Below are 72,089 nucleotides of genomic sequence, written 5' to 3' on the forward strand. Positions count from 1 at the left end.
ACGTTGGTATTTGAGCCTGACATGTTTCACTCGCCAAGTAGATCCCAAAGTTTTGGGTTGCCTGAATTTTTTTTGGCTAAGTAGCTGGAGGTGTCACTAGAGCTTGTTGTGGCATTTCTGTTATTCTCAGTATGTGGTCGGATCTGGGACTTTCTTCCTTGTTGGCTCCTGTGGTGTGAGTGGAGCTGAAGAAGTAGTCAATTTCTGTCTTTGAGGGTTTCTAATAGTGAAGTGTCTTGATTGGTTCCTCTAGTTCTTTCTGTAAGATGAGCATTTGATCAGGAGATGTTTGGGTAGCTTTGCGTGCTGGAAGTTTGTCCCTATCTGGAGCAAGTACCCACTACCACATAAAGTGGTACTTTGGGTGCTTGGTTGCTTGGACGTTAGTGCGTGTTCCAATGGTGGCTTATAGTTGGGTTTATCCAAACCCTAGTTTGAAGTAAGGGTGTTGTAAATATGGAGTTCACCCTAGAATTTGAGTGGTTAGTTTAGATATATGTTTAGAAGCTAGTGGGTGCTCCCCTTTTAAGGGAGTGTTGTGGAAGAGGATGATCTCAATTAAGGTTTGCTCTATGTGGTTTTAGTGTTGACTAGGAGGTTGTATGATCTTTAGGAACTCGGAGAGGAGCAGTGTATGCCTATGTTATTATATTGACTAACCTGGGTTGCAAAGGGTGTTTCTTAAATGTTCTTTGTGAAGCAGTTATCCTTGAGCTGGAATGAGAGAGGGTTGAGTTTGCAGAAGGCATGTTTTTAGCCCTCCGCATGGGCTTCTTACAGTTGTTGTCTTGTTGATTAGATTAACCGACGTTTCTCCTACTTTTATGGAGGTTATGTTTTTGATGTGATGTTAGTTACAAGAAGATGTGTTGTGTTTGCCAATAGTATGGCAAGCCTGGGAGTGTGGGTGAGATGATAAGTTCTCTAGTATATCAGTTTAGCATGTTTCTAGACGTGATGACCAACGCAATCCAACCAATGGTCTGGTTCTCTCTGGATGGAGGATTTCTAATGCTTAGGGTTGGAGAGTGCAATTCTAAGCTTGAGTCCTGAAGGAGCTATTGGGTGTTCCAAACAATTGAGTTAGGTGTGTGGCTATAGTCTCTTAGTTGTCCCATCTACACTCGATGATGCACTAGTGTAAAAGTGACCAGTTGAAGGTTTACACCTTAAGGTTGTGGCCGTCCTTTGAGTAGATCTACCGTTACTCTTGTTTTAGAGTTACCGGTGTTGGTGGAAAAAGTGAGGTGTCAATGATTCCCCCTAATCCTGAATTCTAAATGTTTTAAGCTTATCCTTCCTCTGAAGGAGTTGAGGTTGAGGCAAAGAAGGTTGTTTGTCCTTATCAAGGTTTTTTATTTGAGTTTGTTGTGTTAGCCAAGCAATGTTTTCGATGCCATTGCATCCACCGAATAGTGTATTCCTAGGTAGCTAATGTCTTGAGTTTGGAGTTTGTCAAAGAGAGTGTCTCTTGACTTGCTAGTATAGTACCATTGGAGATGAGGTGAGTTCTCGGGTTCGCTTCCTCTTTTAAGAATGAAGTAGAATGGCATGACCATCTCCTACAAGAGGTCAAAATATGGGTTCTAAAATGTGGCTCTTTCGAGCTTAGTCCTGACGGTAGTAAGTTGTGTGTTTAAAAGGCATCGTTGTGACATAGTAGATTGATGTGAAGAGTAGTATCCTATTGCAAGATCACCACATGACAAAAGAGAGGACAAGAGGTTGTTGCTAGCTGAGGTAGCGTGTGGTGTCCGTCAACAACTTAAGGTCAAGCTTAAGTGTTATAAGGTTCTGTTGCAATTGTTCGAGGATCCAAAGTGAAGTTAGAGGCGATATGTGGTAGTCTGCGTGGTTGACTGCCTCGTTCGCCTTGAGGGAAAGAGGCCATTTGGGTTGTGGTGGACACGCTAACCAAATTCGTACATTGCATTCTAATTAAGACGACCAATTTGGCACATGATTTGACTCCCTTGTATATCAAGGAAGTAGGGATATTGCGTGGTGAGCCAAAGCCGATTGTTTTAGAACGGGACTCTAAATTTGTGTCCCAGTTTTGGTAGAATTAGAAAAGTGCCTTGGGCACAAAACTCCTTCTTAGCATGGTGTGAGGGAACATTCCAGACAATATTCTAGTTAATCACCAAGTCGATCATTTACATCACGACTTCAACAATTAACCAAAATATCATCTCGGTAGTCCCAGCACGTGTTTTGTGCCCAAGATCGGAACACATGCCTTCTAACATAAGCAATCATAACCAAGCTTAATAAAGAGCGAGTAATTAAATCATATTATAAGTTCTTAACCATTTACAGGTTTAACAACTTACAACAAAAGGGATCTATGAGGATACTAAAACTGATCAACTCCTAGCCAAAAGAGAAACTACACAGTGGAAACAAAAGCTAAAGACATGAAAAGATGGGTGAAACCATATGCCCTTAGGCTTCACCCCAAAAGCATGACCTTCGAGTAGTTGCCTACTCATTCCTGCCGCTAGCATCAGCGGGAGTGAAATAGCCAAACACCGCCTCTTCCTTACCTTCAAAACCTATAGAGCAGCTGAGTACAAAGGTACTCACAAGACTTAATCCATATAGGGTACATATAAATAACCTGACTCCAAGGATTATGCACTGAGCCATTAGCAAGGAAAAAGGCCACAAGAGGTTGATTAAAACATATGCTCCCGCAACCTAGACACAAAGGTGTGAGCATCTAAACATAACATACCCTTCCAAACTTGTAACTACCAACCTGCACATAAATGTAAATGGAACCATAGTAATACATCAATAGTCAGCCATCAACATTACCCAACATATCATCCATACCATCATCCCACATTCGTAACTCTACGACCGATGCAAATGGATAGAAGCATGCTCATGATCGAGAGCGCAGCAATTCTAATTGTTTTTACACCCCACAGGGGGTACTCCTTTACCAACATGATTCAAGGACCATACAGCTCACGTGTCCACACAGGCCCATGCAATAGGGTACTCGTGTCAACTTTGCCTTGTAAGCCCCAACCGTTTGATCATACGCAGATAGGTGCGGGGGCCGTCCAGAACTACTCCTAGAGCAAACTGGATACCCCTACAAGCCCGCCCGCTCTCACCATCGACTTGCACATCAAAAGGCCACAGCTACAAAGGTATTCGACTTATCATTCCTATATGTGACATGTCGTAAGTACGAAAAGTGATAAAGCCAATTGCACCAACGGGCGGTCCTTAACCGATGTAAAGCGGTCTATGGTGCCTGGGCTCCTCTCCTGAACTACCTCGAGAAACTCCTCCGGGCTAGAAGACACCCTTAACACCGCTCACATCTCGTCTCATCCTCACATCTCATCCCACCATCGACATCATGATCAATATTTGTGAACAATAAGTAAGTCCTAAGCTCGCGAACAATGGTTGCACCATTGCTCGACTTCTACCAAGCACCTATGCATTGCTAAGCATTTAGAATAACTTTCAAGTTATACATCAACAATGTTATCAAGGCTACAAGGTATGGGTCATCAAATAACCAAGGTAGTGTGAGGAACCGTCCAAATAGTATTCTAATTAATCATCAGGAGGATCATTATTCATAATCACAACCTCGACGATTAACCAGAATACCATTCCGGTAGTCCCGGCACGTGTTTTGTGCCCAGGATCGGAACACATGCCTTCCAACTCAAATATCACAACACAGTTTAATCGAGAGCAAGTAATTAAGCTGTATTACAATACTTAAACATGCAACTACTTCCACAATTTACAACAAAAGAGGAACAACAACAACTACGCAGCGGAAGATAAACCTATACAACAAAAGAGTATGGAGCCGTATGCCCTTAGGCTCCATACCAAAAGCGCCGAAGTTCGGAGTAGAAGGTGCTACCCCTGCCCGCCACCCTGATCGGCAGGCACAAAGTAGCCGAACACTGCCTCTTCCTCGCCAACCTGTGAACCTGAAACTTAAGGGCAGTACCCTTAGTACGAAGGTACTAGCAAGTCTTACACAGTATGAGTATATATATTCTCGACTCCAAGGATCATGCATTTAAAGCTGTAGCAAGGATTAAGACATGTTTAAGTTCATTAAACGGTAAGCAACCTAGACTCTAGGTGTAAGCAACTGACTTAACCAACCACCAACTCAAACCCTGCCAACCAACTGATCAGAACAGATATATAAACAATAAGTGTATAAGAGTAAACCATTACCACCAAACCACCGACCACATACCGACCAAACCACCTAAACCAATCGTGCCACAACCCACATCGAAACTCTACGACCAAAACATGGTCGCTCGGTGGAGATAAGCGATAGCAATGCTCATGACCGAGAGCGCGGCAGTTCGAACTGATTATACACCCTGCAGGGGGATACTCCTGGACCCACACGACACAGGGACCATACGGCTTGTGCCACCCGCTAAGATGCACACAAGGGGGTACCCGTGACAACTTTTCCCAACCAGGCCCAACCATGTGGATCAACCATAGCTCGGCGCAGTGGTATTAGAACTACTCCCCGAGCAAACTAATACCGCTAAAAGCCCGGACTCAAACCGGACTCACACCGTCTATGACGAGGCCCACATGACCACGTCTGCGAAGGTAATCAGCTCGCCTACCATTATATCAGCATGTGGTGAGTAAGGTAAGTGCTAAAGCCGACTACACCGACGGTCGGTGCTTAACCGGTACAAGCGGTCTACGGTGTCCGGGTTCCCTCCCCGAACTGCCTGAGGACTCCTCGTGAGCAGATGACACCCCTAACACCGCCCACACCTCGTCTCAACTCACCACTCACCAAACCAACTCATCATCAACACAACCACAAATGTGAACAGGTAATAAGCCCTAGGCTCGCGACAACGGTGGACGCCGTCGTCGACTTCTACCGGAAAGCCTAAGTACCACTAAGCATAGCGAACTATAATTAGACCTCGACGACACCACTAGGCTCCTAGGAATAACACATGACACGTGACCGAAATGGGATAATGCATCGGCATAGGTTCTACCCAACTCGGTACCCGACACATGCAATGTATACATAAGCGTAGATAACATATTAGATTTCGAATTGACATGGTGCAATATGATAGATGCTTGCCTTGCTGCCCTGACTGCTGCCCGACACTACCCGAGTCACGATCACCACTGCAGGAACCTCCGGGGACAGCCTCGTTCGCCTCATTCACCGGGTCGAAGTTTCCTAAAAGAATAACGCGTGCAATGTAATGAATATGAATGTTATGAAATGAAGGATGCTCCATAGAATGCGATAACAGTGCAAATCGTCAGGGCATGAGTTCTAAAGCATCGAAGATTTTTCTTAAATGGGATTACTGTTAAACGTTTGAACACTTCTAGGATTAATTAATCTTAACCCTATATAGAATTGTAACAACATCTAACATGTGGGTGATTATTTTTGCTGAACAAGGGGTATTAAAAAAATAAAAAAAAAATTGGACTCATCAATTTTGGAAATACCAAACTTTAACTATGAATTATCAAAGCCTAGACATATTTCATTAATTCAATAATTCACACACACATTTCATGGCCACTGGTATTTTTAATGGATAGATCATGTCATAATAAAGCCAAAAAAAATTGGTTTCATGAATTTTGGAGCTCTACATAATTTCTTATGCATTTTTCAAGATTTCAGCCGATTTATCAACTCAACAGATATTCATTTCGCAATTTCTGATTTCCTCTAATATTAAAATGGGCCCACGCCTTTTTCTACCGGCGCCCAACTAGCCACAGGCACAGACAGTGGGGCCGGGCCCATTTTGACTGGGGTCAAAATTGAACCCCGCCCAGCACACAGCGCAGCGCGGCCTGCCGGTGGCTCGGGTTGTGCCCGCCGGCCGCGAGCAGCGCAGTCCAGGCTGCCGGGAAGGGCAGCTGCGGCTCCAGCATGCACGCGTGGACCCAGCTGAGGCATACGTGGTCACCGGCGATGGCCGGAGGATGGCCAGCGGCGGCGGACGGCGGAAACTACACGGCGGCGGCACGGTTTTGACGCGCCGACGGTGAACGGCGACGCAACAGACTCAGACGAGGGCGGCTATAGCTTTTACGAGGACGCGCGGACCCAATGGCGTGGCCGAACACTGAGGAGCTCGGTGGTGGCTCGGCCGACGGCGTGCGCCGTAGGCGGCGGCGCACGGCTGCACGGCGGAAGGCGCGCCAGCGACGGGCTAAGCCCCAACGAACATGCGCACTAGACTCAGTGGGGGACGGCGATGCTTACGGTGAGTTCGGTTGCCGGGGAAAAGGCAGCGGTTCACCGGTTCAATGGAGAAGGGTGGAGACGGCTGCCGCCGTTGGGGAAGAAGACGCGGCCGGCTCAACCTGTGCGGAAAATGGCCGGGGGAGGAGGGGAAACAATGGAGGAGCTTGGGGCGCTCCTCCCTGCGGCTCCACTGGGCTCGGGCTCGACGGAAACCATCGGCGGTGCGGTGATTCTTGCCAGCGGCTGGTGCTGTGCAGCTTGCTCTACTCGTGTGCCTCCCGCGTGAGAGAGAGAGCAGAGGGAGAGAAAGGGAGAGAGCCAGGCGAGAGGGCAGGGGGGGAAAGGATAAGGTGCCTGGGCTGAGATCTTTTGGCCGGCAATTGCGGCTTGGCCACCGACGTCAAGAATAGCTGCTGCCACTTGCTTGCTGAGAGAGCAGGAGAAGGGGGAGCAGAGCTGTGTGTGTGCGAAGGGGATGACGGGTGGGGCCGTGAACAGTGCCGGCAGTGCAATATCCCACTCCTCTGATCTTAAGCCAAAAGGAAGCCTTCCCATTGCCCAAAATTGGTAAAACAAATTTTGTTTGAAACTAAAATTCATAAGGAACCCATTTGAACTTGTTTGACCCAGAATGCTTGAGCCAATTTTGAATAAAAATTGTTCAAAGATGCTATCTTTTCCAACTTGTGATAATTTTTATGCCTTCTAAATATTTCCCAAAAATTTGGGAAAATTCATTTATATTCTTCTCCTGGCATCTACTAATTTCTAAAATTGTCACCAGCCCTATGTTCCATAGAAGTTTTGGGAGATGCTTTACAACGCATCAGTTAAACCTGGTTTAACCAAATTCGGTTTAATCTACATTGCATGTCTATACTGCTCAAAACAAAAACAAATGATGCTAATGATGCTCATTAGTGCTTAATTAAGTGTTTAGAAACTCTGGACCATGACAGGTAGGACAATGCATCGCATAGGTTCTACCCATATAAGCTCGACATCGACTCATTGAACATGCAAACTTACATAAAGTCTAGTTTATCAATTTTAGACTCCACAATTCAAATCAAAGGGTGCAATATGCTTAAATGCTTGCCTTGCTGCTCTGAGTTTTACCTGATACTTCCCGCACAACACTCGCAAAACTACGGGAGGTTGGCATCGCCTTCAATCGCTTGGACCGTCGGGGCAACACCCTCTAAATGAATCAAAATGCATTGCATAAACAAATGAATGATGGAAAAAAACATGCAAATGATGCATGCTTGAAGTATAATAGAGCGTCGTGTTTCAAAAACATTTGCAAAGGGTTGCTAAGTGACTAGGGTTTTGAAGTTTGAAACCCCGTACAAGGTAACCTAAGTATACCTAGGATTAACAGGCTGGCGATCAAACCGATGTGTAGGTGGCGGTCTGTTCAGCGGCTCACAGTTGTAGCACAAGCTGCCAGGGCCACCAGTCACACTCGCTTGAGAACTGGTGGGTCTTGGAGGATGTCCTTATGGAGTAGAGAAGGATGGATGTCACACTATCCACATCGGCTGTGGAGCAGTTGAAGTCGACATGTGAGATGGTAGAGGTTGACTCTTCGTCTGTGCATGTTAAGAACTCCCACCCATGCAAGGCGATGGGACCATCTTATGCTTCTTCTCTTCTTGGTGGTTCTTCAGCTTGAACTCCACCTTGAGAGAGATGCTCACTAGTTTGTTGAAGTCAGCAAACTCATGTGCCAGCAGCTGGCCTGGCATCTTGGAGTTAAGGCCGTTCACAAAGCAGTATTGCCTCTGATCATCGGTGTTGACCTCATCCTAAGCATACCATGCAAGGTGGTTGAACACCTGCACATACTCTATCACCGATCTGCCTCCTTGCTTGACGTCCAAAAACTCCCACCTCTTGATCTCCATAAGGCCCTTAGGAATATAAAAGTCATAGAATGACTAGCAGAACTCCGCCCAAGTCACCCGATTATTTGCAGGGTGCATGGCTAGAAAGTTGGACCACCACATGCCCGCCACGCCTTGGAGCTAATGGGAGGTGAAGAGCGCCTTCTCATGGTCCTCGCACTGAAGGAGCGTGAGCTTCTGCTCAATGGTGCAAAGCCAATGATCAGCGTCTAGGGGGTCCTTAGCACGTGTGAAGGTAGGTAGCTGAGTCTGTAGAAAATTTGAGAAGTCATCCCAACGCCCAACCCCACCTCCTCCATGAGGGGCCGTGTTGCACATGAGAAATTCGAGGAGCGTTGTATGGGCTTGATGATTTTGTTCAATCTGCATAAGAACATCCACCATACTCGGCGGTGAGGTGGGTTATTCTCATTGGAATCCTTATGAAGGACTCCAAGATTTTGGCGGGTTCTCATCTTGTTGTGATGATAAGATGAAGAGGGAAAAGTCAAATTCTGACTTAGTACAATAGCATTAGCCGAATATCATTTACTTGGACCCATAACACCACGTATTTGGAAAAATGCATGTACATGAGCTATAAGAAATGAAACTATGCTCGATTCCTATCTACACGTTTCTCTCTCGAGCACACCTCTCTGCAACAAACATCAAGGTCACAGGCATTCATACATACAATAGTTTTCAATCATCACCCTTCACGCTACCTTTTATTTCTCGTGCAAATGGTGTGAGTTGCACAAGCACCATTTCATACGTTGTTGCCAACGTATTCACATCCCATACCATCGATTTATGGGACACCCCATGTAATCGCCACATGGGTAGACGACTATATCTACCATCATTATTGCTAATGTATTCACTTCCTGTACCATCATTGTACGGAACACACTAGGCTCCTACCTCGCATTGGTTGAGCCCACGATATTTACCGCCATCGGGGTGCATTTCTTACCTTTTTTTATCGATGCAACATGATTTGTGACATGGAATATCACAATACGAAACTAAACGACATGAGCATCGCACACAACAATACATTACACTTAGGGGCATAATATGGCAAGTTCATACATATTAATCATGAGGAGGCATAAAAGAAACTTTTGTGGGTTGCTTAGTGGATTTAACACTTTACTAAACCACGTTCTAAGTGTTTTTAGGCTACTTCATTAAACTAGGCTATGATAACAGCTGTGAGAGAACCGTCCAAATAATATTCTAGTTAATCACCAAGTAAATCATTTACATAATCATGATTTCAACAATTAACCAAAATATCATCTCGTTACTCTCAGCACATGTTTTGTGCCCATGATCGGAACACATGCTTTTCCAACATAAGCAATCATAACCAAACTTAATAAAGAGTGAGTAATTAAATCATAATACAAGTTCTTAACCAATTACAAGTTTAACAATTTACAACAAAAGGGAACTAGCATGATACTAAAACTGATCAACTCCTAGCCAAAAGAGAAACTACGCAGCGAAAACAAAAGCTAAAGACAACAAAAGATGGGTGAAGCCATATGCCCTTAGGCTTCACCCCAAAAGCACGACCTCCGAGTAGTTACCTACTCATTCCCGCCGCTATCATCGGCAGGCGTGAAGTAGCCAAACACCACCTCTTCCTCACCTGCAAAATCTGTAGAGCAGCTGAGTACGAAGGTAATCGCAAGACTTAATTCATATAGTGTACATATAAATAACCCGACTCTAAGGATTATGCATTGGGCCATTAACAAGGAAAAAAGGCTACAAGGTTGATTAAAACATATGCGCCCACAACCTAGACACATATGTGTGAGCATCTAAACGTAACCAACATACCCTTTGAAACCTGTAACTACCAACCTGCACAAAAATATAAATAGAACCATAGTAATACATCAATAGCCAGCCATCAACATTACCCAACATACCTTCCATATCACCATCACATTCATAACTCTACGACCGATACAAATGGACAGAACCATGCTCATGACCGAGAGCGTAGCAATTCGAATTATTTTCACACCCTGCAGGGGGTACTCCTTTACCTACATGACTCGAGGATCATACGGCTCACGTATCCACATAGACCCACGCGAGGGGGTACTCGTGTCAACCTTTCCCAATAAACCTCAACCATTTGATCATGCACCTATAGGTGCGGGGGTCATCCAGAACTACTCACAGAGCAAACTAGATAACCCTACAAGCCTGCCCACTCATACCATCGACTCGCACGCCAAAAGGTCACCACTACAGTGGTATTCGGCTTATCATTCTCATATGTGACATGTCATAAGTACGGAAAGTGCTAAAGCCAACTACATCGATGGACAGTGCTTAACCGATGCAAAGTGGTTTATGGTGCCCAGGATCCTCTCACGAACTACCCCGAGGAACTCCTCTGGGGTAGAAGAGACCCCTAACACCGCTCACATCTCATCTCATCCTCACATCTCATCTCACCATCGATATCATGATCAATATTCATGAACAATAAGTAAACCCTAAGCTCGCGAACAATGGTTGCACCATCGCTCAACTTCTACCGAGGACCTATGCATTGCTAAGCATTTTGAATAACTTTCAAGTTAGACATCAACAATTTTATCAAGGCTACAAGAATATGGGTCATCAAATAACCAATGTAGGACAATGCATCGTATAGGTTCTACCCATATAAGCCCGACATCGACTCATTGAACATGTAAACTTACATAAAGCATAGTTTATCAATTTTAGACTCCACAATTGAAACCAAAAGGTGCAATATGCTTAGATTCTTGCCTTGCTACTCTTGGGTTTGCCTGATACTTCCCGCACAACATTCGCAAAACTCTGAGAGGTTGGCGTCACCTTCACTTGCTTGAACTGTCGGCGCAACGCCATCTAAACGAATCAAAATGCATTGCATAAACAAATGAACGATGGACAAAATGTGCAAATGATTCATCCTTGAAGTATAATAGAGCGTCGTGTTTCAAAAACTTAGGGTTTCGAAGTTTGAATCCCTAGACAACGTAACCTAACTATACCTAGCCTTAATAGGCTGGCGGTCAGACAGACGTGTAGGTAACAGTCTGACCAGCGATCAGCAAAGAGTTTTGACCTCTGGCGGTCTGACCATAGGCATGGTGGCTGTCAGACCGCACACCAACGGTCAGACCGGCCCTAGTGGCGGTCAGACTCTTGTATAAGTTTTCAACTTGGATTCTCTGGTCCCAACTGGAGATCAGATTGGCCCTATTGGCGATCAGGTAGCTAGGCCTTGCCGGCAGCACCTTTGCGGGGTCGCCGGCGAGGACTCCGGTGAAACCTTCGACAATGAAGGGTACCAAAATACTCTATGAGACTAGTGGAGTGTTCCTAAAGTGATTCGGACATCATTCACCGAGCTAAATTCAAAATACCCCATGGATTGGTTCTAGGCTAGGTTGAACTTGGGCCTAAACGACACGAAGGTTGAATCGAGTTGAAAACAAATGGAGAAATGGTAGGGGATAGCTCACCTTAGCTTATGGAAGCTTTCTATTGGATTGGAATGCTTTGGGGAGGCTCTAATTCGTAGATCAGCTCCCGGAGTGGTGGTGAAGCTCACGGAGGAGGAAACACCCGAGGAACGCTTTTCCAGCAAGAAAAAAAGAGGAAAAACTTGGGAAAATCCTTCGGGAAACTTGTGGGAGTTCTCACCTCCGATCTCCAGCCTTCGAACGTGACAAACGGACCTCTCTTTCTCTCTCTAGGGTCAAGTAAAGAGAGGGAGAGGGAGAGAGAAGTTAGAGGGAGAGAGCAAAAAAACTGATCATTCTTCTTAACCGAAGCTTCTATGTGCTGGCGGTCAGACCGCAAGGTCGAGCGATCAGACTGCGGAAAATCCACGTGGCAACCCATGTGGCAGTGCACCTGGCGGTTAGACCGCGGGTCACTCCGGTGAGACCACAAGGGGGTTCTTCTGCTGAAATTTTTCTATGTCTCCCCTCGTCATCCTCCTTATATTCTCTTCTTTCTCCCAAGTGCTATGTGTGCTGACAGTCAGACCATGGGAAATCCACATTGCAACCCACGTGGCAGCGCACCTGGCGATCAGACTGCGGGTGACTCCGGTCAGACTGTGAGGGAGTTCTTTTGCTGAAGTTTTTCGAAGTCTCCCCTCATCATCATCCTTCTATTCTTTTCTTTCTCCAAAGTATTTAGGGATTCTCCAAAGTGCTCTGAACCATCCCTAAGATATTTGAAACATGTTTAACTAGTTTTTGATAAACAAACATGTGTAAGCACACATAATGATGATTATGCATGCATAATTACGTGATTAGCATTTTTGGGACGTGACACATGGCTTTTCAAGATGGATGGTCAGTCAAAGCGGACTATTTAAACCTTGGAAAATGTGCTCCATGCTTGTATTCTCTCTTGTAAAGGGAATTGGGAGAACCATCTAGCCCTAGCGGAGTTTTCTTGTAATAATATCTATCATACTAGTATTCAAAAGGCTCCTTTTGAAGCCTTGTATGGCTGAATGTGTATTTTCCCTTATGCGCTAGGATTCTGTCAAAGAAAGAACACTATTTTGTCCATATTTGGTTCTGCAGACATTGGAGAAAGTGCACCGTATACATTAAAACATGTTGGCTACTCAGAGCCTATAGAAGAGTCGTGTAGATATTCAGAGATAGGACCCATAGTTTGCAGTTGGCGACCATGTCCTTCCCGGAGTGTCACCGACCAAAGGCATTGTGCGGTTTGGTAACTGTGCGGATCTTAGCAAGATGTACATTGGCCATTTCTTGGTTACATCCTAATAGGCAGTTTGGCTTATCATCTCGAGTTGTCAAAATCGATGAGTGGAGGGCATAATGTCTTCCATGTATCTATGTTGAAGAAATATCTTAGACACCCTAAGCATAAGATTGATCTTAAACCAACCACAGCCGAGTTGGATTTGACTGTGAAGCATCACCCAATATGCATCTTGGACTCTTCAGAACGAGTCATGAGAAGGAGGACTATCCAGTATGTGAGGGTCCTCTAGATGAATCAGTTAGAACGGGAAGCAGCTTGGGAGCTTGGGGAGTAGATGCGTAAGAAATATCCTGATTTCCTTGAGGCTGGTGAGCCGTAAGTTGTGGGTTATTTGCTTTCCCTCTCCTTCCATAGTTATTGTGGAAGCGAAAGGTTCGGGGATAAATTCTTTAAGGGGGGAAGAGTGTATTACCATATGTAAAAAAGAGAGGATCGTAACCGAGTCGGTAGTGGCCAACTCGGCCACGACTTCGAACCAATGTCGTCCTTAAAGGGAGTCAACCAGGCCAATCTTATCCAGACCGCCGCCGCCTCGTGCTGCCCTACCGCCCGTGGTTTGTGTTGCCAGAGTTGATATAGCTATTGCTCATGGGGGCTGCTTCTTTTGGGAACACTGGTGCTGTGAAAATCTTATTGGAGCACCATGCGGATCCAAACAACATTTCAGGAGTGACGAGGCACCCCTTTGGTTACAGCTCTTCATTCTACTGAACATGGAGTGAATCTGATCCAGTGGAATGTGTGAAGCTACTTGTCAAGGTGGTGATATCTCTGATCATGGTTTGACGAGCTCCCTCAACCGTCATCGGTAGAAGGCAAGTAACATGGATGGCCACATTCTTGTCAGATGTTGGATGAGACCCGAAAAAGTGATGGATAGAGCCATTCATGTTCAAGATGAGCTTTATCTCTCCTTATGTGGCATATTCTGGTTGATTAGAGTAAATGCACTTTTTTGTTAGCATGTTTTAAATGATATTATCTACTAAACCGTTTATTTGAGTTGTGTTCTGATTGTATCTACTAAAAGTGTTGGAGCAGGTGGTCGGAGGGCTTTTCACCAGACACGGATGGGGTTCTAGACGTCGGCTCGAGCTTCCATCTACTTAGCCAACCTACTCGTAAGTGTTATTTCTTTTTAGTTCGATTTGCTCGCTTGTGCTTTCTTGATATTTGGGTTGTGTGTATCCTGGTTATGCAGAGGGCAGGAGTAGACTCTTATACGGTTGTATTGCTTTGATGAAACGTTAAGAGTTAATAAAGTTTTTTTAAAATAAATACAATTAAATAAAAAATAAGATCTCACATGATTATATTTTGATGAAAAACTAAAAATAAGACAAACGGATCCAACAAAATTTTGGCTAACTCCATCCAAATTCTAATTGTCCAACCTAAAAAGAAATTAGATTATCCTATACATACTACCAAACAAGAAATTGAACTAGCTCATCCAACAAAACATAAATGTCCTCCAGCCAAATGCAGCCTTAGTGGAGGTAATTGTACCCCTACCCATCAGAGATCAAACCCCATGTTTGTTCATTGTATATCTCACTTAGACAAAATTTTCTTTTAGATGTAGGTGACGCATCGGTAATCTTCAAACTATGTATCTCTAGCCTTCAGTAGACATTATATAAGCGTGTACATGTGGTGGTGTGTGTGCATAAGATCTACAGGTTATAATGGTATTTCTTTAAAAAAAACTTAATTGGTATGACATTGTAGTCGATCTCATACGCGGCATGGTCGACAGAACAGAGATCCCGAAGAATAGCAACGAACAAAACAGATGGAACCAACGCTCGATCACTTGCAAAATTTAGGGTCTAGTTCTACATGTGTTGCTCTGGTACCACTTAATGTAATAGATTAGATCTAAACCATGACCTAAACACAGGACCACTCAAGCAAGAACTGAACACCACAGGATTGCATAAATGTAGATGCAGAAGCATACCTGAATTGAATCATGTTCTCTAGATTGGTTCAACAAAATATAGGGTTGGTCTTCTAAAACAAGAGGCATTTCTCCCTTCTAAAACAAGAGGCATTTCTCTCTTACTATTGATAGGATAATAGGTGGATTGGTGGTGCCCTGTTTCAGGGAGCTGACACTGTATTTATAAGAACCTATTAGGTTCTAGTTTTCAATTCTAGCCCATAATAAAATATGAAACTCATTCGTGTCTCCCAAGTAATTCCTTAGTTAATCACTAAGCCAACTTTTGACACCAATCGTTGTCCAGCATGCGTGGAGCAGATAAAATGATTGGTTTACAATTTGTTTTTGGCCGGCGCCAAAAAAAAATCCAAATGCCAGAATTTGCTTCTGCTATCTCCGCTTGCCAAACGAATTTGTGGAAGCATAATACCGCAGACGGTGGACATTAGACACGTACTGCATAGCGTCGTCTCACTTGTACGAAGAAAAAGCTTTTATTGGGGAACACAACTATAATAGAAGGTGACACTATATGAGAACCGCTGGCACTTCTACAGTCACAGGTTCGTAAACATCGCACCGTATGGAAAATCCTATAATCTTCGACATTTTAATCTAAACAAAGTATGACGAGGAGGATGATGTATCACGAAGAACCTGCATGCGCAAAGAGAGCAACACTGTGAGAAAGAACAAAAGTTGTAGAGCAATCAAAACGGGAAGGTGAAGGGGAAGATTTCATGCTTGCCTCCAGTTCGTCTTCTGTGAATGAGTCCTTCTGGATGCTCCATGTGTCGGCATGCGTACGCTTAAACTCCGCGACAGCTTTCGTGACAGTTGACCTTATGGGGGGAGGCTCGCGTATGAAGCGAGCGAGTAGCGTGACATGAGCAGGAAGCCAGCTGCAAAACCATGGCAAAGCCACATACCCCGTCAAGAAAAATGTAGTTGGAATTTAGAATTACAGGATTGGTATAGTGTAAAATATATGGGATCAACTGTGCGCACAACATATGGCACGCCTGTTTTTCTTGTCAAGGAGTAGCACCTGACATCTACCATGCAGAGAAGGTAAAGAATACAGGAGTACCTAGGCATGTCGTATGGGACAGAAAGGACCGAAGCTGTCAAAGCAAGGACTGCACCATGGATGGTAGCAACAGAGTGACCCGACTTTGAATTTCTGTAACCAATAGCAGGTATTAACCCATTGTCTGCTTAACAAATCAGCAAGAGGAAAAGAGAAAAGGTACCACAAGTTCATGATAACGTCAGAACGAGCAGAAAGTTCACCTTCTCCATGCATTAATGATACGCTGGGCTTGTGCATATGACCGATCACGGAAATCCTTTGATAGATCTTTATCTATACCCTTCATTAAGCTTGCAAGAACACCAGCAGCATGCTCCCTAACCTGAATAATATATGAAACAATTCATACCATTGAAAGAAGAAGCCTGTACTTAGAGGACCTTTAGCTGAACAGTACTTCAATAAGTATGCCTTATGCCCAGGCAAAGGCTACAAATCAAGTAGTGTCGTTTATTACTTATTTTTATCTGGAGTGCATGATAGTACACATTTTCATGAATAAGTCATAGAATGGGAAATAAAATATTCAATAAGTACAGGTCAAATGAAAATATACTTGCCTCAACTTGGTTATCCACAAGTAACTTCTCTATTGTTTGCCAAATTTGGGATTTCTCTGAGCCAGAAAGGATGAATGTATGCCTGTGACAGTTAATGTAGTGCATTCATTTTCCATTAGATCTATGATCACTGGGAGAACCAAAGGCACGTGACAACTAAAGAGACATTATCCCATAAAAAAGTTGTAGAAATTTTATAGATCTGTAAAATACAAGTTACGTTTCTGTTGGCTTTAACCAGAATACATATAACAGTAACGCCTCACAACTGGTACACTACTATAGAGAAAATGGAAAACATGGTGCTCTTTGTAGCAACGACTGAGATTTATGGCATTAATGGTTTACTATTAAGCTAATCCTTTCACGTTGAGCATCAAACAAGGGAAGAATCGTTCACTGTGGGTCAAAACCATTTTCGTAAAAATGGGTACATTGGCAACAAAAAGTGAGTATTTGAACCTGTATGTAAAGGTCCTGAGATACGATAACAGTGCAGATCTGGTCCGCCAATTAGGATCATTAACTGAAGAAAGAATAGCCACAATAGCAGCTTCAAGAAAAGGACGGCGTAGAATCCTCCACTTCAGCAACTCAAAAGTTGACTTAGCGAGCAATGACAAATCCTTATTTGATGTTTCCTGCAAGGAAACAGAAAATATGGCAGATAAAGTGCCGTAAATTCAAAAAAAATGTTAATTGTAATAAAATCACTCATCTCTGCTCCCAAAATGACCAACCAGAATTTCTGAAAAGTTTAATAGCCCAAATCAACATCAGTTTATCATCGAACTAAGGTGATCAAACAGCCTGACGAGAAGTTTCACTTTCTTAAGGCTTTAACAAGGAAAAGAGGAATTTCTTTTTGTTCAACATTCTTAGTTCATTAACAGAAACAATAAAGTGAAGATGACATGGAAAAATAAGTGAGCAAGCAAACAAAAAAAAACTTTCACCGCAAAATTATCAGACTGCTTACCTGTAGTGAGAGAATAGGGTACATAAGCCTAATAATAACGTCCAGTAGAACAGAAGATCTCCCAGACTTCAGAGATGCAATCATGAAATGAAAAATCTGAAAAGAAACAAAAAGAAAAGCCATAAGCCTGAAATGAAGTAAGTGAATAGTGCACCTTTAAACTTGGAGAAAGGCATAAAATAAGCACCGTTTCCATCCTTTTAGCATCAGCCTCCTCTTTATGGTCCACACTATTTTCAGTAGCCGAATCTGATATTGATTCCAGTTGTTTAGATTGAATATTGTTTTGTATACTTACAGATAATTCATTAGCTCCATCTGTCAAACGTTTAGTCCAATATTCATTTCCTGTTTGCTCAATCATGCTTACATCCCCACAAACCTCTTCTGGAGAACATCCAGGGCCAAATGACCCAGATAGTCTCATATTTGAGCATGCAACACACATGGCCACACCGATTGCTTCTCTTACCTGAGCTCAATGTAAAAGAAGCAAAATGAATCAGAACTAATTTTGTTCCGAGGCAGTAAATATTTCCTTACAAATATGGGTTCCATTTAACATGGGTTCCTGATATGGTTGGGTTGATTGGATCTATCTAACTAAACTAACAAAATCTATCTCTAACCAAAGATACTCTCCATAACAGTTCCACTTAACGCTGGTAACTTGTCAAAAGCTTACTTAACATATGGATGGTACTTGAATTATGACAATTCCGAAAGTCTTGATCTATTCTACCCAAGCTTGGATGCATTATTACATACATTGTGCCTAGCTTGATTATTCAGGAAATGGACCAAAGAACTGGAAATGCCTATAAAACCATTAATTGACTACAGGTTGTAGGAAGTATCCATTAGAGCATTAACAGTGCAGTGACACTGTTCAGTGAACAACTGAACATGTATCCTTTAGTTTTTCACCAGCTTCTAGTGAAAGCTATGTATCTAACGACTAAGCTGGTCTTAGTCAATTTCCAACCCAGAAAGATCAGGGAAAAACATGTTGCCAGTCAGTCACCAGAAAATAGTATATGCTCGCACGTGGTATAAGCCAGATCCAGGAAACAAGCATGGATGGCATAAGCTTGATCCAGTTTACAGGAACTGAGCAACTATAGCATAAGCCTACCTAATCAGTTTGTAGGAACTATAGATCCAACTGTTAGACATAGATATATAGGTGAGTCTATTCTTCACCTAGGCACACTGTAGTTCACTGTTGCGTCACCCTTAGTTAGAACTCAAAAAACTGCCAGTTACGACTAAGAAAATAGTCAGTTACGACAACACAGATAGTTGAGTTACGATCACATAACAAAAGGTATATAATTACGACTAGAGAAGGTATCCGAGTTACGACTATATATATTTATAATAACTGAACTATCTTCTGGATCGCAACTATACTGTTTTTGAGATCGTAACTAGAGGTGTGCGCAGAGATGAACAGGTTACGATCACATGATAAAAAGTACATAATTACTACTAGAGAAGATATTCGAGTTACGACAATATATATTTCTGTAACTGGCATATCTTATAGATCGTAACTATACTGCTTTTGTAATCATAAGACATACTGCGTAATATCTCTAGAGTATACGGGGCTCTTTGCATATTGTAACATGTATATGTGTGTGTGTATATACTGACCTAAGGCCCCCGAGGAATACAAATTGCTATTCCAAACATGGTATTAGAGCTAGGTTCTGTTTAGGGATGCAGCAACGCGTCCCGATTTAGATCTAGTCCACCCTCATCGGCTCCCTCTTGTCGGCTCAAATCGATCTACCTCATCCATGCGCCGCCGGTCTACCCTGATTCGGTCGCCCCCGGAACAACCGTCTGGGGGTCCACCTCGCGTGGCCCCAAGGCTTGCATCCGTGCCGCCGCGAGGTCCATCCCCACCGACTCCTACCCGACATCGGCTTCAACGCTCGCCTGCCGCCAACTTCAGCGCCCACCTAAGCCCATCGCGTGGGTTGCCACGCGGCAGCCCGCCCGCCGGTCGTCTGCTCTGGCCAGTCGCTCGCTCGCCAACCACCTACGCCTTGCCGTTTTGTGCCGGTCAGCGGACTGCTCTCTTTTTTTTCCATGTCAGGCTCGGCTGTCTAAGCAAGCTGGATAGTCTAAAAAAATAAAAATAAAAAGCCATTGCAACAGCTTGCCGTGCTCTCGCTGTTACTCATCTCTATCTTTGCGCTCTTGCCGTCGATCGCCACTCCCCTTTGCGCTCTCGACATTGTCAGTCGCTTCTTCAACATGTTGTCGAGCACCGTTTTAATTCTTCGATGCTTGGTGATCTTTGATGGTGCCAACTACTAGGACTTCACGCAACATATGCTCATTCACATGCATGGGCTTCGTCTTTAGGGTGTTCTCTGTGGCGACGTTCGTTGTCCGCCTTCCCCTGAGCTTCCGACGGAGCCCGTGCAAACATCTGTCAAGAAAGGAGACAAAACAGCTCTTGAAGCAGCCACCGCTGCCTATGATACAGTTATCTTTGCCTACCAGGAAGCTTTGGAGCAGTCCTGGCCCCTAGCGCCATGATTCTTGATGTGTTCATAATCATTGCATGGGTGCTCTGGTTAGTACTGGCCCCCGGCACCATGATTCTCAGCGTCTATGGGAGTTTGACTAGCTTCGTCTTCCTTCCAGCAGTGGCATCATCGTCTTGGTCACATTTGTTGGTCGCGTCTATCGTCATTGCTTCGTTGTGATCTTTTAAGGTCTGCTTTAGGAGATTCGTCTTTAAATTGTCAAGGTTGTAATCTTGGTAAACAGATTCAGCTTCCTTATCCTTATAAGGAGTGTCTAAACGTCCTTTTGGTATTGTTCACTCAGATGTTTGGGGTCCGGCTCCATTCATTTCGAAAGGAGGTCATAGTTACTATAGTATCTTTATATATGATTTCTCTTGCCACACTTGGATTTATTTCATATCATCTCGTCGCAAGGTCTTATCTATACATATAAGTGCTTTGCCATTATGATTCATACTCAGTTTGGCACTGTCATTTGTGTTTTTCGTGCTGATTCTACTAGTGAATTTCTTTCTAGGCATCTTCGTTCCTTTCTTGCTGAGCAGAGTACGTTGTCTCAGTTCTCCTGCCCAAGAGCTCATGCTCAGAATGACGTTGCTGAGCACATGCATCATCTTCTTGAGACAACTCGCGCGCCTATAATTGCTTCTTCTACCCTACCTCATTTTTGGGTTGAGGTGGTCTCCACTTCCACATACTTAGTCAACATCCAACCTTCTTCTGCTCTCAAAGTTGGGATTCCTTTTAAGCATCTATGTGGAAGTTTTCTTGACTACTCTTCTCTTCGTCTTTTTGGCTGTGTTTGTTACGTTCTTCTTGCATTGTCCGCTCAATCTTTTAGTGTCTTTCTTGGCTAAAATACTGAGTGTAAGGGTTATTGGTGTTTAGATGCAAATAATATCGGTCACGAATATTTATTTGGATATTGAGTAAAAACAACATCCATATATATATCACATAAATTATGAATGTTCGAACATTCCACGTATCCAAAACTCAACTACATTAGAGATCTAACAAGCAAATCAACAATATACTCCTATAGACTCTGTTGCTCGCTGGATACGTATTTCTTAAGATGTTACTTTTGATGAGTCTTGTCCTTTCTATCCTCAGACCTTCCCACTTCTTCAGCTTCCTTAGTCGAGCCCCTGTCTTTTCTCATTTTTCCTGCAACATCCATCATTGTTTCTTCTCTTCCCCTAGCACCATTGGCACCTTCTCCTACTATGCCTTCTTCGGTGCCTTCCACGCCTTTGCCTCCCACATCACATGCTCATCCTTCTAGTCTTGTTGAACCTTTTTCTTTTCACTACACTCACCATTCCCATGCTGCCTCACATCCTGTTGTGCCACTTTCTGATGAGCCTTCTCCTTATGGTGATTCAGCTCCTTCCTCTCCTTGCAATTATCTTCGTGATCGCCATTTGATTTGATCTCCTGATCATTTTGGCTTTGCTGGTGTTGTTCCTATTGAGCCGTCTTCTTACCATGATGTTGTTCATCACACAAATGGCAACATGCGATGGCAAAGGAGTTTCCTACTCTTGAGTGTACCGGCACGTGGGATCTTGTTCCACTTCCTCCACATGTTCGTCCTATCACATGCAAGTGAGTCTATAAGGTTAAGACTCGCTCCGGTGGCCACATGACCACAGTGCGCACTTTTCTTGTTGTTACCTCTATACGTCAGTGGTCTATCTCAGCTTAATGTCAAGAATGTCTTTCTTAATGGTGAGTTGTGTGAGGTCTATATGCACCCACCACCAGGATATTCTGTTCCTGATGGCATGATTTGCCGTCTCTGTCGTTATCTATGGCCTTAAGCAAGCCACTTGAGCCTGGTTTGAGCGTTTTTCTTTTGTAGACATTGTCGCTGGTTTTTCTACTAGTGCTCATGATCTTGCACTCTTTGTTCAGACTTCCTCTCATGGTTGAACTCTTCTTCTCTTGTATGTTGATGACATGATCATTACAGGAGATGATTCTGAGTATATTGTTTTTGTGAAGGCTCGTCTCAATGAGACGTTTTTTATGTCCGCTCTTGGGATTGAGATTTCTACTACTTTTGAGAGATTCTTTCTGTCCTAAGAGAAATATATTTAGGACCTTTTTCATCGTGCTTCTCTCACTGATGAGCACACTGTTAAGACTCCCATGGAACTTAACGTTCAACTTCAGTCTCACTGTTGAGACTCCCATGGAGCTTAACATTCAACTTTGGTCCACGGATGGTGAGCCTCTTGCAGATCCCACTCGCTACTATCAGCTCGTTGAGAGTCTTGTTTACCATAGTGTCACTCGACCTAACATTTCTCATGCATTGCACGTCCTCAGTTAGTTCGTTTCTGTTTCCACTCAGCTCCACTATAGTCATCTCCTGCGTGTTTTGTGCTATCTTCGTGGGACTCTCGTTGTCTCTTCTTTCCATGCTCCAGCTCTTTACAACTTCGTGCTTATTCTGATGCTACTTGGGCTAGTGATCTTTCTGATCACCGGTCTATTTCTGCCTATTGTGTTTTCCATGGTGGTCCTCTCATTGCTTGGAAATACTAAAAAACATATTGCGGTTTCTCGTTCTAGTGCAGAGGATGAGCTACAAGCCATGACATTGTTGACTGTGGAGCTCAGTTGGTTACAGTGGTTACTTGAGAATTTTAGTGTTTCTTCTTCTACACCTACTCTTTATTCAGACAGTACATGTGCTATCAGTATCGCTCGAGATCCAGTGAAGCATGATCTCACCAACCATGTTGGTGTTGATGCTTCTTACACACGGACACAAGTACGAGAGTATGTTCCTTTCGAGCTTCAGTTGACTAATTTCTTCACAAAGGCACAGAGTACAATTCAGCACAAGTTCTATCTCTCCAAACTCAATGCGGTTGATCCGCCATGAGTTTGAGGACGGGGGTGTTAAGACATATATATCCCCAGAGTATAAAGAACTCTTTGCATATTGTAACATGTACATATATATATATATATATACTGACCCCAAGACCTCCAGAGAATACAAGTTGCTATTCCTAACACCAACTAACCTACACGAACGACAACAGACCGTCGACATAGTCAGGCCTCAAAACCTAGTGAGGGGGACTGAAATGCTAAGACAGATAATTCACAGAAATGCTCTTCAGATGTGACTGCATTATCATCTCAAAATAAGAAGTGAAATAAAAGGAATGGCAACTCAGTGATACCCGTGCACTTGAGTGATTTAGTATTACCTGTGCAGATGGGTGGCTCATGTTGTCAAGTAGTTCATCAAGAATTTTAACGTGGTATTGCTTCTCTGCTGGCGACATTTTAGGTGGAGAAATTTCTATCAGAGCAACAGACAGAAAAGAATATCTCTTGGCAAGTACGCTAGTTGCCATGAATTGAGGAACAGGACTACATAAGCACTCTAATACTTTTTGCCTGAGAACAGGAGCACGAGCTCCAGATCTCCCTTTTCCGGTAACAGCATATCGAATGCAAGCTGCCCAATCAGGAACTGATTCCACAGATGGTGCTAACATGATCTTCTGCAGTTGAACCATCAACCAGTTGTTCCCAGACTCCAAATTCCCAGTGATATCAGAGTGAAGCATCCCTGCCATGGCTTCAGCAGCCACACATTGCCTTGATCTCTCTTTCGAACTCAGAAATTCTTCCAGTGCAGTCTGAAGAGAAGACATTACTGGCATTCCACATTGCTGTATAAGCCTTTTGAATATCCTAGCAAAGCTGGAATAGAACGTGTCACCACCCACTAAAGAAATCCAACTAGGAGTACGTGGCCATGAGGCAGAGAAATCAAAATAGAAGTAAGTAATTGCTTTGTCAGATCCGCTTTGGAAAGATGAAGCCCCATAACTCGCTTTTGATGAACCATCGTTATCAGAAATAATATGGACATGGGATAGACTGTTCAGCGTCTCATTCATGAATCCTTCCTCCCGGATTATCTCATTCAAAATCTCTCCAGTCGATGAAATATTGTATTCTTCAGGGTGATCTAATGATTGCTGTGAATCTTGTGAAGATGCCTTATGAGGTGATCCTTGTAATAGTGTGTTCAGAGCAGATATTGCAAGCATCCTCGAGTGAGGCAGTTGACTCTTCAAATTCCTTAAGAAATGACCTAACATAAAACAATCATTTAAACAATGAAGCTTGTGACAAAATGTCAATATTGGTCTTTCAAACATGAAGATAGGAAATATGGCATCATAGCTGAAATATATGTTCCATATTACGAAGAAGCTATGAAAGACAGGCATGCTGTCCATACCAGCAGTTTCTGCCAGGATTTGTGAGTATATGCCAGATTCACTTCTGGATGCCAAAATTAGCAACAGGAGTACTCTGTTGGCCATCAAATTGTACCTGAAATTACACAGCTTCCAAGTTTAAGTACATATGTATGTTAATGGCTGCAAGATAGTAAAATTCTATTCAAGCAGCTATGATTGAGATTAAATTATTAAAGGAACAAGGAATAGTTTATTTTGGTGTCATTGTCTTTGTGCACATGCTATATGTGCACTGTCTCTAAGGACAAATCAGCACAGAAGGTTGTTCAGTACATCCTGCATGTTGTGGTTAGGGTGCAAACAAAATTCTAGTACCAATCTGCAGTGAGCATATCTAACAATGCAGAGGATGACCAGACAGCATGGCTTCAAGGGAAGTGGCTTATTGAAAAAAGAAATTGGCTTGTTGAAATAAGATATCGACATTACATTGCAGTGAAAGAATTTGGGTTAAGAAAAGATAATCCATTCTTGCTTGATCAACAAAGATACAATGTTATCCCATTTTTGACTTAGTCCTAAGAAGCAACCTATAATTTAAGGAAAATTACCACTAAAAGGAAAAAATAGATACCTAAGAAACATGGAGAGACTAGAAGGCAACAATTGGCAAATCAGTTGCTGGGTCACTAGAGTGTATATCAGACTGTCTATTTCATCACAAGTCAACTCATCATTTTGTCCATGCCATAAAGTTTCTTTTTATTTTTATTGTTTTCTAATTTATTACAAAATAACATTACATGAGATGGATTGAGTTCAAGATGAATTTGAAAGGAGAGCTTTCATGGCATTGAAAGGAGTTGGGGGTACAGTTAATTAGTCAATGAACAAACTCCATACTAGAAGGTATAGATCTCGGTAGAGAAAACATAAATGCCAAAAGGTAGAAAAAAAATAGAAAATAGAGATGGAATAGCTGGTTCAGACTATTTATATCAGATGGCAGAAATCTTAAATATTTCAAGGCTGCAAGAAATAGCAATTCCTCACATGCCACTGCAAATTTTGTCAATCCCAGATATGCCATCGATTGTGTCAATGACATGCAGGCTCGGGACCCACATGCCATAGACACAAGCAATGGCATATCTGGGATTATAATATTTACCAGTGACATGTAACAACTTATCCCCCTAAAAATATTAGTGCCATATCACTAGAGGTGTGTTGATTTTTGTCACAATATACCAATTGCTTACCTCCAATGTAGGCTCTTAGTCTCAAAGCCCAAAGCATTAATTTGAGAAAATAAACTGAGAAACCCTGGCTTGTCAGCTTGAATTTCTGAATTTTTGAAAAAATTCCTTGATATTCCAGAGAAATGTATATTATACTTTACAAAGATCTGTAAACATCATAAACAAAATTCTTTAGTGGCATTCCTTACCTTATGATCTTATTCAGTTTTTCGTCTTTTTTTTAGAGAGAGATTCAGATTTTCTATTGAACTGTACCTCAGTAATAGCTTTCTGACACTTCAACGACTCATGATGAGAGCTACAGAAGAAAAGGACTGGAGTTACTAACATGTCAATTAGCTCCTATGTTTCAACAAAAACAAATTGCACACATTTCCATTCCCCATTATCAAATGATGACTATTCTTATTATTTGAAGTGTGATGGTTCATTGGTTCAAAACTGTAGAAATGATAAGTAGGGGAAAGCTAGAGTATACCTTTCCAAAATGCCCATGATAAACGAAGAGAGGGAAACAGAATCCTACATGGAACAATGATGTTAATACTATCCACATTACTGATTTAGCTTAGGTGTAAAGTATGTAAGTTGTGAAATAGACATACGGTTGTCAAGTGTCTCAAAACAGTCTGTGACAGCAGAATGCTGCAAGAACCAAGCACCACATGTTCAGGAGCTTTCGGGTTCCGTAAATTTTCAGTAAGTGTGAGAACACAGTTAGAAATTAGAGACGGCCAACGCTTCAACAATTTCATTAGAGATCTTCCAGCATACCTGCATTAAAGGAATGTACAGAAGCAAAATGGTAATTGCTGTAAGACAACTACACGAAAAAAATACCAACATTGGATGCCGTCCAAATTCCATATGCAGACATAATAAAAGTACCCAAATCTTTTCTTTAAAGAAAAGGTACCCCCAATCAAAAAACATATTACAGTTTCTCAAATTCATGTGTTGCAAATGTTGATGGCAACATTCAACTGAAATATATGCTAAAGCCTAAACACAATTGTCAATTGATCCGTATATAAATGTGTAGAGAGAGAGAGAGCTTACGAGCGAACAGTTTCATAGTTGTGTAATGAGAGATCTAAGAGATCATTCATCAAATTAATCATGAGGCCAGATGGAGATACATCCACATTCGTTCTGTATCTGTGATATGATGATTGTGAACATCTCCACGTACTATGCAAGTGTGCTTTATCAACAAGCGCCCATCTAGGTCTAATAGAAACAAAATTGAGAACTTCAATCACAATCCATATAGTGGAATCAGAATCCACAAATTCGGACATACATACCTCTTTTTCCCTTGAGTATGAAATGGAACAATGAAGTTGCATGGAGGCTCAATTATGGCAGCAGACTCTAGTTTCCAAGCTTGAACATGGCTTGACCATTCTTCATATTCCAAACTACCTACACCAGCAAACTGTCACATAAACACGAAAAGGTACTCAGCTTGAGTCTTTGAGCCTAGGTAACATACCATAGTTTACCAAAGCATCAATGACACGCACAACAAGTGCTAGAAGAATACTGTCATCAGTTCTTTCCTTTAATAAGTACCTGTTGATAAAATGCAAATGGTGAGACTAAATATAGAACATTAAGCAACATACTAGCCTACTTCCTGTGTGATAGTAATAGAAACCACAGTGTGACAGTATGTTAATATCGCAGAGGGTTCTAGGGTCGACCATCTGAACAGTATCAAGTGAAATTGGATGTTATAAAAATAAATGTACACCTGCAAGCTGTGTGCACTAATTCTGAGGCCTTTTCACGCATTTCTGAGCTGCCAACGGTGCTACCAGCAGATCCTGCTATGAAGAATATGGGCTCCACTTCCTTGGACCTCCCATCTTTATATGTTGGTCGCATTTCTGGCAAGCAAGACATTACACCATGCAAAGCAGAGTAAATGCGTAATAGAGTTACTTTTAGGTGCTCTTTCTCATCTCCTGTTGAAAGAAAAATAAAACAATTATCAAGTGGCCGCCTTAGAAAAAGGAGGAAATAGCCAAATAAATAAATAAAGCGAATATTTTTTTTTGAACACGAGATAGATTCTCGTAATCAGCTTCCGTCTCAATCAAGACACATTAGCATACACACTTCAATGTACTTGAACATGCATGTAATTTTTCTTATGCACATCACATTTAGTGGCCTCTTGTTGTGGATGCCGTCGTTAGGAAGAAGTACAGGTGCAAGAAAGGGGCCAAGGCCCAGCCCAGCTCAGCGTCCACGACTTAGAGATAAGCCATCTATCCTTATCAAGTTGTTAGTTCCTTAATTAGTAAGTTACCAGATTGGTTAGCTAGAGATATAATTTGTTAGTTGGTTGGTTAGCATCTTTTGTTAGGGGCGGCTATATATATGCCGGGCGCATCCCCTTTGAGAGTCAAGCAAAGATTAATCCCAAATCTCCTTAATTGGCTGCTTAGAGCCTCCTTCAAGATGGTGAGTACGCTCCATCTCTTTGCTACGCTAATCCAATCTACAAGCCATGTCATCATTGGTATCAGAACTAGGCCTCAATCATGGGGCAGGGTCACCAGAGAGGAATTCACCAAGCTGACAGAGACACTGAACAAACTCCTAACCTCGATGCAGACAAATAGTGCTAAGGTTGCCAATATCAAGGCCCTGAGCGCCAACCTCAATGTCACCGTCAACCATCTCCACTCCAAGCAGACAGAGAAGGGCGATGGCTCATGCAAGCGACCAGGGGAAGATGGTGACCCCCCAACATCAAGCCCAATGGTGGTTAAGGCTTCCAGGTCACCCAATCCATGCCACGTGTCCACAAGCTCTACTTTCCAGACTATGACTGGAAGGAGGACCCGTTGCCATGGTTGAACAGATGCAATCAATTCTTCCGCGCGCAGCAATTGGCCGAGGAGAAGGAATGGATGGCATCTTACCATATGACTGGCATAGCATAACAGTGGTACTACAGGTTGGAGTGGAACCGCGGTGCTCCAACATGGTAGGAGTTTGTAAACATCATGAATCTTCAGTTTGGGCCACCCATCCAAAACAACCCGTTCGGCAAACTCATTCAGCTTTGACACACCGACACAGTGGCAAAGTATCATGAACAATTACGGTGTGAAGGCGTGACGAAAAACCAGCAGTCGGACATCTTCACAGTGGGTTTGCATAACCCCTTGTGCACTGACGTGGAAAAGCAGTGCCCCAACAACCTAGAGGATGCCATGAGTCTGGCTCAGGCATATGAGCGGCGAATGGAGCTTGACGACGACGAGGATGCAATAGTCGTGCCACCGCACGTGGGTCCTAGCCGCCGTTTGCACGACCGTCCCTAACAGCATGAACCACGGCAAAAGCCCCAGCAGCAGCACCCAAGGGGGCTGGCACGACTACAGCCTCAACCTGAGCCTCTGCAACGACAACACCAGCATTGGCACCAGCGATACTTCCACCAGGAACGCGCTTAAACCAACTAACGATGACGAAGATGGTAGATCTTTGCCTTGAAGGGCTTGTGCTTCAATTGCCCAGAGAAGTTCACTAAAGAACATCTCCAAAATTGCTCCATGAGGCATCGACCTCCTAAAGATGGATCATACCGTTACACATGAGGAAGGTGATAGCGAGGATGATCCGAAGATCTCGTCATACGCACTGACAAATAAACATCAAAACCAATGCGAATATGTAACTGAAGCTCAATCTCAACGGCCACACCAAGCTCGCCCTGGTTGACTCTAGCTCGACCCACTCATTCATCATGGAAGAGACGGCACACCAACTCGATCCGGTGCCCAAGACGCGGCCAAGCCTGAGCGTGGGCATCACCAACGGCAATCGAGTGCCCTATTTGGGCATCTGCAAAGAAGTGTGCATCATCATCGGGAAGGAAGGCTTTGTGCTTGATTTTATGTCATTCCACTGGATGGGTACGAGGTTGTCCTCGGCGTGCACTGGTTGTGCATGCTCAGACCCATCCTATGGGACTTCGGCCGAGCTGGTGATGGCCGTCTGACGCGACAACCACCTGGCGCAGCGAGGCAACTGGCAGATGCGTTCAAGTCCATGGCGTCACAAGGTTGGATTTAATGACACTCCTACTGGAGGAATTCGCCGACAACTACGAGCCAATGCACAGCTTGCTGCCTCCACGACGCTTTGATCACCATATCCATCTCCAACCCAGGATTAATGTTTGCCCGTGGCAGTGCTGCCATACCACTACCCCCAGCTACTCAATTGCGCTGGTGTTACATCAACCTTCTCACCGGGGCTGTTGGTGAAGAAACACAACGAGACGTGGAGGTTCTACGTCGACTACCCCACCTTGAATGCCAAGCCCGTCAAGGACAAATTCCCAATTCCAATCATCAACGAGTTGTTGGAAGAGCTCAAGGGTGCCTGCTTCTTCACCAAGCTTGATCTACGCAGTGGGTACCACCAGGTGCTCATGCACCCACCAAACATGGAGAAGACGATCTTTCGCACGCACCACAGGCACTATGGGTTCTTTGTGATGCCATTTGGCTTGATAAATGCGCTCGACTTCCCAGGGCCCAATGAATATTCTTAAACCATTTATTCATTGCTTTGTACTTGTGTTCTTTCACGATATCTTGATCTACAACTCCTCGTAGGTTGAGCACCTATAGCATGTCAAGGTGGTGTTCCATCTAATGAGCGAAAACAAGTTGGCATTTCAATGCTCCAAGTTCCTCTTAGGCGAGTCGTTAGTGGCATACCTAGGCGACATCATCTCCGGCCAAGGTGTCGCCACGGACATGTCCAAGGTGGAGGCCGTTCAAACCTGGCCGACGCCCACCACCATGCCTGCCATGCAGGGATTCCTTGGCCTCACCAGGTACTACTGCAAATTCAACCAGGCGTATAGTGAGGTGGCGGCACCACTGACATAGCTGCTAAAGTTGGATGCCTTTGCCGCCCTAAAGGTGGCTCTAACAACAGGGTCGGTGTTATAGCTTCCTGATTTCGACAAGGGCTTCATCATCCAGCTTCGACTTTTGTTTGGTGCTACACCAAAGTGCCGACCCCATCGCCTTCTTCAGTCGCGTCGTCGCTCCATGCAAAGCTCGTTGCCTATGAGAGGGAGCTCATCGGCTTGGTCAAGGCTATGCGCCATTTTGGAGGCCATACTTTTGGGCATGCCCGTTCATCGTCCACACAGACTATTACAGCCTAAAGTTCCTCATAGACCGGCGCCTCTCCATCCCGCAGCACACGTGGATGAGCAAGTTGTTTGGCTACACTTCCAACATCGAGTTCCAGCCCAGATGGCAGAACGTGGATGCTGATGTTCTGTCTTGTCGTGATGAGGACACCATAGCAGTGCGCGCTCTATCCCCGCCCGATTTCGAGCTCTTCGCCCAGTTCCACCAAGAAGCAACTTCCCTGCCCAAGCTCATCGCCAAGCGTGCCGAGGTATAGGCTGCGAAAGCTGGGAATGTTTGACTTTGTGCTCCATGAAGGCCGTATTTTTGTGCCCGAGTCATCTTCGTTGTGGCCACAGGTCCTGGCAGTGGCGCATGGCATGGGTCATGAAAGCGTACAGAAGATGCTCCATCGGCTAGTTCACAACTGTTGGAAATCCCGAGCCGAACACACACGAACACAAGCAGGAATTTTTCTTCTTGTGCTGCGCTGAACTGGCTTTGCAGCGTTTTTTGATCTTTTATAAAGAGTAACATAACATTAGACATAGACTCTCAAGAGCCGATAACTCACACCACCACACATGCTAATTACAGCAAAATAAAAACCAGTAACAGCACATGCAAGTGGTAAGAGCCATGCACATGTAAAGAAACGGTAAAGAAACAAACTACTCAGGATTAAAAATGTGCAACAAACTCCCCCTATTCCTGATGCAGTTCTTCAGTGTTGATGATGCCAATCTTTGCGCGAAGCCCCATTAACTTAACACGCCCAAGAGGCTTTGTGAGTATGTCTGTCAACTGCTCCACACCGTTGATAGACTTGATGTTGATTTTGCCTACCTCGATGCATTCCCAAATAAAATGGTATCGTGTATCAATGTGTTTACTCCGGTCATGGAACATTGGATTCTTGCACAAAGAGATGGTTGCTTTGTTTGCCACATTCAGCATTGTTGCTTCGGGGCTTGCCACCGCCAATGTCGCTGAGCAGACGGGCAAACCAAACGTCCTGGCACACCGCGGTGGAGGCAACGATGTACTCGGCGTTGCAGAAAGCGAGAGCCACCAAAATCTGCTTCTACAATTGGTAGCTGACTGGGCTTCGGCCAAGGAAGAAGAGCACGCCCATGGTACTCCTGCAATCGTCGACGTCGACGACCAAGTCGTCGTCATTGTACCATGTCAACTGCGGCCGCTCGTTAAGCTTCCTTGCGTCGTGGCGGCCCATGTTCAAAGTCCCAGCAATGTAGCACAAGATACGTTTCATTGCGACGAGGTAATCTTCCCATGGCACCTCAATGAAACAGCTCATGTACCCCAACAGTATAAGCAATGTCGTGTCGGGTATGAACCAAGCAGCGGACGCTACCGATGATGTCGCGGTACTTGGCCGCGTCCACGGGTTGACTTGTACTCTGCTTGCTTAGCTTTAGTCGTGTCTCCATAGGCGCTTGACATGGATTGTAGTCAGCCATGCCAGTGCTCTCCAAGATATTGTGCACGTAGGCTATCTGGCTAATGGTGATGCCCCCTGCGTGCTACTGGACCTCGATGTCGAGGTAGTAGCTTAGAAGTCTGAGGTCGCTCATCTTGAACAGCCTTTCCATCTCCTCCTTTAACCTACGGATCACAAGCTCACCGATCCCAGTGATGATCAGGTCGTCAACGTACACACCAACGAGGAGACGGGATGCGGCATCGCCGCGTCCATATATGCTCTGAGGCACTCCACTAGAAGCCAAGCTTGATCAGGTTGTCATCGAGCTTGGAGTTTCATGCCCTTGGTGCTTGGCATACGTACAAGACCTTCAGTTTGAGCACCTTGCGCTCGGCACCGTCATGGACAAAGCATGGTGGTTGGACCACGTACACATCTGTGTGCGAGCCATTGAGGAACGTGCTTTTCATGTCCATGTGATGGACTTGCCATCCTTCATGTGCTGCCACGGCAAGAAGAACCCACACAGACTCCATGCGCACCACAGGGGTGAACACTTCCTCGATGTCGATCTCGGGGCGTTGGCATACCCTTCGTCACCAATCTCGCCCTGTACTTGACATTGGCGTCATGCTCGTCGCGCTTCACCTTGAAGACCCACTTAAACCCGCTGGGTCGATGGCCAATAGGAAGGTCAACATGGTCCCACATGTCGTTGTCATCGATCGACTTCATCTCATCCAACATTCATGTTGTTTTGCTTCAACGTGGGTGCTTGGTTCCTCGACGCTCACCATGTGAAGCTTGTCAAGGTCGAGTTGGCGTGATGTGTACCCTCGTGACGTGGCTGGACCGAGGATGTTGTCGACGGTGTGGTAGTGGTGGGGATCATCTTCTTCAGCAGCCGCGTCAAGCCCGGAGTCGTGTGGGTGGCGTGACATGCTCGATTGCCACTGAAGTTTGATCCGCTGTAGCCGCAGGTGTTGCCAACGAAGGTGTTCAACTATGGTCTGGGGAGCTCACACGTGTGTTGCGCACTAGCTTTCTGGTGACCACATACTCCACCGTGAAAGGATCGTCGCTGTTCACCTCATACTCCTCTGAGCTCCATTTCCACTGTGCCAATTCATCGAACACCTGCTCTCATAGCCGACGAAGATCATCGGAGATGCTGTCAACTCTCGTCGTCAAGGACATCGGCAAGGACGCTTGGGACATGATCAAGACGATGCAGCCAAGCACAAACACCAGCAAGAATTTTTCTTTTGTGTTGTGTTGAACTGGCTTTGCAGCATTTTCTAATCTTTTATAAAGAGAAGAGTAACATGCAGACATAGGCTCTCAGGAGCCGGTAACTCACACCACCACGCATGCTAATTACAGCAAAATAAAAAGTGGTGACAGACATGCACATGCAAGTGGTAACAACCATGCACATGCAAAGAAATGGTAAAGAAACAAACTACTAAGATTAAAAACGTGCAACAACGACTACATCCAAGGTTGCCTCGTGTGGCAACGCAACAAGACTGAACATCTTCACCCAGCCGGCCTGCTTCAGCCTCTTGATGTGCCACACGCGGTCTAGGAGGATATCACCATGGACTTCGTCGAAGGCTTCCCAAAGGTGGGGATCATCATCGACCGCTTCTCCATGTATGCACACTTCATCGCCCTCGGCTACTTCTACACCATCATGACCGGTGTGCGAGCCTTCTTCAACCAAATCATGTGGCTCCACAGGTTCCCTACTCCATTGTGAGCGACCAAGCCACCACGTGCATCGGCAACCTTTGGTCCTAGCTGTTCTATCTCGTCGGCGTCAAATTATGCATTCACATTCCAGCCAGGGCTAGCTCAGGTCAGGTCACCGCACTTGATAAGTAGTTGAAGGATCGAGATTCCATGGCTGACATTCATGGGCGCCTTCTTCAGGTTGAATTCGCAATTTGTGGGTGGGCATGGTAGCGGCTCCACCTAGCACTCGACCGTATCTATCACCACAAGGCGAGCACCAAGCTGGCGCCTCAATTCTACGGGCCCTTCCAGGTTGAAGAACACATCGGCCCTTTGGCATACCGGCTTCGTCTTCCTCCAAAGGCGCGCATCCACAATGTGTTCCATGTGGTTTTTCCTCAAAAAGCACCACGGCGACACTCCGGCAGCATAGGTGGCCCTCCCTGCCATTGTCCATGGCCGCACGATGCTAGAGCCATTGTTGGTGGTGCACGCCCGCTTGAACCAGGGCACTTAGGAGCGGCTTGTCCAGTGGGTGGGGCACAGCGCAGCTAATGCCACTTGGGAAAAGTTTGAAGAGTTCACAGCACGCTACCTGGGCTTCCAGCTCGTGGACAAGTTGTTTCACTAGGAGGATAAAATGTTGTGGGTGTCTTCATTGAGAAGAAGTACAAGGCAAGAAAGGGGCCAAGGCCAACGCCAAACCCCCCTTGGCGTCCACGGCTTAGAGATAAGCCATCTATCCTTATCAAGTTGTTAGTTCCTTAATTAGCAAGTTAGCAAATTGGTTAGCTAGAGATATGATTTGTTGGTTGGTTAGCATCTTTTGTTAAGATTAATCCCAATTCCCCTTAATTGCCTGCTCAAAGCCTCCTTCGAGAGGGCGAGTAGGCTCCATCTCTTTGCTACCCTAATTCAATCCACAAGCCATATCACCTCCGAACGAGCAATCAAACAAAAACATACAGGTTATTTCCATGGCTAGAACTAGCATATCTACCTGTCTCAGAATGAACTTTCATCTGACAAATAGTCAAAAGATCTTCTAATGCTGACTGAAAATGAAATTGTAGTAATTCATTTGCAAAAGACAGCTCATCTAGACTAGGATCATGCCACTTTGGAGGGAAATTAAGCATTTCAATCTCCCTGTCTTGATGAGCTTTTGAACAACCCCATGGTTCAATAATCTTAGCAATAGGCTGACAAGTAAAGGGCCTACAAAAAATTCAGGATCATATATTGGTTATTGGGTAACATTTTGTAGATCAAATGAAGAAACCAGCAATGTGTACATGATCTAAACATACTTGTACTGATCTATTGGATAATAGAAAACCAGATTTCCTAGCAAAGAGCGAAGGAGATGATCCCCAGCTCCATTGACCTAGTCATTCCAAAGAAAAAGGAATCCATCATCCAACATAATGTAATATATAATGGGGATACTATCTGTCCGAATGTATGAAATGATAAAAGAAAAAACAACCTTCCATGAAGGGGCCTGGAATGCAGATGTTATTATGTGCTTTAATTCTTCCCTATAATTGAGTAACACCGGACCAGCATAACTGATGGCTAAAGCCAAAACCCTCAGATAGTAGTCTAATGCTGTTTCCAGAGCAGGAGAAAGTGCAGCCTGCATGTGCATCAAATGCATGTGATGTGTAACGCATGTAGTAGCTCAAGTAATAAACATTTTATGTTTGAACAAACCTTTTTAGACGTTTTGTCAGTAACTACTCTTCCAACATAACCTGTTGTCGGGGTGCCCTCAAAGGAGGACATGATAGTCATTAAGATGGGTTTTACAAGGTAGACTGAAGCCAACTCAGGATACGAGTGAACGCAAGCACAACAAAGAAGTCCAACCTCCGAAGTAGCACCAGGGAGGATATTTGCATTAACAAACTTGGCAATTCTCTTCAGGGACTGCCAATTGAAAAGGAAGGAAACGTGTGATGAGAAATTCAAATGTCTAAGGACAAGGAAGTGTAGAAGCATTTTAATAAGAATACAATACCTGATTAAATAAGGGTTTTGATAACTTCCCCAAAAGAACTTCAAGCATGCAGAAGTAATACGGGCTGTCCTCAACTAGAAAAGTTCCTGACATAAATGAGGTTTGGTAACCCTCGTTACTGCAATATCCAATTGAGATAATGTCATTTAACATGTTGTGAAAACTATTTCAGTAGTAAAAAAAACTCAAACACAGGATTTTAGCAATCACAGCTTACATGGGACTACTTGATTCCAAATTACAAAGCACAGAAAACAGCCGAGAAAAGAATTCATCTAGCCAGTCTGATAGAGTGGTAGCTTGGAGGAATGCAGGCACCTCATCACTAACACCGACTGTGGCTAGCTATATGCACCAAAGGATGGTTAGCATAGCAATAATCTTTACCACAAAGCAGTATTGCAAAAGGTAAAAAAGACACTCACGTTTGAAAATATAGAACCAATTAACTGCATTGTAGCTATAGTTTTGGGTGGATCGTTGGCATCCATGCCAAGTAATGCATTTGAAAGGCAAGCGACAATAAGATCACTGAATGAATCTACAGCACTACTATCATCAGACTGAGAAGAACAAAGAAGAAGTGGACGTCCAGAAAATGCAACAGATGTGACAGCATTCTTTAACTGGTGGGTAGCTGTAGTCTGTTAGAAAACAACTAAAATGATTAGCTTGTTTTGTGTAACAAAAGTATGCTCTTGAAAAGAGTGCACCAATTGAAAACTACAAAGATTGCAGCTCTCATAAGTCATGCACAGAAAATCTCTATAAAACAATAGGAAGTACTTTGCATATTTATTGTTAAACTTACTGTCTCTAAGGCTAGTTGGAAGTTTGTTGCAACAAACGGAAGCACGAGTGATGGCTCAACATAAGACAGAATTGATGCTGCAATGGAAACTGTTTCAGCAAGAGAATCATTCTTGCTATACTGACCACGATCCAGTAATTTCAAGATAACTTTGATAAAAGCAGCCCTTTCTTCCTTTCCCAGACAAAAATGATCATGTTTCTCATCCATTGTATCACTACAAAGTAAACATTTGGAGCAGGTGGAAATGCAGTCAACAAGATGAAGATCATTTTAAGCTGCACGTGCAAGTGAAGATTGATTCCTTACAATTGTTCATGTTGAAGGCGTTTTTCGAAGTAAACAACGAGATACCGCAAGAAACGCTCCAATGAGTAGGTCCAACGACCCCCATTTGATGGATGATAGAACCTAAAAACCAAAAGTACTCGAGTAAAAATAAAATAAAGTGCCACTACAGCAAGCTCAAAGAAGACCAAAGGTCAGAAGACAGACTGTTCCAAAAAATTAATGAGCTTCTCAAAATACTCCAATGCCAAACTTTTAGGCTTCAAAAGGTATACCTGCGAAAAATAAAAAACAAAAACAGGTGTGACTCCTTTCTTGCTTTAGTTGAACAGTGCAGCAAGGTCAATTGCTTATGAAGTAACATAAATATATATCTTCATGTTTCCTGTGTCAAGTTTGTTCCATATGAATATACAGGACAGTAACAATTTTTTCATTGGAGTATACAAAACATTTCCTAGCTAGCAACTAAACAAGTGACCACAACCATGATTAAAATGGAATCATTACTTAACCATATTTTCACATACCAAGGCATCAGAGATTCAGAGGCGAAAGTGCATAAGTATCTTCCATAAGACAGTCAGATCAAGAATAAATAAAAGCTGAAAGGATATGAATAACTTACTATGGACTTTGCAATTGCCTTAGAAGGTGTTCTGGTCTTACTGGAAAATAAAAATCTTGTGTTCCCAGGAACACCCACTGGAAAGGGGTATGACCCGTTCCCACTTGATATAGGAACCTAGACATTGAGAATGGAACACATAAATGGATTTGGAAAAAGAAATTAATCCAGCAACTTTTTGCACAGCTCATTTACCACTTACGACGTAATTGTATTTTAAATTCGTCAATTGAATATCATAAGATGCACTTTTCTAATGTATTGACGATATCCAGATCATCAACTAAGAAATGCACATGCATCTTTTATCATTAATTAGGTTTAACATAGTGTCCAAAACACTGGAGAAGTATCAGCCGTTTAGTAGCTTTACTCAAGTTGGCAAATTTGGTAGCTCCAAGAACGCATTGTATCCATCTCAATGTTTCAAATAACAAATTAGTAATGCTTGTATTGTGGACAAGGTGCTGTTGGCACTACACTGCAGGTTTTTTAGCACTCTTTTGCAAATGCTCTGCTGCAGTGGACTACTACATGCGCCAGTAGCACCGCTGCAACACAAACATTCCAGATTTTTATTTAGACATTTACTACATGTTTTTAGTGAATGATACTACTATATACATAATCGTAAATACCATTTAGAAACTTTTGTTTCAATTGATTTGAAATATTTCAGCAAAAGATTAGGACTACAGACAAGGCATGAAGCCTATAAGAAAGAAAAGGAAGTTCCACCTTCCCTCATATGGCCCGCTACTTTAATCTTCCTATACAATTTATTCATGTGATGTTGTAGACATCTTTTCCATTATAGCCTTCACTTGCTTATCTTCTCATCCTATTTTGCCATTATTTCTTCTTGAACATATTTAATAAAATTGTGTTAGTTCTTTTGTTTGAAGTACCATAAGGAGGAATAAAACAGACACTAGTTTCTCATTTTCTGAGGACAAAAAATTGATTTCACAAATCGACATGCAATGTTTCTAATGTTATCTTGGGCCTTTGGAGCTTGGACATAAAGTTACTAGTTTATATTTTTGGTCTTTGATTTAAGATAGTGTAACTTTGTATTTTTAACATGGCTGATTGTGTTGTCATATACATCGCTGCAATCCACTATAGAAACATGCCACTGCAATTCCACTATCGCTATCTAAAACATTAGTACTGCATGTAAGAGTGATAAAATTTGGATGGAATCTAACATGCAAATTCCAAGAAACATCAAGCTAATACCTGTTTCATTTTTATAATAATAGAATAAATATTTCTGTCCTTAAGAAAATTGAGTGATGGAAAACACAGTTGTGTAGCGATAGAAGTAAGATTTAACACAAAATGTTTCAACAGTTATTGTCCACTCTGCCTTTTATCAAGCACCCAAGCTGACCAGTGACTACCTAAGAATAAAACTGAAAGAAGCAACATACCTCAAACGTGTTCAAGTATCTTGTGAACAACAACGGCAGAAAATCATCCCAGTTCACTGATCTGGAATTTTTTATACAACGTGCTATGATGGAGGCCCATTGGATATCCCAGAAGTTACAATTTGTGACAGAATCCCATATGTCAACACATTGTGCAATCCAACCACTACAACAGTACAAAATTAGTTGAAAGATAAAGTACTAAGAAGATCAAGTACAAAAGAAATATGTGATTACATCGTAAAGTGATCCTGATTCCTTGAGTTTGCAGGAAGAAACAGCCTGAGAAATCCAACACCTTCAAATGCTGAGTTATGCCATGGATTTTCCAGCAAGGGCCTGTAGTTCCAAAACAGTACGAGGTAAGGCACTTAAATGTTGGCAGTACATCATCAAGCAATTTCCACTTATGGAGGTGAAAAATCAACCACATGGTCCGTGCTATTTTTTCAAATGTTAACAGTAATAATAGTATGGAAGGCAATAATCCTCTTAAGTGTTCACTTGCTGATATGATCTTATGGATATTCCTCATTGCACCTAGAAAAAAAAAAGCAAGAGTACAGTGCGTCGGAGATTTGGAGGTCCCAGACTTGCACAAGCTTGGCACTTGAGTCCCAATCTAGGACATGTTAACACTTAAGACTCCCTAATCTTACATTTTGATCCTGCGGGTCACCAAACTTGAATGGATGTGAAACTTGGCGCCTAAACTTGCACGATAATCTAGCAGGTCCTGAACATGCGTAGTTGTGGAACTTGAGCCCTAAACTTGTCAACATTTAGCTAGCCCATCATTTTTTTAGGTGTATTAATGTTCCAAAAGATATGTAAAGATGCATTGATTAGGTGGAATTAACACATAAGCCAAGTATATCCAATCTATGAAGTTTTGCACAACCACAATGTTCATTGCAAACTGAAATCCATAATTCCATTTGTTTTTCCTCATATCTTATCCATCTTCCTATGTAGCCTCTGCTAATCCAAATTGTAGCAGCAACCAAGTACCCATATATAACATTTCCATTATCTTCCCCTATTTGCAATCCCAAATGGGCAAATCGCTCCTCCTTGAGCTGCTGTTACGTATGCTTACAATGAAGGAATCAGATAATTCTTCCCAGTACCAGAATTTGGGGGATTTTTTTATTCTCACATGTTTGGTGCTAGTGTGCCCAACAGACATGGCAAACTAACATGGCCTAGCTCATCACTCATCACATCCATGTTGGCTATAACCATTAGCTAATAGATTAGATGGTGAACTTAACTAATGGAGAGAAGTACATGAACATAAATGCCACACCTATGCAAGTTTAAGGACCCGCCAGAATTCAGATAAAAATGCAAATTTACAGACTGTTTATGGACTTTTGTGCAGCTCATACAACAAGGAACATAATATTCTTGTAATGGTAGATAAAATATAGCCAAATCTTTCTGGCAGATCCTTTTGCTGTGATATCTGATTAGTGCTGAAAGAATATATTGGACGTATGGGGTTTAACACTAATGTTAAATACCAATACAGCTTTTTTCAAGATGATTGGTACGGGCTCTTATATATTGCACTGCAGGTCATTAGATGCCTTTGTTATTGCCATCCTTTGAATTTTCTTGTATTGCACTACTAACCCATACAATAAAAGTCAAACGAACTCAGATACTTAGTTGATTGAGCTGTGATTCTGTCCTTCTAAACACTACACAGGTTTATAGTGGGTGGATCAATAACACAAAGGGGTTATAAAAAAATTAATATAACCAACCAAGCAGCAAGAAAAACAGGAATGAGCTGGATCCCAGAAAGCAAGTAAATCATTCATGTTTAATACGCCAGACAGAAGCTGCAAACCTGAATTCTGACCAAATCCCAGCCGCCGCACCTTCAGGAAAGAAATTCCTAGATGCACGCACCAAGGAGGTGACAGTCTCAAAGTGCCGCTGCCTTACTTTCCAGCCCTCAGGCCCCATGTTTCTGAAACAGAGATCTCGCTCAGCTACTTCCATCTTTATATCATCATTGATAAAAGTGTATGTGGTCAAACTTTACCTCTTGAAATGAGTCCTTATCAATGTATCATACAGCGGCCTCCATTGCACACCAAGTGAAAGCCTCTTCCCGTGCTTTCTCAAAAGCCTGACGAGCAAACCTCCCCACTTAATCTGATTACCATTCATTTAGCAAGAAAAGAATAGATCACCAAAGAGCAAACAGATCTGAACTATCCATAGACAAATCATTAATTATTGAGCATTACCTGGACAACAAACTTGTTCTGAGATGCATGAAATATCTCCAATCCAAGCTCTACAAGAGCCTGTACATCCTCAGGAGCAATATCGCTCTTCGCTTTAATAAAACTATATCCATTGAAAAAGAAAACATCAACATTAATACATCCCTAAACTCTGTAAACCACATTATTTACAAAGTCCAAAGCACTAAGAGCAAGCGTAAAAGAACAAATGTTTGTATCAATCAGATTCAAGTGTTGTGTCAGTTATCCTGCAATAGAAACAAGCTGCATCTTTCTCATTATACAATCACATTAATTATTCAATTCAAACAAGATTGTGCAAACCAGATCCACCTTAATTAATGTATCCAATTGTAACAAACAGATAAAAACTCAAATGTACAAAGTAAGGGGAAGAGCCTAGTGCAAACTGCAAAGCCATCTTTGGGTGCTGACATCTGAACTCCTCATGTGGGCCACAGGACAACACATGAGATTTAAGTGAATTAGAATCTAAGGGTGTAGCCTACATCTGAACTCGTCAAGAAATGACTTCAGATGGATTCCACTTCGCTGCATCCATTTGAATCAGATCCATCAATCAATCATGATGGCCCACATGAGAGATTTTTTTCTAAGCATATAAAAAGGGTTTGCACAAGACACGGCCCATGGTTCTCCGGTGAGCATGGACTTGGTGGTTACTTGAATTGTGCCAACTGCCACTACCATAGCATTTCGATCAAGGAACAACACAAATGTATTCCCACATTCATTATCGCCACCATTGCCTTCACTAGGGATGGAGGTCTGTGCTCACGAAGCAATAGTGTAAAAGAGATTGCCAAACCAGAACATATTTATCCATTTTCAGCCATAGATGGAGTCACTGGGTACAGACTACAGGTATAAGCTTGCCACAGAACCATAGAATTAAGTCATGTTCGTCCGGATTGGCGAAGGGACTTAGGAGAACTCTGCACATTTGACGTGGAAAAAAAGGGGAAAGCTGGGTGAAATTGTGGAAATACAGAAGAACTGGGATATTATCACCTTTGTAGTGGCATTTTATGATCAAATACTCCAGGGTGTTATTTGATATAAAACCACAATCTATTGTGTGGTATATTATGAAAAAAAAATCTCAAAATCCAAACGTATTGAGCAAACACAAAACTGTGCATTTTACTGTAATAGTAAATCCAAGGACAGCTCAACATACTTCTGACAATTGCATTAGTATGAATTCCCAGTTTGTTCAAAATTACACCTCGCAGACAATTAGCCGTCGACAGCAGTTCTCTGAAATCACTCATTCGCTGTCCAAATTCTCAGTATGAACCATCAAAAAACTCAGCAGAGAACTACAAAAACGCATTAGCATACCTAAAATTCAGCAAAATACACGGATACTGGGAAGTACGAACCACCAAAAACATTAAACAAGCACCAGAGAGTTGATATAGCGATTCCCGCAATCCAAAATTCCCCTACCCAAACGCGATCACACCGAGCAAAAATGGGCACTCAGCAACACATTGACAACACAACAAGCCGAATTCCACACTCCCTTTCCGCTACCCGAAAAACCGGGTTGCTAAGTCAACACAGCTCCATGTAACACCAATTGGAGCAGCGATCCACCGCACGAACCCGCACACCAAGCGTAAACGGGACCTCAAAAGCGAATCGAAACGCGGCGGGGAAGGGGGAGAGTTTGAGGAGGCAATTACAGGTCGAACACGGAGATCCACTTGAGTGTAGCGTACGCGGAGTCAGGATCCCCAGGCCGCCACGCGTCCGCGGCCCCCCGCACCGCGCTAGCGAACGCCGCCGCCTCCCCTCGCGCCGCGGCCGCCACCACCGGCGGCAGCCACGCGTTGTAGAGGTGCATCCTTGATCCTCCTCTCAGACCCCTCTCGCACCGCCGCCGCCGTCGTCGCCCTCTCTGAGCTCCGCGAGTCCGGTCGAGGAGGAAATGAACGGGCGGTGGTAGGTTTTCGGGGTTTGGTTGGGAGGGTGGGGCGGTGCGGGGTATTTATAGGTGGCCGGTTTCTTTCTTCGCCTCCAAGACGAGGGAGGGGTGGAGACGACGACGACGACGACCGGGAGGGAGGCGGTGAGACTCCGGTGCTGTTATCGGTGACGCACGCCTCGTATGTGGAGGGGATGGTGAGGCCGTGAGGGAACGGGTGGGCTCGGTGCACGGTGGACCGCAGCGGGTGAGGCTGACAAGACGGTTACTTGTTGGGCCTCTGCTTTGGATGGGATGACGATGCACGTGCCCGATCAGATCATGTGCGTGCCTGGCCATGGAGATGCCGATGCCGTAGTGACCACGGGAAAATTGCCAACGTACCCTGAAGCGAAATTTGATCTTTTTCCAAGAAACTTAAGAAACTTGAGGTTTGATTTCGTCTTCACAGGTATATTGTAAGAAAAGTATATACATATCCAATAATTTGTTGCCACAGTGTTTTCTTCCCTCCTTTTTCTTGATTACTTTAACATCTCGTGCTCCTCCTTTCCTCACCGCAAAACCCTAAACGCACAATGTCAAGGAGCAGTGCTGCCTCAACATGAGATGCTATCGTTTAATTTTTTTTCACTTTCCAAGCTGAAATCTAACATGAGTCGAAAGTTGACTTTATATGCTGAACGTTATGATATGCTTTAGCTCAAAAACTATAGGATCCCAATTTAAATGTACATTTCCACATTCAAACTTTACAAAATCATGATAAACTCCCTACATACGTGAATTCAAAGTTGAGTATATTGAGTTGAAATTTCATTTATGTGCTCAAAGGTTTTTCAATCGTTTGAGTTCGAAATTTGGAGTATCAAATAGAAGTTTTTTCATTCTTAGAATTTGAGGCATGGAGAGAAGGCCAAGTTGTCTAGCGAGGTAAGGGACAAGTTGGGATAATGAACTTATATGTGAGAAAACTTCAAACTAGCAAGCGCAGCTTAGAAGTCCCTAAAGCTCCATTTGGTTCTTGGAATTAGAGAACCAATTCCATTTCCTAAGGATTGGAATTGGACTATAATCTTAATTATGTTGTTTGGTTGCAAGCTAAATTTGCCGGATGAATCCAAATGTAATTCAACTCATGAACCTGTTTGGATCTGTCTTTTTTGGATTGTCTTGGTGTGATCACTTGTAAACTATTTTACATATATACATATTATCGGCCTTTGTGATGTGAACTGCATGATAAATTTAAAGAACTGTGCATACATAATTTTCTAGTTTGAATATCACATCAGTACATCTTGATTCATCAGGCTTTGATGCACTGAAGTAAAATTAGAGAGCTGATTACCGAAATGCAAAAAAAAAAAATAGTGAAATGAGTAGGATTACAATTCCACTTCTGGCAAACATCAAGTATGTACTGGGTACCAAGTATGCATTCTTCAATTGTTAGGTAATCAAACAAGTATGACCTGGATCCTAATTCTACAAACAAATATTGAGCTATATGTGCAAATATCCGGATCCTAATTTTTTGCCACCAGTTCATGCAAAAAGGAATATTCAGTCCATCATGTTGGACTTGAACGTATGTCCAGCAACAATCAAATAAAAAAACAAAAGCAGAATTGCACAAATATGTTGACTTCCATCAAATTGGACATGAACAAAAGCATAACAGCCACATACACAGTGCTAATGTGGTCAGTTCTTATGAAATGACGTCACACATAAAGAATTCAGATCACGACGTGCATATATTACATTGTCTGAATACATCACGAGAGGTCTATGCATGACATAAAATTGTTTGAATACATCACAAGTAAAGATGGCAACGGGCAGAAAATGCCCACGTGCCCGCGAGCAAGAAACCCGATAGGCGCGGATGCGGATGTCAATGTCTACCAACGGGCATGGGTGCGGGTTTCATCCTAAACCCAGCATGCAAAAGTTAACGGGCAAGAAAAAATGAAACCCGTGCCCGACCCACCAAACCCACTCCAATTAACTGACATGTGGGCCCTCAAGTGAAGTTGGTATATATACCAATTGCCACCTAGGGTTTCCCACCACTAGTCGGCCTCCACACCGCCCTACCGTCGGTGGCTCTCCAGCCTCCACACCGCCCTGCCACCGACCAGCCTCCACACCGCCCTGCCGTTTGCCAGTCCTCCGCCACCACCCCAGCACCCCCTCCCGGCGAGTCGGCGACCCCACCCTCCCCCCCTCTGCCTGGTGCCCCCCAGTCTTGGATCCAAATCCAGCTATCCGCCATCAAAGGAGGCTCGCAGCATCACGATGCACCCAGAATCGGATCCTATCGACCTCGCCGACCTGCTCCATCCTTGCCTTAGGTAGCTCAGAATTTAATGGACAATTGTGCATACTAGCTAGTTTAATTTGTGACTGCAATGGTAATTTGTTCCATTTGTGAATGCAGCTGCAATGTCAATCCCTAGTAGCTCCCAACTGAAAGCCTCTCATGCAACCGTTGCGTTTGGTCCTCTTGTGAGTGCAGTTGGTACTGAGGAAGACATAGATGTTGTGCACATATCAGAGGGGGAGGACAAAGAAGCTGCTACTACTACTGGCTCAAAGAGGAAGCTCACTTCAACAATGTGGAATGACTTTGAAAAAGTGCGTGATGATGGTGTTTGGAAGGCTAAATGCAACCACTGCAAGAAGAAGCTTTCAGCCACCTTAAGAAATGGTACAACCCATTTGAAAACTCATTTGAAAACTTGTATGTACAATAAAAAGAAACCATGGGTGAAAATCCAAGCTAATTTGAGGTTTGGAAGCACTAAAAGGGGGGGGGGGCAATGGCTGTAGAGAACTATGTGTTTGATCAAGATGTAGCTAGAAGAGCTTTTTTTTTCATGATACTACATGAATACCTGTTGTCTATTGTTTTCACCATGGATTTCATAAATCTGTTAGTGCATTGCAACCTTTGTTTAAAATGGGAATTAGAAACACTATTAGAAGAGACATCTTGAGTTTCTATGAGGGAGACAAATGGAAAGCTAGGATAATCTTTCAAAGGATCAATTGTCGTGTAGCTATTACAATTAACCTTTGGGCAGTTAATAATCAAAAAAGAGGCTATATGGCAGTCACCAGACATTTTATTGATGACTCGTGGATACTTAAAAGCTGCATATTGAGGTGATTATCTAATTTTGCTTGCTGTCCAATTGAATTATTGCATTCTTTAGTGTATATTTTCTTTATTTGCTTGTTGTCCAAATTGTATATTTATGTCAATTGTGAACTGTCTAGCTGAATTATTGCATTCTTTCATGTAGGTGCCATGCCCCCATATTGGAGAGGATATCTGTAATGCATTGCACAAATGTCTCCAGAGTGGGGATCTTGATTGAAGGGTATCAATTGTGACCCTTGACAATTGCAATACCAATGATAGCATGATTGGATTAATGGAGACAAGGCTTGGGGCAGCTAACATGCTATTGAAAGGAAAATGGCTGCATATGCGGTGTTGCGCACACGTTCTCAACCTCATCGTCAAAGATGGCATGGAAGTCATTGGAATTGCGCTTGCAAACATCCAAGACAGTGTTGCTTATTAGGTTGCTACACCAAAGAGGTATGAAAAGTTTGAGAAGACAACTCTAGATGAAAATGTTGAATTGGACAAGAAGTTGCACCTAGATTGCAAAACAAGGTGGAACTCAACCCTATATCATGCTTAGTATTGCTATACCTTATAGGAAGGTTTTTGAATGTTTGGGTGAGCTTGATAGGAACTATGTTTGTCCACTAGAAAATGATTGAATATTTGCTACTACTGTTTGTGAGAAATTAAAATTATTCTAAGAGCTCATTGGGCTATTTTCTAGATAAAATATGTTACAGCTAACCTTTTCTTCCCTAAAATATGTGAGATTAAACTTAAAATCAACTCTTGGGGTCATGATGAAGATGAAACTATTAGGAAAATATCTGCGATCATGATAGTAAAGTATGATAAGTATTGGATTGACATCCATGGTCTTATGGTTGTTGTTGTTATTCTTGATTCATGTCATAAGATGACAATGTTACATGCTTGCTACATTGCCCTTTTTGTGAAAAAGCAGCCGAAAAATATGTGATAGATTCCCATCAATTGCTAGCTTGTTTGATGAAATATTACCAAGTGAATGAGCAAGAATTTGTGGGTACATCATCTAGTGGTGCTTCTTCTTCAGTTAGTGTAGCTGTTGTGTTGTCAATTTTTAAAACCCTTGCTGCAAATATGAAGACTACTGATGCTTCTTCTTTAGTTAGAACTAAGAATGAGCTAGATCGCTATTTGGATGACGAAACTCTTCCTCATGATGAGAATGATTATTTTGATGGCATTAGTTGGTGGAAGTTGGAGGGAATTCATGATCCCACTTTGAGGTTTATTGCTCGTGACATTTTCGCTATTCCAATCGCCATAGTAGCTTTAGAATCAACTTTTAGTACTAGTGAAAGCATTTAGAGTGAGCATTGCAGCCGTCTTACTCCTAGAAAGTTGGAAGCTTTGATGTGTAGTCAAAGTTGGTTTCGTCACTCTCTCAAAGGTAAACAAATGTGCATTTGCAATGCATTTTATTTCAAATATATGAACTGTAGGTTGTAGCTACTAATGTATATGAAACTTGATTGTAGATGAAGGTGGTGAAAGATTCAATAGCTTTTGGTCATGCCTTAAAGACATTGAAGAAGAAATGAAGGAAGAATCTTGCATGTACAATTAACTACTAAGGATTCTGATTAATGATCTAATTTGTTGTTGTTTGTTTCCATTTGTGGACTTGTTGTCTATGGCTATGTCTTGCTGAACCATATCTATTGTATGTGTCAAATGAACTATGAGCGTAACTATGTATTCAATTATGCATATCAGCATATGAGATGCTTGTTATTTATATGACAGTGAGTATTTAGTTGCTTATTTCATTTAGATTTGAGACATTTTGGATGTTGAAGTTGAATTTAGATGCTTGATGGTTCTATTCTAGTGATCTAGTTCTGGATTCTGGATGGTGATCTGGTTTAGCGGACGCATGGGTTTGCCCACTGGCACATTTTTCCCACAGGCGGTGGATGTGGGCCCAGGCATGAGATTTACCTTGCCAGTGCAAGCACGTAAAGCCTCTATCCGTGGGCATTTTGTCTGTTGCCATCTTTAATTACAAGAGGTCCACACATAGAAAATCATGACACGCATACATTAAAATGTCTGAATACATCAAGACTAATACATGCATGACATACACTACATATCACAACAAAGTGGCTAATCGTGAGCAACCAACCATACTTGTTTCAGATTTGCATGAGTAGCTAATTATTTCTCATGTCCATTGGAAGGGTCATAAGAGATTTAATTTACGCTCATCACTAGTAAGTATATTGTAGGCCAAGTTGGGTATCTTTTGGAGGGTCTCAAATGCTTCTTCAGGTGAACTTACCATGGGGACTTGCATAGGCTCAGCTGCCTTCATAGAAGTCTGAAAAGAAGTATTGGTCACTCCAATCAAATTGCAAAGTGTGTCATGTGTTAAGTGCCTCTTCGCCTTGCTACTTTCATGCCTCCATGGACTAGATGACACATTAGGCCTACCTTCACAACCAATTTTAGCATCTAATTTTGTTGCTACTTCATGTGAACTCTCAACACCAGTCCTTGCACCTTCCCCTATTGCATGGTCTTTGGAGTAAATGAGGCTAATTGCATCACATTTCTTGACAACTTTGTTCTTGCAGCAGCTTTGTTGTTATGCAAAACACAAATAATCATATTAGTGTTTGTTCTCCACTAGACATATTCACATAGAAAATAATCAGATGGTGAAATGAGATGAAACAGTACAATCAGCTAATGAAGCAGCAAGTAGAAAGCGTAATTCATGCTGATTTCAGATTCCAAGTGACATATCGTAGCCACCAAACAAGCAATTCATGGTATTTTACAAGATCATATATGCTACAATCATCTATGGTTACTTGTCCATTGCAAACATCCATATTGTTTCCCTCAACAAAAAAAAAAGCATTCCGTTAATAAAAGAGATCATAGTGCTCCTAGCTTCGCTAACCAGTTTCAACTAACCTGTTTTTTTTCTTTACAATGTTCCAGCGACATATACTGAAATGCACTAATACATTCTATATCTGTGGTGCACCAAAGATTTAGTAACATAAAATTGTGACAGTAACATAAATCAAATGCTGAACATTCCCATCTAGGTAAGATATACACAAACTTCATGTTTCGGTCGCAAACACCAAGCATGCTAGTAGTAATTTGTTGCTTAATATTTCTATACCTCCTTTGAGCTGATAGTGGAACACATACTTAAACATGAGTTCCATCTAGTGCTCCAAAGGCTCATGTAACCACTTCCATTTATAATCTTCAAGATGCTCAACTAAAGGGTTAGGAACCTTGATAATATCCCAACTCCATGAGAGAATAGCTCCTAGCACTTCCTTAAACTGCGTACTAATAGTCTCTGACGACCGTTTATACGTTGCACGAAGCACCCTTTTTTTTACACCATGTCCCACTACATGTAAGAATATTACCACTTCTCTTCAATATTTATGTACACACTACCACAGAACCCAGATTTTTTCTCGCAACATGGCGCACAAGTCATGGAATGATCGTTTAGTGAACCGTAACTAATCACACTAGGTTACTTCTGAGCTGTTGTACATATCTCGCAGAAAATATCTACTAATTCTATACCGTTATTTATCATCATTAAATGCACCAATATCCTTTGGCATCCTTCCAAAACATACATATGCAACTATAGCAACAAGTGTGGTAAGAAAATCATTTGACATGACCTACTTCTCTTTTTCCTTTTTTCATTCTCTTCGCTTATGTAAGCACGTATTTTAAATAATGAATCTGCCATGTTCAAACTGCAACATAACTACATGACATTAACAATCTAAAGTGCCAATTATATAGGAACACTCATCATTTAAATAGGTACATGCATAAGTAGTTCAAAGGAAGGTGCTTCATCCTACCTGTTACGGTGTCTGACCTATATGGTCTATTACGTCACCCTACAAGTCGAATGGACCCAGCAATACAAAAATTTAGAAAACGGAGACAAAATGTTCAGTAATATATTCTAGTTCAACAAAGGGGCTCTATCTCCGTAACAATCAGAGCATAAGCTAACTGGATCAGTTTTGGAGCAAACATACCCTGCTCCCACGCCATCATACATTTGTAATTATCAAACACAACAAGGTTAAAACAGACACACTATACAAAGGTGTTGTTGATCTCAAATAGAAAAAAGACACGTGAAGAAACCAGACGTAACCAACTATACTATATATATAGAAGCCCTTTTGAATCTGTATATACCTTCAGAAATCAAAACTGTTTGTTGAACTATTACTAATATGTCTGAAGTTGCAAATTTAGCAGGGACACCCATTTACACTGGTCTTATAACTTCGTTTGTGTTAGTTTTTGTACAAAGCCTGACGTTAAGTTGAGGTTTATCGGTTTATCTATTCACTTGTACGCAAAACATCGTGAAGCAAACAAATAAAACTTCACCCATATAACTCGCTAAGTAACAGATGCATGGATGTTAGCATGGTAGAGAAGAAAACCATCTTGCAACATGGAAGTATAGAAGTTATGTTAGCTAAGCTATGGTGAACGAATTAAGAAGGCTGCCAACCATACAATATTGGTAGATGTACTACTCTACACTGTAAAGATGCATGAACCACACAATGCAGGCTGATCGTGTTAAGCTCTGCTCCTCTATCGTATGGTTCTACTTTGTGAGGTATACATTATGGTTTAGTGACATAACAAATGAAAGTTAATACTAAGTTCCTCACTATTCATACTTTCTTAGTAAAGAATAGGATATTACTAAATTTTTATGTTATTTTGTTGCTTAGAAATATGGAAGAAGTACCACAACCTTATCTTTATGTCATCACTCGAGAGCTAAGCCTACTCAGACTTGAAGTTGAGGTTTAGTCAAACTCCAAAGTCTACTCGAGTCTCAGGACAATATGTCAGTAAAACGAGTATAATTTTCGCATATGGAGTCCAATTGAGGCGGTTTTGGACTTGTTAGAAAGCTTATGATAAGACCTTTTCAATGGATCTAGTCTGACCCTTAGATTCCCTGTAGATTAATTATTAAAAAAGGTATTACATCACCATTGTGGGCCTTGCGAGCCTTGTAAGCGTGTTAGGGTCGGAGTGCAGATTGTGTATGTCTCTTTCTACGGCTGTATAACCTAGGTCAATCTCCTCACGTCCCATCTATATATATACAACAATCATCGTAGTTTAGATTTGAGCTTTGAATAGATTATTCTGTTTTAGATAGTTTCGTCGTTTGTTCGGTTTGTGGAACCCCAACTCGATTACTTCAATAGTAATTAGCAATATTTCGATTGTATATAATTGTTCTTGCTTGTGTTCTTGATTCGCTTGCAGGAAAAACCTTCTTAGAGAGGTCAACCACGTCTTGTTACGATTGATAACTATGGAGTAGTGGTGTAGTGGTTGCGAGGGTTTTTGATCCTTTGGATAATCAACGTCGAAACTCACTAAGTGATTTATTATATTACCTTCGTAAGATTGGGCATACTCTCATTAAACCCCCCACAAGACACGTGTCAAAATTTGGTTGCTTAGGACAATATAAGTAGGCAATGACCATAATACCTCTGAGATACCCTAGAATAGTCCCTAGTGTTAGTAAGAATATTCCTGTGAATAAGGGGCAAACATGTAATGACAATGTGAGTGGTTGATGTATGCCTATAAATACATCAACTCACCCAATGTAGAAAGAGGATGACATCCATTACATCACCAGCTATCATGATCGTAATAGTTTCTTTAATTAAGAAAAAACTTTTTAATTCCTAAAAATTGCTAGAAAATCTAAAAAATACAAGTAATTACCTAGAGTCTCTAGAAAATCCCAAGAAAATTCCTACGCCTTTATTTCACCCTTTCCAAGCTATATCTCCACCATCGCAACTTCGATCTAATCATTTCCTTCACCAATAATTCATCAAAAATCAAATAAATAATAAATCGAGTTGTCATGTGTGATTTTGGCTCTTTCTTGGTTCTTGGTGTTTATTGCCTTGTTTATTTTGCGATTAGACGTCAATATCCAGGAGAAGGAGTTTGCAGGTTTCCAGAACCAGGAGTTCGAGGATCCCGCTGAGCAACAGGGTGAAGGCAAGTTGCACTTGATGCATTTTGATCCTGTGTTTCTAAATGTTTTCGTTTACAAAATTGCATGCTTATAGTTGTTGTTGGGAAACCCAAGTAGGCACTACCTTAGTTTTCTCATATCTATCTTTTCGGCTCAGTTTTGGTGGGAAGGGTAGTATTGCTTAGCCGAGGTTGGGAAAACATTTGGTTTAATAATCTTGATAATGGTTTTATGCAACGAGATAAAAATGTGTCTTTAGCAAGATGAACTAGGGAATTGAGCAAGAGGTTGGGCTAGTTGCCAAGGGCAGGTGCATGGTAGTCTTGCTCAATTCAATTAAGAATCAGTTTATGGTGCAATCGGACTAAGCTTACAGTACAAGCATAAGCTTGGTATGGGACGAACCTAGCCAATTAATTTGTTTTCTCCTAGCATAGTGTAGACCAGGTGATGAAATAAGGACTGGATGATGTTTCCTTGGAACTGTAAGGTGCAAGAGGGGTTCAGTTGATGAGGATATTTGTGTCACTGAAAGGACAATGTTGTTGCCTAGAGGGGGGGGGTGAATAGACGTTTTTGCAAAAGTTTGTCCCCTTTTTATAGTTGTCCTAAACTTACAGTGAAAATAAAACTAACATATTTTTCATAAGTGAAAAACTTAAATATACTAAGCTCAACTAGTGCACAATCACCCTAAACAAGTGTGAATGTTACAATCCTAGGATGACAAAGATTATTCAAATCTAGAAATGTATAAAAAAAACCCAATATTCCGATTGAAACCAATCAGATGTCCCGATCCTAGTGATCGGATATTCTAATCTGATCAGAAGAGCTAGATGTAAATTACGAAATTAACTCAAAGCATGTACATACAAGCATACAAGCGTGAATATCAATGTAATACATAACAGTAAGGAAACACAAAGATAAATGATTTCTTACCGAAGTTCAGATATCCGTCGATATCCTATATCTTCGTTGAGGAAGCTCAGTAACAGTTGAGTCGGGTCTTTTTCAACCCTTTTCCTCATGAGGTTGCACACATGCACTCCTCGTCTCCACTATGGGCAATTCTTCCACCACTCCAGAGATGGTGAGTTCCGCTATCACTTCCCTGTCTCCTCACAATCTTCACTTAAGGAGATCACCGACGATCCACCACCGAGCTATCTAGGAGACGGTGGTCTCCAAAAGTAACAAACTCTCGAACTCGCGCATAATCAATGCCGAGTGCTCAACATACGCAATTAACGCGATAACCATGGGCTCCAAAGCACCACACCCTTCACACAAGCAGCACAAAGCTAGCCAAGCAACCAGCCCCACGAAATTAGACTAAGGGGTATTTATACCCCACTCTGAAAAACTAACCATTGGGCAGATTCTCCACTGATCGGAACTTTCAATCCCCAGATCAAAACTTTCGATAGAATCCCAACGGTCTAAAACTGACCATTACATTACAGCCTATTCTAGCACACATCGGATGTTCCGATCTCCACATTGGAACTTCTGATCAATTAAAAACAATAGATTTGAACTTTACAGACCAACCTAGATCTGGTGAAAACTACGCATCAAAACTTCCGATCCAGACATTAGAACTTCCGATTAAAAACAAACTCCTAACCAAGAAACCCAACTCAGTAAAAGGCCGGAGATTCCGATCACCACATCGGAACTTTCGATTAACTCCCACATAGCTAATTGAGAACACCAAGTTCTCAACAAACTGGAGTGTCCGGCCCATATCGGAACATCCGGTCGACACACCGAAACTTCCAATACCTATCACTCAGCAACCCGAGAACACCAAGTTCTCATAGACCAAACTGTACAACCCCAATTGGAACATCCGATCCTAACATCGGAACTTCCGATACACACAAACTTTTGCCAACAAAGGCACTCTACAAACTTTCAGAAACACACATTCGATACTTCCACGAGTTTAATCACTGAGATTAAACTCGTGCCACATGGCATACCACACGCCACAAAGGCCAACAACAACAAAGGGTAACACACCTTTTAGATACCCCAGACTTATAAAGCGAACTCTCAACACGAACATATCTCACACTAAGCATATGATTTGAGCACTCGATGCAACAATCGAGCAACGCTTTCGATAACCCCTCTTCATAGTACGGTTATTGATCCTATAAATGGGTCTCGCACCAAACTCCTTGAGACTAGCAAAACTAGAAAACATATTCTAGCTATATCTTTGCCTTGAAAAATCCTGCCGACCTTACGAACACATCATCCAAGCTTCGATACTTCTCATAGCTCTTCAAGGCTTGTTGTCGACTCTTTTTATCTTGATGACGATGATCATCCTCACTTTATTTTGATCTTCACTCGATTTCCGGAAGCTTAATGAAGCTCTCTTGATAACTTCTCATGCACCAAGCATGGAAGACTTCTCTTTTCATATCATCTTTATATGGTTCACCACCAAGGCATGAACCTCAAAAGTGTATAAGTTGTCCACTAAGCTTGTCTTGATCTTATTATTACAACTTGGCATATTGAATATCTCAATTCAACTTATGTCTTCTTTAACCTAACCCCAACTCACTCTCAAGCACAAAGCACATGGGTTAGTTTATAAAACCCATTCGACAACTTTATACCTTAAGTCACTTGATCTCCACAAATAACTTTGTCTTAATGCTTATTGTCAATCTTATTGAGACCATACTCAACCTTCGAGGTCTCTTCCACTCTAGCTTCTTCTTCTTCATCACATGAGCATCACCTAGAGCTCATTGATCTCAATGCATCTCTCTTGATCTTCATGGCATTCATCAATGAATTCATGCTCAATCCATCATGTATCGCCTATGGAACAACCTACTAACAATTCTTAACATAATTGTTAGTCCATAGGTATTGTCATTAATTACCAAAATCACCCTTAGGGCTAGATGAACCTTCGGTCACACGGTAATGAAACCTCAGCAGGTAAACACTTGTTGGGAGAAAATTTGTAAAGTTTTTGCAATGATCAACTCGGCGCACACCTCGGAAGTGCATAAGGTACCGACGGGTACCAGTAAAAGAGTCTGATCATGTCTTGTGGGTAAAATGTACAACCTCTGCAAATTGTAAAACTCATGTATCAACCATGCTCATGGTCATTAGTGGCAAGGAATGCCACACATGATTATAATTCATTATTTTTGGATAACTTTGGGTAGGTTCATTCATGGTTGGAACCATGATTGAGGTGGTCAACTTCGGTTGATGTCAAGAGGGTCAACTCTTGAAGTTTTTTGCTATCAGTATTTACTCTTGCTTTATTTAAGTGTTTTTACTAAATTCTTCCTTTTATGCAAATAAGCCTATGTAAGCTTTATTATTGTGAATGCCTTCATCTCAAATTTTACCACAACTTGCGGAGTACGAAACGTACTCACACTTACTATAAACATACTGCTCAGTCAAGAAAGTTTCTGAAGATTACTCTAAGGATGAAGAAATCTAAGGTGGTGCTCTACATCGACTGCATGTGGGAGATGCGAGTGAGAACATCGTGCTTGCTGCAGCATTTATTTGTTTTTGACCCACGGAGGTCCTCTCTGTAAGAACGACTTTTCACGTTAAGTTAATGATATCGTGCTTTGTTATCATCTGTGAAGTCTTCACATATTGAGATTGATTCCTAGCTCAATATATGGGTATTGGTCTATCCTTAGACCGATACCGATAGTATGTAAATCAAAGTGTTAATAGGTGAATCAAGTTTGTGCTTAAATGGTCTTGTCTAAATGCTTCCACAAATTGGCATCAGAGCTTGGATACTAGCACTTTTGATTCACCATGAAGGTTTTGTTTTTTAAGAGATTTTGTGCTTGTGCGAATGAGTGCTTGTCATACATAGTGTTCTTCGAATGAAAATTTCACGCATTGGCTTGTTTGTTTCCCAAGTCATTGCATCATGACTAAAGTCATGAGTCCAGTATTGAGATCATGGACATGAACAGGTGATCAGTTTTTGAAAATGAATTAGCACAATCCTATGAGTTTTTTTTTATGTATTAATTATTGCTAGAGATAGACAAGCGTGTGCTCATGCACCGTATCATGGGTGCTTGTTCCTCAATGTTTGTGAAGCACAAGTTTATACACCTCAATGTTTGTGAAGCACAAGTTTATACATTGTTGTTGGATAGTAGTAGGGTTGAAGTACCCATTAAATGTATATATGTACATGTCTATTTTGATATAGAAGGGTTATAGCAACCATTATATGTATATATGTGCATGCCTGCTAGATGACAGAAGGGTTATATCACCCATTATATGTATATCAATTGCTCTTTTGAAATCAAATCATAGCACTAGTTCTTTGTAAATGATCATATTTGTTGGTGAAATGCTAACCCCAAATATTTCTTATTCTGCTTGTTTGAATGGTTCATGTCCGAATGATTTTGGATAATGATGTGCACTATAGATCTTCTAACCGTTTAATTGATTTAAGTGCAATGGATCGCATGATTAATTGTAGAACTTAATATTAATAGATGGTCATGTTTATCAGACGATTTATATTTGTTCACCATAATGTTTAAACATTTATAGAAAAGAAAACTTTCTAGTCACCAAAGTGACCTAGCTTTGAAGGAGTATTAAATATTTAATTATACATTATAACTAAAGTGATACAAGAGGGTTTCCTCTTTGATTAAAGTTATTATATTAATGTCTATACTAATAGAAGTTTGTTAGTCACCAAAGTGACCTGACTTGAGAAGTTCCTTAGACATATAAATGTATTTACTTTTTAATTATTCATGTGTATGTGATACTACTAAAGGGAATGACACACTGAATAGTTGAAATCATTAGTTATGATGCTATAAGGTCACCCAAAGGTGAACTATTTTGCATGTAACTCATGATACTAAAGTTGGATGGCATACTTAACAATTGTGCACATATATTGAAGATATATATTATGCATACTTATTTGAGTATGACCGATTTGTCTATTAAAGAGTATTTATTTAGCATCAATTTTGCTAGTCAAATCTATATGTATTTTTGTGCCATCCAAAGATGACCTTAAATATGGATTAATGTTTCTTGTTTGTTTTAAACAATTATTGATTACCTAAAACATTAAAGGCTGAGCATAGATAAATGAATTTCCTTCATGATTAAGAATATGTGGATTCAGTTCCATATATGCTTTGATAGTGAGACCATAATGTATGCGCACATTTGGCTTTTGAAATATTAAGATAATTTTGATACACATAACTGAAATAAATCTTTGGTACTAACAAAGCACCAAAGACACATGCTCAATATAGAAGTTAAAATCATCTTAATTAAATAAATTAATAAAAGAGTGGGAGCAAGTCATATGTGGCGTGTTTAGAGGCTACTACGTAGATTTTTTTCATAAGAGTGATAGGTTTAAAAGGTTCATAGCTTAAAAATTCTTGTCAATGAAGTGGGCAAAAAAAAAAAAACAAAGAGTGTCAAATGAGCACATCGAAATGGTACGACATGCTAATAATAAAGTAAGCTCACAATATGTATTGTCTTGTCGAATTGTCGAATGGATGGGTCTTATAGTCAAGTCCGTGTTAGCATTATCTTGACAAAGTGTGTACACACGTATTAGTGTTGCTAAAAAATTCATGGCACTTAGAATCCATTTAAAGTTATATTTTAACAAATATTGTTAACCACTTTATGGGGTATACTTTATGGTTTAGTGGCATAACAAATAAAAGTTAATGATTGTTTTTTCCCTTTTAAAGTTAGAGCTGGATCGACAGTGATGCATGGATGGAACCTTGTTGACAAAATAACTTGGGACTGCCATGATCTTTTCGTTTCAGTTTGTATGATGATGGCTTGACAGATTCAGTATATTGTGAGCTCTTAAAGTATATCATTGACTCTTAAAGTCATTACATGGGCCAAGTGGGAGAATGTAAGAATATTTTATTCAGTTAGTGTAGCCCATGTAATTTATCAGATTACTCCAATAATTAATATTCTAGTGTGATAGTTGCTATACTAAAGGAATTATAATTATTGGGTTAAAATACCCTCTCCTCTCCCTTATATAATACACGAATAGACATGATAACTAACAAGTGAACAGTTGTGGCCATTCACTAAAGGATGTGTTGTTTCACAAAAGGATTGGTTGAATGGACGTGATGTTCAATACAAACCTTTATCAAATATAAATAGATAGAGCATTAGCATCATTGGAACACACATGAATGCCTCGGTCAAAAGAGCAAAGAAGAGTGTTTAATCAACATACTACTCATAGTGTAAACACACATACATGATAGTAGTTTTTTAATCATCAAGAGAACATGAAAGGTAAAAGGAAGGGAGGAGAGAAAACACTCTACAATAGATACCCTACGATGTGTACTCGGTGAGATTGGGAAAGAATAATGGTATGCATATTTAAGTGTTTGAGTATTGAATCAAGTTTGAACTAAAATGATCCTATCTAAATGTTTATGCATTAAAGAATTTTGTTACACTAAATTTTTGTGGTTGCTTGAAGATAGCATACTCTATGCCACCATTTTTTTTAAAAAAAAAACTCAACTATTTGAATGGTATTTTGAAAGTTGAGTACAAAGGAACACAATATTTTTTTAATAATGGAATAGCATTATCCCAGCTTCTGCATAATCAGATGCATGCATCCGTTCATTATTACAAAGTCTGAGCAAATATCCAAATGACAATAAGGTTGCAACATAACTTTTAGAAGACCCATGACAGATAGAAAAAGATACTCAAGCACTAATTTTATTACTACACTTCCACCTATGCTTGGCAAAAATTTCCATCATTGTTGTCTCCAAAAGATTGCAAGCAACCTTTAAGTGATTGGGTTCGTCCTCCTTCTATAGTCCTGATCAGAAATGCGCCTAGTGTGGCCCTAAACATAACCTGCATAGAAGAATGAACTGACGCTTTGTCAAAAACCACATATTTTCTGCTTAGCCATATTGCCCAGCATATTGCACTTGCCCCAACAAGAATTTGATTCTTTAGTTTAGGTTTTACACCCCCCACCCAACCATGTTCCCAGTATATTAGCCATACTAGTTGGAGGGCTCAAACCACAAGACACTTGAACAACACTCCAAATGAATTTAGCAAAAGAACAATCGAAAAATAAATGTTGTATTGTTTCATCCACATTACAAAAACAACACATTAGATTACCTTTCCATTGTCTTTTAGTCAGATTATCTTTTGTTAAAATTACCCCTTGTTGCAAGTACCATAGAAAGATCTTTATCTTCGAAGGAACCTTTAACTTTCAAATGATGTTCTTATGAGAAAGAACATCATTGTTAATTAAGGCCTTATACATGGACTGCACTCAAAATCTTCCATTTTGAAGAAGAGACCACTTAAAAGTGTCTTGATGTTCCTCAAGATGAACATTAACAATAGTTGTAACCAAATCATGCCAAGCAATCAACTTATCACCATATAAAGGTCTATGAAAAGAAACATTTAGAGGCACCGAATTCATCACCTCATCAACAATTGTACTTTTTCTTATTAACAATATTATAAAGATTTTCATTTTTTTTGAAGGCCAATCGCCATATCCAAACATCTTCCCAGAATCTAATTTGTCTCCCATTATGCAAGTTAAAAGAACCCAAGTTTAAGAAGTGTTGTTTGACCTTCATTAGACCCTACCAAAATTATGAGTTCCCTGAATTCTTATCTACTTGAGCAATTGTATTGATTCACAGATATTTATTCCTAAGAATTTTTTTTGCAAAGCCCATCTTCATTTATTAATTTAAAAATCCATTTACTCAGTAAGTACTTATTCTGCACATCCAGGTTTAGAATCCCAAGACCCTCTTGATCCTTGGGTGTACAGAGAATGCCCCATCTGGATAGCATATATTTCTTTTTATGTTCCTCACATTGCCAAAAAAAACCTAGATCTATAGAAATCTAATTTCTTAAGAACTCCTCTTGGTATCTCAAAGAAAGATAACATAAACATAGCAAGACTACTCAAGACTAAATTAATTAACACTAATCTTCCTCCGACGAACATCAGCTTTCCTTTCCAAGAACTTAATTTTTAATGAAAGCGTTCTTCAACCTCTATCCAATCTCTATTAGAAATCGTCTTATGATGCATTGGAATCCCCAAATATATAAAAGGGTATGAATCCATATGACACCCAAAGATCTAAGAATACTCCTCTTCACATTGTTTAGCTTCCCCATAACAAAACATCTCACTTTAATGAAAATTGAATTTTAGGCTAGATAATTGTTCAAAAACACGAAGCAAGAGTTTCATATTCTTAGCCATCTCAAAATTGTGTTCCATAAAAAGGATTGTGTCATCTGTATATTACAAAATGGATAGGCCATCATCAACTAATTGAGGAACTACACCTTTGATTTGCCCATTCTCTACAGCTCTCTTGATTAAAATTGCAAGCATATCAGCGATAATATTAAACAAGATAGGTGAAAGAGGATCTCCTTGGCGTAACCCTTTTTTAGTTTGAAAGTAATGGCCTAAAATATCGTTAAACTTCACCCCAACAGTCCCTCCTGAAACTATCTATTCAATCCACTTGCACCAACGAGTGGAAAACCCTTTCACGTGTAACTATTGTTGCAGAAAAGGCCATCTCACTTTGTCATATACTTTCTCAAAATCTAGTTTAAGAATGACTCCATTCAGTTTCTTTCCATGCAACTCATGGATTATTTCATGCAAAACTACTACACCTTCCATAATAAAACAACCTGGCAGAAAAGCAGTTTGAGTTGGACTAATAACCTTCTAGGCCACCAAACTGATTGTGTTTGTAATGACCTTAGTAAAAACCTTAAAACTCACATTCAGCAAGCAAATAGGGTGATATTGTTGGATCTACTTTGCTTCTTTTCATTTTAGCAATAAGGTAATAACTCCAAAATTAAGGCTATAATGAGGCATTTCACACTGATGAAACGCATCAAACATTGGCATCATATCTCCCGTAATGACCTTCCAGAAGTTTTGATAAAACTTCACCAGAAAGCCATTAGGGCCTGGTGCTTTGTTATGTTCCATCTCAAAAATAGCAACTCTAACCTCCTTTTCAGAAAAAAGGTTCATCTAACATCTCATTTTCACCTCTTGAGACCTGTGGGATGTCATTCCTAAGTGATTCATCCATAGAGAAACCATTACCTTCTGAGGGTCCAAATAAACCCTTATAGTATTTTTTAATGTATCTCCTAAGGTTTTTTTTCACCTACAATAATACCCTCCTCTTGCTCAAGCTAAAAAATTCGAGTTTTCCTATGCTTACCATTTGCCACCATCTAAAAGTATTTTGTATTATTGTCTCCTTGAAGCAACTCTGTTGTCTTAGAGCATTGGAGCCAATATATCTCCTCTTCTCTTAACAACTTTGCTAGCTTTTTGTTAAAGACAATGCTTTAATTCTATTTCTCGTGGTTGAAGCAACATACATTCATCTCTTTTGTCCAACTCATCTAACTGTCGTAACAAGTCTTGTTTTTCCTTTCTATATGCCCCTATATTATTTTTAGCTGCCACCTTTGTAATGGAGTGTCTCCTCTAGTTTCTTTTTTCCACACATCCTCAACTAACTCAAAAAAGCCCTCACGTGTCACCCAACTTAGTTCAAATTTGAATGAGGGCTGATTAGCACCATGAGTTGCCTTCCTAGTATTTAGCAATAAAAGAGTGTGATCTTAAATGTCTCTAGTTAGAGCTTGAATAGTAGTTAAAGGGAATTTTTGCTCCCAACCCGTGCTTACTAGAACCCGATCCAGCTTTTCAAAAGTAGGGACATGCCTAGAGTTAGCCCAAGAGACCCAAAAACTCTAACTCTTGCAAATCTAAAGCATTTATTATCTTATTAAACAAGAAAGGCATTCTACCATCAAATCTATCATTATTCTTATCATTTGGACTTCTTAAGATGTTATAATCTCCTCCAATCATAATAGGCAGTCTTTCAATGCAACAGGAATGTACTAATTCTGTCAAAAAGCATTCCTTATATTCTGGTTGAGCTGCTCCATAAACAGCAACCAAAATCCATTGGAAGCCATCATTCTTGTTTTTAGATGGAATTTAACATAAAAAACACCAAAAGAAATTCCTCCAATATCAAAATAATCTAAATCAACGCCTAACAAAATACCTCATGATCTACCATGCGGAGGAGACCATTCCCAAAAAAAATTGTGACCACCACATAGAGTATTGAGAGTAGCATCAGAAAACTTTCTCCTACCCGTCTCTAAAATTGCAATGAAATCCAGATATTGTTCTCTGGAAGTGTCATAAAGGAACCTATGCTTAGCTAGTCCTTAAGACCATTACTATTCCAAATATTCCTTTCATTTGATACAAATGGGTTTTTTTATTAGCTGCCACATTCCTATGAGGTCTTCCAATTTTAAGGAACTAGACTTTCTTTTTTGGATGGGAGTCTATAACTTATTAATTAAGTGATCAGACCCTTCATCCATCACCTCTTCCATTAGATCACCACATAGATGACCGAGGACTAGGTTATCTAGATTGTCATTTTGCTCATCTACAGTCTCATCCACATCTAAATTAGACTAAACCTCTGGAGAAATATTAACTCTATCCATCTCTATTTCCTTGATTAACTTAACATAACCTTCTATATTCATTCCCATAGAAATTCCTAGGCTATGAATAGAAGAGGCTATATGTTGATCAGCGAAAGAAATAATGGAATTTTCAAACTTCTTACCAAGAGGATCTTCCAAAATTAGCCATGCCACCCGCCTAGCTGCACGTTGCAAAGAGTATTCATCCGTCGAACCCCTTCTGCGCCTGCTGAACCATCTTGCGCCAAGGTCTACAGGATTGTTGGCCAAAGCTAGCACGTTGGCCTCCTCCGCTCTGTGAGTCACAAGGCTGTCATCTTCAGTTGATAGAGCTGAATCCCCAGCCACCAAAGCCTTCGACCCTAGCCCCTTCATGCCCATTTCTGCTGCTTCATGGATGAGGTTGGACAGGAGCTCGCCCAGCTCCGACTGTCCCACCTGTTGTGGCTCCTCTGTAGTGACAACATTTTGGCCAACCATACTAATAGAAACAATAGAGTTGTTGATAGCCTAAACATGGCCATGCAATCCTTCTGTATAGTCACATGTGGTACCTGCAAAACCAACTTCACATACCAAATTTTCTCCTGCGATAGACTTCACCACCTCCCTAGGTTCAAACTCATTATCCACCTATTCCTCCTCCGAGGAAATACCATCTCGCAACACCTCCTCGTCATCATCTCCCAACACCTCTTTCTCAGCAAAAACCTCATCACAGACCTTACTCACTATTTTATGGAACACCCTATCAAGGATTTCATCAACCATCCCATAAAACTTATGTTCCATCGGAGAAAGAGCAGTATTTGCTATTGGTGCTTTAGCATGGACTTGAGTTGAAGCCTGACCATTATTATCTTTATACCCTTTACTAGCTCCACCATTTTTTTCCCTCTTGGCCTCCCTATCTTCCATCAGAGTATCATCTTGATTTCATGTATCATCATCCCCCTGGTCATCATGATCCATACCATCCCCCTGTGCAGAACCTTCTATTGTATCTTGCTCAATAACAAACTTTAATTCAAAGTATCTAGTACCAATGATCACATCCATAGCATACGGGATTAAACTTGGATTGAGCACTGCCACTTGAAATCTACCAAAATTATTGACCTTTGTACTTGCCATATCTACTTTAGTACGTTGCACCAAACATAGTGCCCATAGCCCATAAAACTTGATGCTTTTTCAGCTTTTTTGGTAAATTTAACACCCATATCCATACCTTAGGCAAAGGGAAACCCTCCTATTCCTCCTTATGCTCTTCAAATTTAAGTCGCACACCATGCTCTTCAATGTCTGCACTTCCAAAAGCAATGGCCGGAGTAAGCTCTCTTAAGATGGAAACAAGTCTATGAAAGATGTGGCATCTACTGTGTCCACCTCCCAGTTCCAGGTATCATGAACTAATCTCTTCAATTGAGTAATCAACTGTGCCGCCGTTAACATTCACCCTTCCATAGTGACCAAAGCAATTTTTTTATCTCCTTCTACATCGAGACAACCATCAAAAGGAATGTAATAAAAACCAAGACCTTCCACCGCAAAACTCATAGAGTGTGCCACTAGTTTTGGATCCTTCAACACTAGGCACTTGTGCGCGACATGATCATGGCTTTCACAAACCTCACAAAATAGCACCATTTTGCACTCTTTTGTAAGATGTCTCTTGGTAGCACATCTAAAGCAATACTTTTGATTGGGTTTACCTGCGATTGCCGACGTACCCTCACCCGCAACATTCAAGAGCCCATCACCAATCACATTATGCAACACCACCACATTCTTTCCTTTGTTCTCTGTTGCCTTCGCCTCTGGACCACCATGACTTTGAATAGCCATTGGTGCCTGTGTTGGTGCAGCCATTGCAGCTGTTGAACTTGCCGGAATTTGTACAGAAGCTACAAACTGCATCGCATGATGCGCTAGCGCTCCATGACTTGAAGAAGCCCCTGACATTGACCCTTCCCGTGACACTGCTATAGAATCTACCACCACGGTTATTGAACCAAGAGGACACGACTGCTGCACTCCCTGTGAAGGGCAAAATGCGCCTCGAGAGCTAGGTTACTCTCTGGAGTCGCTGCCTGCATTGATGCACTGTGCATGGGATGACCCGATGGAGCTGACTCATGTAGATGATCACCTGGCTATGGAAGGTTCGCCGGCTCTAGATGCGGAGGACGAGGAACACTAGCAAATCCATGCAAATTTCTTCCGTCAAAACCACCACGATGTGCTCCAAAGCCGCCTCAGTGCCCACTAGGATGGAGAGGCCAGCCATGACCACATCCGTGAAACCCAAAACCAATATTAAACCCGTGGCCAAAGAAACCTGGCCCATAGCCGCCGCCATAACTGAACTCCTAATCAAAACCATAACCTTGATTGTGCCCGTACATCTAACCATCTCCATTATAATTATAGTCATGCATATTCCTACCATTGTCATCGACACCATTTGCGGCCAGGCCGCTAGCACCACGGCCAATAGCCCCATCGCCAACACCATTGTGGACTCCACTTCCCCCCTGAGGTCTGCTGCCATCTCCTCCATTTATGCCTAGACTAGAGCTTGCCATCCCTCGCTTGACCACCTAAGTGTACGACAGTCGCAGGAGGGAGCCGCTGCAACTGGAACTTGGAGTAGAACTAAAAACCCTATGGAGATAACCATGTCGTGTGAAGAGTTTTCCCAAAGTCAGAAGCGATCGAAACGGAATGTTGGACCCACCAGAATCATGACTATAGGCAGTAGTTTCGACACCAAATTGAATTGCTGAATTTTCAGAAATTCACTCTCTCATGAATTCAAAATTTGAAAACACTACTACAAAAAGGCCTAACAGTGCCGGTTGAAAAATGACTTCACTGTCGGTTTTTCAATTGACACTCTTCACTCGGCACTGATAGTTGGGTACTATCAGTGTCGGGTGGGCAACTGACACTATTAGTATTTCCAGACATTAAAAAAGAGAGGAAATTGGTGGCGAAGGGAGTGGCATCTGAGCTGGCTTAAATGACGCTTCCGCCGCCCCTCCCCCACTGCCACCGCCAAGCTCCCCTTCACATACACAAGCACGACAAGCACGACATTGCAGCCCAAAAATCAAAACAAAACCCAAAAAATAAAAGAACAATGGATATACATCGTAGCCATGCGTGTCAAGGTCTGTCATGAGCTATGACCCTGTCCACCCTGTCCTTGCACCACCACCCGTGGCTTCATCCTTGGCGATGATGGCGAGGGTCGCCGGAGTCCCCGCGGAGCCACCGACTATGCCAGGCCTGGCGGTGGAGCACTCGAAGGGGTTGACTAGGCCGAGTGGGGTCGGGGTGTCATTGTTGGAGTCCGAGGAGGTGGATTCTGCAGGGGAGGGTGGGGCGGGATCTTGTTCCTGGTCGTCTTTGCTAGACGCGGTGAAGACGGTGGTGACGGCCTTGAAGGTGGCGTCAAAGGCAGCCTTGGTAGCAGCTGCTGTCTCAGCCTCAGACTTGAGCTTGGCCTCCTCGGCCTGCCGCACCCAGATGGTCTTAGGCACTCCCATGAGAGCACAACTACTGTTGCTGCTCTCGTCGAGCCTACCCATATGCTCCTCCTAGGCTCTGCGGCTTTTGCAGCAGAGAGAGAGTGGAGAGAGAGGAGAGTGTGAGGATCAGTAACGTTCTAAGATAGGGGGTGAATTAGGACACTTAAAACTATTTCGACTCAAAAAATAATACAAGACAAACCTATAATAATTTCTATCTAAATGTGCCCTAGGTTTGTATAATGTGTCTACTCTACTTATCAAAGCGCTTGCAACCTATCTAAGAAGGTAAATTGCAAGTAAGTAAATGCAGAAACGTGAATAAGGTAGAGAGAGCAAACTCGGCACAAGGATTTTTTTCCCGTGGTATCGATGGCATGAATGCCACCCCTAGTCCACGTTGGAGCTCTATAAAGGATATGCTCCCAGTCGGCACCTGGTCATGGCCTTTGAGCCACCGAGCCTTAAAGATAAGGCCTCTACTCGGATAAGCCACCAAACCATCAAGGCAAGGTCTCACCACTAGCCTCTCTTCCAGTTCCTCGTTACCTTGATCACTTCGGAGCTTGAGCCACAAAGGCAAGCGTCTCCGCATCCCCACACAATCGCTCTGGTGTACAAATCTTCAAAGCACTAGACCTTCCGGTGAGGTCACTGCATTTTCCCCTTTGTCAACAATGCTCCAGTGCATTCTTCCTGTGAGTTCAAATCAATCACCGGACTATCCAGTGGGGTGTCTTCTTCTTTGTCTTTGCACTGTTCATTGTCTGGTGTATTATTCAGTGCACTTCTCTTTATCACCGGACCTTCCGACGTGTTGACCTTCGATCTTTAAAATCTGCAACCTTCTCTGGTGAAAATACTCTGGTGTGTATCCTCCTCTGAGCACCAGATCATCGGATGAGGTCAAATACCTCTGGACACAATGCTCTGGTGTGTTCAACCATGTGATTACCGGACCATCCAGTGAAGTCATTTCTCCTGGGACTTTTTCCAATTCAACCAAGTTTTGTCCCGGCTTCAGTCGCTTCTTCATGTATTGCATCCATGAGACCTACTAACATATATTCTTGACAAACATGTTAGTCCTAATGAATATGTTGTTATTAATCACCAAAATCACAATCATAGCCTAATAGGGCCATTTTCGCTACAGAGAGGAGAGTGTGTAACACCCTAAGTTTTAGCTTATAAAAATATAGCAAAATTCACTCCAAATTAAAACATTTTCAAATTATTAAAGTAATATAAAATCAAAGAAATATATATTTGATGTATATATACTCATATGTATATATTCAAATATATATTATTTTGGATAAGTATTGCAGAGATCACTAAATTAATTTCTAGATTAATCGTAGCCTTACATTGAGCATATGCATTCTTGGTTTGTTTGCTTTTAAGGTTCTTTGTGTGGCAATTCAAATTGAATACTTCTCAATTCAAATATGTTTTAGTCCCTTTCGGCAATTTCCTAATCCAAATCAATCCGAGAAAATCGATCTTCCAATCCAGCTAAAATCTATAATTCAATTATTCCATTGAATAATCCCCAATTAACTTTGGTCAACTCGAATTTGAATGTCTCGCAAATTCGAATCTCAATCTTTATTATTTTCAGCTCAAATACAAATTGAATTCAATTCTCCTAAATTCAAACATCTCTGAAATCCCAAAGCTTCAAGTTTGAATCTTGTTCCTAATTCAAATAACCATATTTAAATTAATACCAAACTCCATTTCAAATCCAATTTCGATTATTCTTGTTGAAGCAATCTCAACTCCAAATACTAAATCCAAATACTCTTATTTGGATTAATACCAAATCTAAATTCAAATCCAAATTCAAATACTCCTATTTGAATTTAATCCCAAATATCTCAAATTCAGATTCATTCAAATCATTCAAATTGAATATTTACAAATATATTTTGTTTCAAATCTATACAATTGAATTACTCTCTCTCCCTCTTTGCCCTCTCTCAGTTCTCCCCTCAGTCACATCTCACTCTCTCTCACATCTCACTCTCTCTCTCTCTGCTCTCTCTCACGCTCACACCGCTCCCATGCCCTGGTCTCTCTCTCTCTGGTCAGCAGCACCAGCCAACCTCCTCCCCATGCCCCTGATCTTTTCCCTAGAGCCCAAAACCAACTTGCTCTCCTTCTCCTCCCTCTGCCTTCACTTGCAAGCCATCTGGCACACAAATGCATACATTCACAACCGAGCACCCACAAGCAAACATCCATGATGTCACACAACCACAACTGCCGAAGCTAACCCGCAATGCCACTCGTGTGTGCCGTCCAGGCCACTGTCGTGGGCTGGTCCTTTCCGCCGTACCCACAGCCATCTGCGCGTGTACTTTCCCAACCGCCTTGGTGGTGCTTATGCGCTGCCAGCCTCCAGCCACTACGGTGAGCCCCTCCACCTCTCCTTTCTGCTCCCCACAGAGCCAAGCCAGGCCGTGGCACGCCTCTTGCATGTGCTACCATGTCGCTGCTGGCCCGTGTGCCACGCCACAACGCCGTGCACTCCATCCCGCCTGAGCCGTCGTTGGCTTGGACTGTTGGTCCGCGCTGCCTGCATGCGCTGCTGGCTCACGTCGACCCGTGTCATTCCACCCACGCGTCTTCTGTGTGGCCATGCCGTGCAGCCGCCGTGCACGCGTCGTCCACCTGCATAGCCCAGCCCCTGCCTCCGCAGCCTCATGCCACCGCGCCGCTCGGTCCGCACACGCCACGTCGCGCCGCACTGTTCCACCGGCCTAGCCTTCCCAACTTCTGCCATCGTCGCCCTCTTCTACTCGGCCGAGGTCACCACCACTGGGAGCCCCTCTCCCGTCACAGGCCTCCTTCTCGATCCGTCAAATCCAGCCTCCCGCCGTCCTCGTCTCACACCGCCGGCCATCTTCCCCGACCCTTCTTCCTCCTGCCACCACCTTCTCCCCTAGCCGTCGCGCTCCCTTCCTTTTTTTGCCGCTCTGGTCTCCTCCGGCCGGCTTCCCCTCTCTCCACCGCCAACGAGCACTCCTTCCGCCAGCCATCTCCGATCGATGTAAAATTTTGGGTCCGATGGTTTCACTGCCAGTTTGTCCTACAACTGGCATTGATGGGTCGGTATCAGTGCCGGTTCGTGTTACAAACCGGCACTGATGTATTAGTACTGGTTTGTAACACGAACTAACACTGATACCGACTATCACTGTCGGTTTTTAGTGGCTCTACCATGATTTAGGCGTGAGAGGTTAAGAACCGACAGTGATATATTTTCACTGTCGGTTTTTGTACAACCGACAATGATGAACTGCTACTTATGACTAGTTATGTAGTAGTGAAAGCTTTCTCTTCTCGCTCCGGTGATGTAGGATTCCGAACTTGGCCACCGCTGACGGCAAACCTCATCCCTCTGATTAATTGATCTCCTACTGTCAGTGATATGGGAACCGGGGGTTCTCGAGTCCCCGAGGCCAGGACAGCGCAGTGCCACATGGCTCCCTTCCTCGGGGACCAATTCCCCGAGGGCTCGAGAAGAGCCAGATCCGGGGGGGTGCTCAGGGCTAAGAACAGTTGGTCCCCGAGTACCCAGAGCTCCCCAAGGGCCCGAGAAGAGTTAGATCCGGGAGGGGGTGCTCGGGCCAAGAATAGTTGGTCCCTGAGTACCCAAAGTTCCCTGAGGACCCGAGAAGAGCCAAATCCGGGAGGGGGTGCTCGGGGCCAAGAACAGTTGGTCCCCGAGTACCCAGAGCTCCCCGAGGGCCCGAGAAGAGCCAGATCTGGGAGGGGGTGCTGGGGGCCAAGAACAGTTGGTCCCCAAGTACCTAGAGTTCCCCGAGGAACCGAGAAGAGCCAAATCCGGGAGGGGGTGCTCGGGGCCAAGAACAGTTGGTCCCTGAGTACCCAGAGTTCCCTGAGGATCTGAGAAGCCCCTTGCCGGTAGACCCCGCAAGGGCTCCACGATGAGGTGTCGATCGGTGGGAGGCCTGATGCTACATTTAAGGGGGAGCGTGGCCGGTCACATCCAACCACTCCCCCCACCCTTGCCGTACTGAGTACGTCAGCCCCTGCCGCTGCCTGGCAGGAAGGCGTGGGAACAATTAATGCGATGGGTCCCATCGCATGTCCCCTCACGGGGCCCATAAAGGAAGATGGATTAGAGATATCTTCGATGGGCTCGAGGCGTATCACCTATCACCCTGTTGCCTCAGACCGTGTCAGACCTACTCTGACCGGACGGGCATGAGAGGATACTTAGTGGCTGGCTGGTGGGCCCCCCACACTTGCTAAAGTTGGGGTGTAAAGACCGACGGGACCGTCCGAGGGGCGCATTTTCAACCCCCTATAACATCAAAATGTAGACCCATTATGGTTGTTTTCCATTTATTGTTTACGAGAACTAGTGCCCCCGTTCTGGGAACACTCCATGGAGGGCCACCCCCCGGTAGATAAAAGGGGGGGAGCACTTCGTAGAAGGGAGACCGGCACTTGAAGTTGAAGCTAACAAGCTCTCAAGACGACCAAAGTTCAAGACTTGATAGATAAACCAAAAAATCTTGTAACACAGAGATCCAGAGAAAGGTATTCCAAGAAAATTAATAACACACCAAACACATAGGAGTAGCGTATTACGCCTCCGAGCGGTCCGAACCTGTCTAAATCCCTTGTGCATTTACTCCTACTAGCCGACGATCATTCGTCCCCCCAAAGTCCCATACGCACGCATTAACCCCACGTATGAGGTAGATCTAGAATCAGCCCCCCAGCCGAATCTCAAAGGGGGTCCCTCAGGATCCCCGCTTGTGGTGTTCATCCACCGACAGCTGGCGCACCAGGTAGGGGGTTGCATCCCTGAATCTACATCGTTTTTTGCAGGAAAAATAGCGGGCGGACATCGTCTTCAGCGCACTGACTCAAACTCAAGTGAAGAAGTGGAAAACGAGGCCCAGGGGGGCCCGGCTCCTGCTGGTCCTCAGCAGCGTCAGCAGTCAGCCCGTACGGCGCCTCCCTACATCAGGGACAATGGCGCCGGGCACAGCAGGGCCGCGGTCGCCACGAGCGGGCCACCAAACCCGCAGCAAGCAGCAATTGTCCCTACCGCAAGGTCGGCATTCGGACAACGCCATGCGCCAATACGGCGTAAACTCAACTTCGGTGACGCCAGCCGTGGGAGTGCTTTGCTTGCGGCGCAAGAACCTCTTAGGCACCCGCCTATCCAGGCAGCGGGGGAAACACCAGAGGGCCGTTGGCTACGGGAGGCGGTCGACTTGGTGGGCACGG

The 72,089-nt window shown here is 42.4% G+C and overlaps 1 protein-coding gene across 1 annotated transcript; it reads right to left on the reverse strand.

Annotated features, from left to right (window-relative positions):
- Nucleotides 1–15,171: 15,171 nt before the first annotated feature.
- LOC133926771 (proteasome activator subunit 4) lies at nt 15,172–43,603 on the reverse strand. Its single transcript, XM_062372843.1, has 35 exons — nt 43,134–43,603; nt 41,422–41,524; nt 41,214–41,326; nt 41,016–41,138; nt 39,395–39,496; nt 39,158–39,323; nt 37,722–37,838; nt 37,301–37,368; nt 37,115–37,216; nt 36,806–37,022; nt 36,420–36,638; nt 36,212–36,339; nt 35,995–36,112; nt 35,688–35,903; nt 35,461–35,610; nt 35,282–35,358; nt 34,972–35,189; nt 27,373–27,586; nt 27,112–27,191; nt 26,924–27,041; nt 26,676–26,846; nt 26,222–26,390; nt 26,095–26,138; nt 25,872–25,914; nt 25,617–25,762; nt 24,393–24,487; nt 23,344–24,242; nt 17,749–18,033; nt 17,562–17,657; nt 17,045–17,223; nt 16,583–16,664; nt 16,223–16,344; nt 16,020–16,112; nt 15,678–15,831; nt 15,172–15,586 (listed from the first exon to the last, which is right to left on the reverse strand). The coding sequence occupies exons 1-35, from the start codon at nt 43,292–43,294 to the stop codon at nt 15,545–15,547; spliced, it is 5,430 nt and encodes a 1,809-aa protein (XP_062228827.1). The 5' UTR covers nt 43,295–43,603; the 3' UTR covers nt 15,172–15,544.
- Between the last annotated feature and the right edge of the window lie 28,486 nt (nt 43,604–72,089).

This window comes from Phragmites australis, chromosome 8 (genome assembly GCF_958298935.1).
Source record: "Phragmites australis chromosome 8, lpPhrAust1.1, whole genome shotgun sequence".
NCBI lineage: Eukaryota > Viridiplantae > Streptophyta > Magnoliopsida > Poales > Poaceae > Phragmites > Phragmites australis.

Excerpts from the sequence above, each read along its gene's own strand:
- LOC133926771 (XM_062372843.1), bottom strand. The coding sequence starts at position 43,294 with ATGCACCTCTACAACGCGTGGCTGCCGCCGGTGGTGGCGGCCGCGGCG. Across the intron at positions 26,391-26,675 it reads AACTATGAAACTGTTCGCTC|GTATGCTGGAAGATCTCTAA; the intron begins GTAAGCTCTCTC and ends CCTTTAATGCAG. Across the intron at positions 18,034-23,343 it reads TGAGCCACCCATCTGCACAG|GTAAGAGAAGCAATCGGTGT; the intron begins GTAATACTAAAT and ends CATTGAGCTCAG.